Source organism: Engraulis encrasicolus, chromosome 12 (assembly GCF_034702125.1).
Source record: "Engraulis encrasicolus isolate BLACKSEA-1 chromosome 12, IST_EnEncr_1.0, whole genome shotgun sequence".
In the NCBI taxonomy this organism is placed as follows: domain Eukaryota; kingdom Metazoa; phylum Chordata; class Actinopteri; order Clupeiformes; family Engraulidae; genus Engraulis; species Engraulis encrasicolus.
The window spans coordinates 38484585-38556518 of NC_085868.1; the positions used below are offsets into that span (position 1 = coordinate 38484585).

General features: G+C 43.3%; 4 protein-coding genes across 9 annotated transcripts in view; 2 read left to right on the forward strand and 2 right to left on the reverse strand.

The window, feature by feature from the left end:
* The first annotated feature begins 3884 nt into the window (after nucleotides 1-3884).
* Nucleotides 3885-31236, forward strand: lancl1 (LanC antibiotic synthetase component C-like 1 (bacterial)). Its single transcript, XM_063212127.1, has 10 exons — nucleotides 3885-3983; nucleotides 4377-4476; nucleotides 4723-4840; nucleotides 5791-5995; nucleotides 8700-8847; nucleotides 11732-11878; nucleotides 15187-15369; nucleotides 20857-21033; nucleotides 29021-29093; nucleotides 30340-31236. Exons 2-10 carry the CDS (start codon nucleotides 4399-4401, stop codon nucleotides 30414-30416), a joined length of 1206 nt encoding a protein of 401 aa, XP_063068197.1. The 5' UTR covers nucleotides 3885-3983; nucleotides 4377-4398; the 3' UTR covers nucleotides 30417-31236.
* Nucleotides 31237-37085: 5849 nt separating this feature from the next.
* On the forward strand, nucleotides 37086-42663 carry mylz3 (myosin, light polypeptide 3, skeletal muscle). The gene is made up of 6 exons (XM_063212128.1): nucleotides 37086-37193; nucleotides 37894-37987; nucleotides 40617-40760; nucleotides 41271-41441; nucleotides 41548-41625; nucleotides 41914-42663. The coding sequence occupies exons 1-6, from the start codon at nucleotides 37191-37193 to the stop codon at nucleotides 41940-41942; spliced, it is 519 nt and encodes a 172-aa protein (XP_063068198.1). The 5' UTR covers nucleotides 37086-37190; the 3' UTR covers nucleotides 41943-42663.
* A 4010-nt stretch (nucleotides 42664-46673) lies between these two features.
* On the reverse strand, nucleotides 46674-57341 carry cnppd1 (cyclin Pas1/PHO80 domain containing 1). The gene is made up of 8 exons (XM_063212129.1): nucleotides 57117-57341; nucleotides 56304-56406; nucleotides 55687-55768; nucleotides 54162-54282; nucleotides 52582-52710; nucleotides 51642-51703; nucleotides 50708-50825; nucleotides 46674-50075 (listed from the first exon to the last, which is right to left on the reverse strand). The coding sequence occupies exons 1-8, from the start codon at nucleotides 57177-57179 to the stop codon at nucleotides 49401-49403; spliced, it is 1353 nt and encodes a 450-aa protein (XP_063068199.1). The 5' UTR covers nucleotides 57180-57341; the 3' UTR covers nucleotides 46674-49400.
* Nucleotides 57342-61966: 4625 nt separating this feature from the next.
* Nucleotides 61967-71934, reverse strand: part of zc3h13 (zinc finger CCCH-type containing 13) — a 28093-nt gene continuing 18125 nt past the window's right edge. For all 6 annotated transcript variants that reach the window (XM_063212135.1, XM_063212132.1, XM_063212134.1 and 3 more), the window contains exons 20-22: nucleotides 71255-71455; nucleotides 70685-70848; nucleotides 61967-62744 (exon numbers count right to left, since the gene is read on the reverse strand). In XM_063212135.1, coding sequence (XP_063068205.1) covers nucleotides 62547-62744; nucleotides 70685-70848; nucleotides 71255-71455 — 563 coding nt within the window. In that variant the 3' untranslated portion in view covers nucleotides 61967-62546. The remainder of the gene's footprint in view (nucleotides 62745-70684; nucleotides 70849-71254; nucleotides 71456-71934) is intronic.

Here is a 71934-nt window from a genome sequence, read left to right on the forward strand (position 1 = left end):
AAAGAAGGCGTTGCCCACAAAGGTTTATATCGACCCATTTATCTAAAAACATGTCGAGTAATTTTTTTCTGCTTGTTTTCAAAACAAGCAACGTCTGGTGGCCCGAAACATAGCTTAGCTTAGCTATCAGCTGGTTGCTACTCTCAGGTACACACACAGCACAAAGCCTCATACATAAAGCCAACTCACTCTGGTTGCTCCGTGCCTGCAGCAAGCCTAGGGGTCGCTGTCGAAAGAGCACAGCCCTGAATGGAGCCTGCACGCCTCCGCTGGCGCCCCTATAGTGCAGTACCACCAGTGGAAGTGGCGACTCTGTTTGCCATTACATTCTCTCCAAGAACTTGAGGACTGAGCCAATCAGAGACGCGTTTCTTCGAGAGCAGGAGGAGTGAGCCAATCAGAGACGCATTTCCACGAGAAACACGGAACACTCTCTCGTTTCTCCACAAGCCACCTTGCCAGCTTGCAAAAACGTCTTGAAACAAAGCAACCAGCGCGTTTTTTAAAACAGGACCAACGCGTAACACATTCAATAACATTGGGGAACACGGCAGTATTAATGAAATAACGTTGAGAGGCGATCTTTAAATTAGTGATGCAAGCATGTCATTTGGCAAAATTGTTCATTTGAATGTACTTTTTCAAAATATGGTGTTGGCCACGCAAAATCCAAAATGGCCACCGTTTTTCAAGATGGCAACCCTCGCCACTCGCAAATAAGTCTAAGAATAGTTAAATTAGTGATGCAATCATGTAATTTGGCAGAAATGTGTCTTTGTATGCACTTTTTTTTTTTCAATGGTGTTGGATACACAAAATTCAAGATGGCTGCCATTTTTCAAGATGGCCACCCTTTATGATGCATAGAGAGAGAGAGAGCACTTTCGCTCATAAACCCCAAACAATTGGTGCCTTCTTAGCAGCCTCCAGAGCTGGTCTGTGAATGTGAGAATGAGTATGTGCTCCACAAAGGCCAAGTGCAGAAGGTATTTCTAGTGTAGTCTGTAAGGGTTTTACCATTACGGAAGTGATAAAGCACCAAACTTTGCATGGTGTGTCTTTAGGGTATTAAGCTGTAATTCTAGCCTAGGAGCCATCGGAAAAAAATAATTCTACCATGTCATATACAATGTCATGTTGTGTAATGCATTACATTGTTAGCACATGACATTATACTTAGCTGACAATGTTAATATAGTCCCAAACCCAGCAGAGATGAAGCAATGGCAGTTGTAGCCTGCTTGACAGATTGATGAAACTACAAAAATGTACATAGTGTGAAAGTATGTGTGATAGTGGGCATACTGTGCTTACATGCTTGGCAGCAAATGTAACATTGTGAACGATTTTAGAAGATTCTTGGTTTGAATTAAAATGAGTATTTCCCACACTAAAACTATGGTAAGAATAGACTGCTGCTAATGCTCACTCAGCAGCATCTGAATGGGGAAGTGTCAGTGCAAGATGATGTCCAAGGTAGCAGGTTCTCCATCCTCTAATTTCCTTAACAGATATTTTGTATTTGTATGAGAGAGGGTAAAGGACAGGATCTCTCCATATGTATGAAGAACCCATAAGATCACCTAATTCAACATTTTCACAAGTAGCATTGTGCACATAGTGAGTGCACTTCAGTCATCTTTAGAATGGTATTACAGATTACTCAATATACATGTAGGCCACAGTATGTCTTCAGCTCAAATTAAATGGAAATCATTTCTAAGTAGGTGTTGAGTAAGTAGGCAGAGGTAAACTGTTTTTTTCAAGTCCTCACCTAGTACTTGTGTCACAAGTTGTATTACAGTTAGCTCAATAATCATTGAGTAGCCTACTTCAATTGCTACTTCACAACTGACAGCTGATGGACAACATGTACCATAGGTCTTTGCCACCCTTACCCATAGGAGAAATATCTATATAAAACAACAGTTCTCATATGGTATATGCTATAAAAGTAAATCATTACTGGTACTCATTACTCATTTTCTTGATATGCAAGGCACACAAATAGTCTGGGAGGAAGGATAGTCTACCATAGATTGTGAGTGGTAATAGTAACACAACTCATTCCCACTACACCATTTTGCATCATATTGTACATGACCTCAGAAGGCTCCACATGTTTCAGTTCTACTATGTAGTTGTACAGTGCAGTGCAGTGCAGTACAGTACAGTACAGTACAGTAGCATACAGTACGGTGCAGAATAGTAAAGTACAGTACAGTACAGTCGCATGCAGTACGGTGCAGTACAGTACAATAGCATACAGTACGGTGCAGTACAGTACAGTACAGTTTGGTATATCACATTACAGTACAGTAGAGTACAGTACGGTGCAGTACAGTACAGTATGGTGTATCACATTACAGTACAGTAGCATACAGTACGGTACAGTAGAGTACAGTAGGCCTATAGTACAGTATGGTACAGCACGGTCCACTACAGTACAGTACAGAACAGTACAGTATATCACATTACAGTACCGTAGAGTGCAGTACAGTACAGTAGCATACAGTACGGTGCAGTAGAGTACAGTACCGTACAGTATATAACATTACAGTACAGTACAGTACAGTATAGCAGAGTACACTACACCACAGTACAGTATCTTGATGACGTTTGGGCTAATTTGACAGGTGTATCCCTCCAAAGTCAATGGGATTTCCACATGTTGTTGTTTAAAGTTTTTGAAATACTTTTTGAGTGTGTGAGAGAAGTAAGCCAGGCTGACATGTTTTAAACAAAGGACCACACCCACAAATAAAAAATGAGCAATCAATAAATCAAGTGGTTAGGTAGCCAACATATCATCTAGGTTAAAGACCAAAGTAGAACATAAAACAGACATGTTACCATTTTGCATATGTCAATATACTGTATGTATGTTGTATTGTATATTGATTATTCATAATTTCCTAAGCATAGAGGCCCCCCATCACTCCATAGTACACTTGAGATATACATATCTGAACACAAACCATCATACATTTTAATTTGTAATGACCTTATAGAGGTAGATAATCCAAGCTGTCACTGACACTTGATATGCACATGTATTCACTTGATTGATATGAAAATTGAATATTTCAGTTGGGCTCCTAGGCTTAAATCATTGATCAAAAATTGATCATTGATCAGAAATGCTTTCTGGTGAACATTTGTGCCAAATTGCATGATTCTATCCCTTTAACTCTTCTTGGCCTTATTTACAAGTTGAGAGGTAGCCATCTTGAAAAATGGCAGCCATCTTGGATTTTGAGTGGCCAATGCTCTTTTGTGAAAGAGTGCATTCTATTGAACATTTGTGCCTAATTGTATGATTGTATCATTAATTTAACTATTCTTAGCCTTATTTACAAGTGAACAGGGTGGCCATCTTGAAAAATGGCGGCCATCTTGAATTTTGAGTGGCCAATGCTCTTTTGTGAAAGAGTGCATTCTGATGAACATTTGTGCCTAATTGTATAATTGTATCATTAATTTAACTATTCTTAGCCTTATTTACAAGTGAACAGGGTGGCCATCTTGAAAAATGGCGGCCATCTTGGATTTTGAGTGGCCAATGCTCTTTTGTGAAAGAGTGCATTCTAATGAACATTTGTGTCGAATTGTATGATAGTATCATTAATTTAACTCTTCTTAGCCTTATTTACAAGTGAACAGGGTGGCCATCTTGAAAAATGGCCGCCATTTTGGATTTTTGCGTGGCCAACGCCCTTAGCTGAAAGAGTACATTGTAACGAACCCCTGTGCCAATTTCTATGCTTGCATACCAAAGTGAACTATTTTTGGTCTTATTTGCTCTGGTATAATGGAAGGCGCCAAGAACACCCAGGGGTAGTGTTGTTGTTGCTGTCATGTCCTCCTCCCGACCACTGGATGTCGCTAATTCACGTGTAGTGGAAAATTTTGGATAGCTGCAAAAAAAGAGACGAAGAAAGACCAGATTCAACAACAGTGCGGCAGGTAGCACCTAAGCATTGGTATGTTTGCGATAAATATTGCTTTAAGATTAAAAATATTGTGCATATATGGTGATTTAAAGTGCATAACTGTCTCCGTAAGTGCTGAAATGTTGAAATCCGCGACCCGGTGCTTGCAGAATGAGCCCCTGTAGCTTCAACAGCTAAGGGGGGCGTTTCAATGGATCCATTTTTGACAGACTTGCCAGCTTGCTAACTTGATCACGTTTGCCACTTGGCAGCTAGCTCGCTAAAAACGCCATAAATCACGTTGCATCGGGTAGTTGTTGACGCCTGCATGCCTTCCGTTTTTGTAAATCAGACTTTTGCAATGTCACTCGAGCACCCAGATGCTGCTGAGCATCCTGCATATTCTGCATCATCATTTGTCTGTCTCCTGTCTCGGTTCCCCAGTGTCTGACCCAGAAACTAGAAAATGCCTGACGAGCGTGCTTTGAAGAACCCATACAAAGATTATGATGGCACCCAAACCCTGTTCGACGCACAAGGAAACGTAAGTTTGCCAGCATCCTCCAACATCATTGTTCAGCACCATAGGCAACAATGTGTCTGCATTATTGACAACTAAGTATCACATTTCTCAGCGTGCGAGTAACAATGTAAAAACTCTCTCAGGAAAAATATTGCATAGTTCATCAACATTGCATCATAGCTCTGCATGCCAATTTAAAACATTGTTTTTTCTCTTTCACATTTTGTTCTTAAGTGTTTGGTTTCCACTCTTTTCTCTTCTCTGTAGCTCACTACATCCTTTGCTGGCCGCATCACCCACAAAATCAATGACCTTCTCACAGCCATGGAGAAAGGGCTGAAGTCAGCCGACCCTCGGGACTGTACAGGCTACACTGGATGGGCTGGTAAGACAACCTTATCCCATTAGGAAAGTATAAGCCAGCACTGTCTGGCCACAAAGGAGTATTTGGTCTGCTGTTCTAAGAAAGTCTGTCAGGTGATGATGTAGGCCTACCATTGATTGGCTGCACATAAATGTGAGTGAACATATTCAGATATTTGGTAAACTCCTCCTTTGTATTTATCACATATTCATGGTTGTTATTGATTATGACATACAAGTTGTCTACATTACAAAAATATACTCCTCTACACTTTTGCCAGTTGATGTCCAAGCTTGCCATGATGCAGGCTACACAAACCTTTCAGAACACACATTAACAGTCATTCAGTAGAAAATGTAAGTTTTGTCACATTTTTCATTCACCTTTTTTGTGGTGGTAAACGCTAAAGTGGTTTGTTGTGTGTGCACTCATTCTCACCCACCCACCCAATTACACACACACACACACACACACACACACACACACACACACACACACACACACACACACACACACACACACACACACCACAAACATTTCACATTTCTCCTGTCTTTGTCTTTCTCTCTCTCTCGCTCACACTCACACACGCACACACTGCAGTACTCCACTGCAGTACTGCACTACACAACCCCATCTCTCACCCCGACCACATGCATAAAGTAGAAGAAATCGGAGTAAAAACTAAAAACAGTGGAAAAACACTGATGCAACAACTTTGTAATATCATGTTACTAGTGTTTACATGCTTAAATGATCATTCATTTACTTCTACTTTATTGTCCACTTTTGCACACTGCTCCACCCCCATAAGCATAGTGCTGCTGTATCTCCACCCCCCATCCCCTTTGCCAGAGGTGTATAAAGTAGAAGTGTAAAAACAGTTTAAACAGTAAGAAAAGTATGTAATACCATGTACTACTGTTTACTTATACTTTATACACCTCTGCCCACGCCACTACCCCCCACAGGCATAGCGCTGCTGTACCTGCACCTGCACGGCGTGTTCGGCGAGCCCTCCTACCTGCAGAGGGCGCTGGACTACGTGAGCCGCAGCCTGAGCCTGACGGGCCGCTGGATCACCTTCCTGTGCGGCGACGCGGGCCCCCTGGCCATAGCCGCGGTGGTCTACCACCGCCTGCAGAGGAACCAGGAGGCCGACGAGTGTGTCAACAGGTCAGTGACTTTTAATCCAGTTCAGCCTAAGGCTCCTTGCAAAAAAATGAATGCCTCAGCCCTTTTTGAGAAAAGGTTCCCCCTGCCTATTAAAGCCTGAATATCTCAGCCTCTGAAGCACATAAAAACATGAAATAAGTTGCTTTTAAAGGCTAGGACCCTCATCTTGCATTAGAATGTGTTCATTCAGCTCTAACATACCCACATTTTTAATAAAAAGCCCAAATCTCAAGAGCCTGAATGCAGCATGCATGTCACTCCATGCGCCAAAGGTCAAACAAGGTGTGCTTAGCATCAGGCTAAAATGGGTTAAAGGGACACTATGCAACACAGGGGAAGTGACATGGTTGATCTTTGGATCAGAAGGTTGCGGGTTTGAATCCCACCTTTCATAGTAGGAAGAATGTGTGGTCTACCACAGAGGAACCAGGAAGCCAAAGGGCACATTCCATTATCCAAACTCCCGTCCTCGACTTGCAATTGTGAACTTTCACTTCGCTGACGCCCAGATTTCGTGCAAAAAAAAACAATAAAGCTTCCCTGCTGTCAGCCTAGGCACTACTACTTTTTGGGGTACATTTCCCCATTCAACGTCCCGATTGCTAATGCGAAAATTTCCTTTGAATTACGCTTGTGCGAGATATTGGATTAAACTTGTACGTCAATGACGTCATCACGAGACCACAAGCACAAGTGAGGACAGGAGTTTGGTTAGTGGAGTTTGGTGAGTGGAGTTTGGTTAGTGGAGTTTGGTTAGTGGAGTTTGGTTAGTGGAGTTTGGTTAGTGGAGTTTGGTTAGTGGAGTTTGGTTAGTGGAGTTTGGTTAGTGGAGTTTGCCCACTGAGTGTATCAACACGGTGTCAGTGACATGGACTTTCAGAGGAGTTAAACATGCAACACTCCTTGAAAACAAGCAATTGATTCAGTGCGCTAAGCCCCCCATTTGGGCTTAAAGGGACCCCGGTTCGAGTCCGGCCGGGGTAATTTCAGTCACTATTCTTCACTCGTGTCACCATCTCAGAGTCCTATCAAAAAGAAGGACAAGTCCGCACACTTCAGGTCTATTTTTTTTTTTTTTTAAAGAAGCAATTTACTTGACTTGCACTATGCAAATTCAGTCACTATTTCAGGCAGTGAGTCAGTAAAATGGTTATGGTCCACCCCGCCTGCAGAGGAAGCAGGAGGCAGAGGAGTGTGTAGACTGTAGGCCAGTGACCGGGTGCAAGTCAAGCTACTTCCTCCTTTCCTTGGCTGGTTAGGGAGTTGGGCTTTGGATTAGAGGGCTGCAGGTTCGAATCCCACCGTTTTTAGTAGGAAAGAATATGGTCTACCAGCAGAGGAATCAGGATGCCGTTGAATGTGCTAACTAGAGATGTACAGGATCCAAGATCCGGTTCCGGATCCGGCAGGATATTAGGGTTTTTCACAGGATTCGGATCCGGTTCCGGGATCCAGGATCCGGTAGCCGAGGCTTTTCAGTCAAAATAGTTTGAGCCAACTTGATGAAAAGGGCCCACGTGTGTGAGTAGGCTATGTGTTTCAACCCTTTCGTAGGATCCGGTATCCGGTTCCGGATCCGGCAGGATCTTAAGCAGTGGATCCGGGATCCGGCAGGATCCTAAAAATCAGGATCCGGTGCATCTCTAGTGCTAACATGTCAGTGACTGGGGGCAACATTTCAGTCAGTCATATGTTTATGGTCCACTGTCTAGAGGGGAGCCTGTAGGCCGATGAGTGCAGTGACTTCGACTAACAGTGGAGTTCATCTTAATCAGTGATGGAACGATCAGGTTTTCCTTACAAAAGCCGATGGAAGTGCTAGGTTCAGAGAAACCCTCTCGCAAACTTCATCTAACCAACAAGAACCTGCACCTTACAAAACCAGTCCCCTATATTACACTACATCTGGGATCGCCGGCAATCCCATTAGGATGAAAGGGTTGCCACTATATTGAAGTATTTATGTCCAGGTATCTGTATTATCCACAATTGGTCAGTTGTTCTCCACCTTAACTGTAGTAAACGATTTTGTAGCTAACATGCTGTAGAAAATGAATTTAACACAATCATCATTTTCCAAGTTAATTACATTTAAAATGGACTCATTTGTTTTAAACACGGTGCCAAATTTCCCTTGTGTTTTATTTGATCTTATATTGGCCAATACAACGTGTTTACAGGGCCCTTTGAAGAACATTACAGATCTAATTTAGTGGATATTAGCGAATATTACGCTGTAAACTAGATAATGCAGAAAGCGGTGTGCCGCCCGCCAGCAGCCACTTATTTTGGCAAAATAAGGTCAGCAGGTCCCAGAGGAGCTGTGCCTGCCGTTGTTGCTGAGTTTAGCCCTTGGAGTTGGTTGTTATCTTCTTTGGTATGCTTCGTCTTTGTTTGTGTATGTGTGTGTGTGCGTGTGCGGGACGTGCACATGTGTGTGTGTCCGTCTTTCTTGGTGTGTGTGTGTGTGTGTGCGTGTGTGTGTGTGTGTGTGTGTGTGTGTGTGTGTGTGTGTGTGTGTGTGTGTGTGTGTGTGTGTGTGTGTGTGTGTGTGTGTGTGTGTGTGTGTGTGTGTGTGTGTGTGTGGTTTTGTGTATTTTAACCCCTTCTACTCTTTTTTTGAACACTTCCACCCTTCTTTCTGTGTGGCTGTGTGTGTATTTTCCATGTTGGTGTGTGCGTGCTCGCGTGCGTGCGTATCCAGGCTGCTGCAGCTGCACCAGAGCGTGGTGAAGGGCGTGGGCAACCTGCCTGACGAGCTGCTGTACGGCCGTGTGGGGTACCTCTACTCCCTGGTCTTCATCAACCAGCAGTTCGGACAGGAGAAGATCCCCATGCAATACCTCCAGCAGGTGAGACCAGGGGGGGAGAGAGAGAGAGCGAACGGCTCATAGGGGAATGGCCGTGGTGACGCTGAGTGCACACCGTGAAATTGCATTTATGCCCCACCTGTGAGAAGATCCTCGTGTAGTATCTCCAGCAGATGAGGCCTGTAGATAGAGAGAGAGGCTCTTGGAAACTGGTCATTGTGACAGGGTGCACACAATGAAATTGCATTTATGATTCACCCGTGAAAAGATCCCAATGCAGTAGCTACAGCAGGAGAGACCGGGAGAGAGAATGACTCTCTGGGAAACTGTGACACAGTGCACACAATGAAATTGCATTTATGCCTCACCCTATGAATACCATGCAGGTGAGACTGGGAGAGAGAATGACTCTCTGGGAAACTCAACGTCATTGTGACACAGTGCACACAATGAAATTGCATTTATACCTCACCCTATGAATACCATGCAGGTGAGACTGGGAGAGAGTAATCAGGTCCGAAGACCACATGTACAGTAATACATTCACCATCTGGAGTGATGCAGTACCTACAGCGGGTGAGATCAGGAGAGAGAATGTCTTTCTGGGAAACTCCTGTTGTCATTGTGACACAACACACTGCAGCACGCAGTGCGCACAATGAAATGGCATTTACAGGCCCTGCCGTATCCAACCGGTAGGGCACTCGCCTGCCATGCGGCTGACCCGGATTCGATTCCAGGCCGGTGTCCTTTGCCGACCCCTCCCCGTCTCTCTCCCAATTCGCTTCCTGTCCACCTCTCACACTGTCCTATCAAAATGAAGTCGAAAAAGACAAAAAAAATTTACTGTATGTGTTGTCTGCAAGAATGCATTGCCACATGCATTGCCCCCAGCAGCTGAGACAGATGTTGTGAATGTTATGTTATGTTGAATGTTGTGTCATGTTATGAATTCACTTTGCTGCACTTAATGAGTGACACAGGGCCTCATTTATAAAACTTTGCGGAAGAAATGCGCCAAAAGATGGCACACGCACGAATCTCAGGTTGTGCGTGCGCAAGAAAATATTCAGATTTATAAAGCATGGCGCACGCGCGTTCCACGTCGATTTCCCTTTATAAATCCCAACTGACTCTGAAGTTGCGACACATGTGCGCACCTGTGGACACACCCATAATTATCTATGAATATTCAGTGAAACGCCCAAAATGAATATTTATATCTGTGGACGGCGTGCGGAAAGCAGACGAGATGGCCTATTTACCACATGTGGAGCAAACAGTTTTATTACAGTAGATAGGCCTAGAGAACGTTGGGCAATGTGGAGCAGTTAAGTTTGGGAAGTCGTACAAAAAAAAATCTCTCGAATTGCAGCATGTGGATGGTTAAGCTTGCTAAAGTCACGCTATACCAGAGGTAAAAAAAATAAAATCAGGATGGCATGGACATGAACCTGCCAGGTCATGGACATGTAGTATTAATTGAGTTGTGAACAAGGGGAAAAATAGCTGCGTCAAGGAAACATCTCACATGGCATGTCCCCATGTGAAATTCACCGGTAGAAAATCTAGCTGTCTCATGGCACCTCATATGCACCGGGTTTACCGTTGGTCACTGCGCACAGCTGTCTGCTTTCAGTTCAAAGCGACGCCCCAAATGTCAATCGACACATCCACAGACAGCATGACATCTTTGGGCATTTTCTAGTCTATATTTATTTCATTTGTGTATTATAAACGTGCATTATCTGTCTATAAGGCCAACTGTCTTAGAAATGCACACCTCTGCTTATTTGCTGACGAACCACATGAAAAGAAATGGCATGCAACAACAGAAACGAAGCTGTCCATCAGTATGGCACTTGGCTGTATGCTTGTCTGTATGCCGAATGGCTGAGAAAATCAACCATTATCTTTATTAGTACAGCTGCACGTGGGACTCGAGCAGATGATTCTGCAACTGGCTTAAATGTTGGCGTAATTCCTTGCAGAGTCAGAACGCACAAACGATTATAGCCTACAGATATACTGGAAAGGTCCGTGAGTGATTTGGGTATTTCCAAATGTAATGTACCCTAAATATAAAATTTGAAGCGTCGGTTACTTCCTTACAAAACATGCATGTGACTATGGATAGGCCAGGTAGGCCTACTAATTATTCAACCATTACCAAACAAACAACAAACAACCACGTTTTTCGTTGCGAACTGGATTAATGTTCAAGTGGCTATCGTGACACTTGACCTCTGATTTTTCCCCCTACCAATTTCGGGTCGTTCTTCCAGCTACCTTCCGAGGTCTCGCTTTCCGCATTTGGTCTTTTGTTTAGGGCATACGCATGGTTCAAACCTTGCGTGGAGCTGTGCATGTTTACCGCCAAGTTCTTTTTGTATAAATACCAAACCTTGCGGTGAACTTGGCGTGCGCAGTCTTTTGTGCGTACGCACCCGTTATAAATAAGGCCCACAGCATCTACACAAAGCAAGAGTGTCTCTTTCTGTGGTTCCCTACGTGGGACAGTTTTGCTGTTGGGTGAATGAAGACTGCTACAAAAAAAGCTACTTTTTACCACTTACCTACAGTACTTGGATACTATGTTGCTCCAAGCCATCCACCTTTTCTTGTCCTTGAAAAGAGCACTGAACTGAGTCCTACCCCCAGTGTGCTAGTTGGCAGCCTCACTCGGAGTGTGTGCGTGTGCGTGCGTGTGTGTGTGTGTGAGAGAGAGAGAGAGAGAGAATGTGTACAGGTGAATTGAAGACTCTTCTCTGTAAAGTACTTTCAGTGACTCAAGTAAATAAACACAATATAAACATTTTATAGCACAACACAAGATTCAGAAAATAACAATATTACAATTTGAAAGATCATTCATTCTGTTTGGTTTTGTGTTTTTGTTTTGTGCGTGCTTGTGTGTGTTGTCTAGATCTGTGATGCCGTGCTGGCCTCGGGTGAGAGCTTGGCAAAGCGCAACCGCACCCAGGAGCAGAGCCCACTTATGTTCGAATGGTACCAGGAACAGTATGTTGGTGCCGCCCACGGATTGGCTGGAATCTACTACTTCCTCATGCAGGTATGATCTGATTGGCTCAGCAGACAGCAGGCCGTCACAGTATCCTTGCCCTTAGGTGGGCATAATTCAGTGGTTCCCGAACTTGTTTCTGCGTTCATTCCCTTCTGGGCCTCAGAATATTTTTGCTACCCGTCATCATAATCCAATCACCATAATCCAACTTTTTTTTGGCCTACATCTGGCGCTGCGCATAGGTGCACAGAGCTGAATCTCAACGGCAAAAAATGTGTCCTTACTCGAAGTTTGTCTCACGTTTACGTCTGCAATGATTCAGTTCAACCCTATCATGTGGTAGTTAGTAGGGCAGTCGGGTCCAAAAAAAGCTGATCGAAACATTTCAAATCTTGACCCAGCAAACAAATGTAGATCAGTACTACATTCATCTAAATTCTAAATGCAATGCATTCATCTAAAATCTAAGTTTTGGTCAAAATCGAAAGAGAAGTATGTCTAACCAAGAGATCTGAATACACATCTCAAGCTGCGATCGCCAGTCTATAAATTTATGAGTCGAACAGCGAAGGTGTGGATGCTGAGCAGCTCCCAAATGGAGGCTAACTGTGTATTCGTTCCCCACTGCCAGTGAAAATGCCCTTTTTAAACAACACGCTGAACGACTGGCTGTTTCTGTTACTGTTCCCCATGGGAAGTGTGTGTGAGCTTTAGTGTGGCAGGTCCTCGGTAATAAAGAGCTGGGAGGTAGTCAGGACACACAAAACTGTGAAACACTTTGGGAGCTTTCAGTCGAATTGAATTGGAGAAACACTTTATGGAGCCACGGGCAGGGCACCTTGACACACCAACCATGTTAAGTGCATCTTTCAGAGTCTGAGTCAGAGTCTTTCAGTAAATAACCACCTGCATTGAGCGGAGGAATCATGCATAAAATGACATCACAACAATGGTTTGTGCCTTTTGAGGCTAAAAGGCCTGAAAAACGGGATGCACTTTAGGCGTTGCCATTTTCTGCTGATGTCAGTCACACATCTGAAGCATTCATCAGCTTCCTCAGAGGGAGCAAGAGAAGAGCCAGGGCCTACTGATGGTGGCACCTCTTCAAATGCCTCCTGGGGCTAGTGTGGAAGGCTGTGGTTGTTTCATTGCCATGTCGAACTTGACAAAGTAATAGGGCTTTAACACTGACTTGAAAGCTGATTCATCACTTCAATGTCAAAACTTAATTTACTTGAACGTAACATTATACACCTAAAATACAGTAAGTTGTACATAGCTATACCACCTATACGTGCTTGCAGGTATAAATACATTTGCTGTGAGAGTGCACACAACACTACTACAGAAAATGTTTTGATGCATTGCACTGTTGCATAACTAAACAAATCTAGTAATGTAATGTAAAAGGTGTTTCCCATGTATTGACCACTTGCAGCAAACATTTTGTGTAAAGGACTTCCAGATTGACTTGAATGAAAATCGTTTTCCTCTTTGTTGAAGCTGATTCGTTCTATTCATCCTGCTGTTCAAGTGCACACAACAAGACAGGCGGCGTTTCTGATGCAACGTGCTGTTTGTAAACATGAAGAGAAATTCAGCATGAAATAGTTCCAGATGATGACTTGTAATGGCTGCCAGTGTGTCTACATTTTTACTTTCACAACAATTTGAGAGCATCACACGCCGTATGTCCATGTCCATGCTTGATCATGACCATGACAAAGTCTACCATTTATCCAGAATGCTAGGGTCCTCATTTGTAGTATCTACTGTCTTTATGTCTCATATCTAACTTTGAATCTAACACTGTGCGGTCCGGTTCTCGATTCTGATTGGCTGATAGCTGTGGTCAATCGAGCGTAAACCTACACCTTCCACCTGAAGATTCTATGCGCGTCTAAGATAGACCCAGCACATCTACGTCGGTAATGAGAATATGTTGCAGTTGGGGTAGGGAGTCTGCAAGAAGACCACCTCTTTGCACCATCTGTGATTGGGGTATCAGTGTGATTGCAGGCATTTCATTCCTGCAGTGTTTATCGCCTCTTTCTGAGTTTTTGTAGCAAAGTGTGTTTTCTGGCAGCGCGACGCACGCACGCACGCACGCACGCACACACGTAGAGTAACGTTGCAGGGGTAACCACAATCACCTCCTCAACTTGTCAACTCGTTGTGGATGAAATTAATTGTCATTAAAGCGTTTTTAAAGAAATTTGGTCAGCGTAGCAGGTTAAGTATAACAGTGTTAGATAAGCAATAAGCCACTTGAGTCCGTGGGTTATGCTCTATTGATAACGGGCAAGGGGACGTTTACGGCACTCCGCTTCGCGTCGTGCCCCACTCCCCTTGGCCGTTATCAATCGAGCATAACCCACGGCCTCTCGTGGCTTATTGCTTAACTAACTTGCCTGACTAACAATGTTTTTTTTTTTTTTTAAGGTTTTTTTTGGGTCTTTTTCGACTTTATTCGACAAGACGGTGTGAGAGGTGGACAGGAAGCGAATGGGGAGAGAGACGGGGAGAGGTCGTCAGTCACATGGTAGACGAGTGCCCTACCGGTTTGTCATGGCAGTGCCAACCTGACTAACAGTGTTTAACAGTGGTCTAGGCGTGGTATCAGTACACATAGCTGGTAATATTTCAGGGTAATATTTTCAGGAAATGCACCCTAGTTCATACATATTGTGCTATTGTTGGACATGCAGTGTCGATGCCTCCGTATTTTGTAAGCATACAATGCAGAATGTAAACGACCAATCACCTTGGAATGTTAAGAATAACATGTATTGTAGACTGGACATTCTTAGAAAGAAATGTCACCAGACCCATTTCAAATATTTGCACCATTTTGTGTGTTGTGATGATGACCTCACAGGGGGATTGTGAGCCACTGTGGGCTGTTGAAAAGAAATTCTCCGACTATGACTCATTGTTTTACTCTTCTGTGTTGTGGTTTCGGAATGCAAATCCTGATTTTCTTTTCATATGGGACATGAACAGGATTTGCGTATGAATGCAGCTTTTGAAGAGCCCCCTGCCTTGTTGACGTGGTGGCTATCTCTCACTGTATCATCACGATTGTGTGTGTGTGTGTGTGTGTGTGTGTGTGTGCGCACAACATGAGTGTGCATCTGACCCTAGCGGTAGGGCATTAGCTTACTACGACGGAGACCCGGGTTCGATTCTGGCCTGGATCATGTGCCAGTCCTTCCCCATATCTCTCTCCCCACTCGTTTCCGGTCCCTCTGTCGCTATCCCGTCACAAATAAAGCACAAAAGCCCCAAAAAATATATTTTTAAAAATTACTATACATTAACATGAATATGTATTCATATCCCCGTCTTGTGTGCAGCCGGGCTTCGTGGTGGGTCAGGAGAGGCTGACGACACTGGTCAAGCCCAGCGTGGACTTTGTGTGCCAGCTCAAGTTCCCCTCGGGCAACTACCCGCCGTGCGTGGGCGACGAGAGGGACCTGCTGGTGCACTGGTGCCATGGCTCCCCGGGAGTCATGTACATGCTGCTGCAGGCTTACAAGGTGGGTCATCCCTCTCTTTCTCTCTCTCTCACTGACTCACTGACTCACTGACTCACTGACTCACTCACTCACTCACTCACTCACTCACTCACTCACTCACTCACTCACTCACTCACTCACTCACTCACTCACACACACACACACACACACACACACACACACACACACACACACACACACACACATACACACACACACACACACACACACACACACACACACACACACACACACACACACACACACACACACACACACACACACACACACAAACAGGTGAAGAGTTCAGATGCAAAACCCCCTAACTCCATTTCTGAAGACCTGCACTTTTATATTTTTAGAGCACCCCGTTGTTGGTTTGGTTTACATTCATGTACTTGATAATACATATAAATAGTTATATTACATGAATAAAATTAAAAACATATGCAATTTTGATAGCTTTGTATTAAATAAAAATGAATTAAGATTATTTTCTGAAAAGGCACTTAGGGGGTTTTGCATCTGAACTCTTCAAGTGTACATTTGTTTTGTCAAAGGAGTGATTACTAACCTAGATGGAGTTGTATATGACAAATGCACCCATAAGTATACACAATACAGTCAGACACACTACCATATTTTGCACTCTCTCCTCTCTGCTCCTCCTGCTCCTCTTTATCTCCTGCTCTCTTTCACTCCACACTCTCCCTGCCTCCACCCCTCTTTCTTGCTTTTTACTTTACTTTACTTTACTTTCTTACTCTCTCTCTCTCTCTCTCTCTCTCGCTCTCTATCTCTCTCTCTCTCTCTCTCTCTCTCGCTCTCTATCTCTCAATTCAATTCAATTCAATTCATAGAAGCTTTATTAGCATGACAAAAACATATTTTGTATTGCCAAAGCATTGGTTGAAGATACATTGGTAATGTTATTATAATAAAATAAGTATTGAAACAAACAAACAACAAATTAATGCTTGCAATTGCATTGATAATGTCAGCAAGAAAAGAAAGCAAACAGGCTGTCTTTAAGTCTACTACATTAGACATCCTCTTTCTGTCCATCAGTCAGCTGATCTTTCTGTTAGCAAAATGGCTCAGAAAGTCATGCGTCATTCAGACAGTTTGACACAAATTGGTGAACATCTTATTTATTTAGACAGCGTATGAGGTTGTGAGTCATAAAGACTAGAAAAAAGACTAGGAAAGTCCCCACTTGAATAAAACAATGAACAGTTGATGGCAAGCAAAGGATTGCGTTTGAAAATGTAGGGGTTTCAGTGAAGTTGTAATTGTTTCTGTAAGAAACTACTTTTGAGCTGTCTCCTCCTTATCTATCGTCTGGTGGACACTCCATGTTTGAGGATATGTATACTGCCCTACAAAGACAAAGTGCAGTAACTATGCCAACATTGAAACTGAGAGAAGTGCCTTCATAGCCTTGGTGTTAGATTGGATATTGTAGTAACTACAAATTTCACATAGCAATATCTCTAAAACGGGACATGTTTGGACCATAAGGCTTTGTCACAGGATAAATGAGGTGCAATGAAAACCATTTTCAGTCTTGACAAAATATGTAGTTACTGCACTTTACCTTTGTAGGGCAGTATAGATAGATATATTATGATGCCCATTCCCAGGGTTGCCAGATATGACCCATTTTCAGCCCAAACACCTCCTGGACGCACTAAATCCTGCCTGATTTGAACTAAATTGATCTATTGATTTCTATGGTGATGGATCTACAAACCTGCCCAATCCCCTTTCCACACGCAGACGGCCATCTTCAGCTGCCCAATCGGGCAGGAAACCGCCCAATCTGGCAAACCTGGTCATTACTGCCCATTACGTCTCTCTGTGTGTGAGTGCCAGTGTGAGTGCCAAGTGTGAGTGTAAAGGTAAGCTGTGAGTGTGTTGATTTGCAGTCAAGTGCTGGTGCTGTCACTGATTGTCAATTATGGAAGCCATTCTGCAGCGGCCGTCTGTCCCAGAAGCCTACTGCCATTAGTGTGAGTGTGTGTGTGTGCGTGTGTGTGTGTGAGTGTGTGCGTGTGTGTGTGTGAGTGTGTGAGTGTGAGTGTGTGTGTGTGTGTGTGTGTGTGTGTGTGTGTGTGTGTGTGTGTGAGTGTGTGTGTGAGTGTGAGTGTGAGTGTGAGTGTGAGTGTGAGTGTGAGTGTGAGTGTGTGAGTGTGAGTGTGTGTGTTTGTGTGAGTGAGTGAAATGAGTGTGTGAGGGAGCGTGTTGGGGTGTGTGTGTGCTTGTGTGTTGTGTGTGTGGTGTGAGGTCTCACCTGCTGGCTGGTTAGTGGGAACACAGCCAGAGTGCTTCCTGTAATGAAGAGCTTAATGATGATGGCATGGATTCACTCAGGTGTGTTTGAGTAGGGAGAGGGAGAGAAGTGTCATTTGTGTCTGAGTGAGCGATCAAGTAAGGGTGTGTGAGTGAGTAAGTAAGTGAGCAGGGAGGCGTGCGTGCGTGCGTGTGTGTGTGTGTGTGCGTGTGTGTGTGTGTGTATCTGAGTCTGTGTGTGTGTGTGTGTGAGAGAGAGAGAGAGAGAGAGAGAGAGAGAGAGTCTGTGAACAAATAAACAGGAAGGTCTTTGTGTGTGCGGTGTGCATGCATGTGTTTGTGTCAGAGAGAGAGAGAGAGAGAGAGTGAGCATGCGAGCAGGTAGGCATAAGTGTGAAGTGCGCATGAGTGAGTGAGCAAGTGAGTGAGTGAGTAGGTAGGGAGGAGAAGAGTAAAATATGCCCAGGCATCTGCTCTCTCCCGGAGGAGAGGAGATGGCGTACGGGCGGTATGGGGAGAGGCAAAATGGCACCTGGGCATCTGTGCTCCCCCATTCATGAGATTGCCATCATCATTCCTCACTTTGAAACCTGTTTATCTACGCCCCGGGACCGCCGTGTGTATTGTGGCCTCCTTCTGACAATGTCGGATGGCGCGCTGCTTTGATTCATAGGCCTAGTGGAGGGAGAAATGGCTAAGTGATACAGGCACAGTAGGGTGCATCAAAAACGACCGTTCATAAATTCAAACTTTGCAAAATCGCACTCTTCCCTTGCAGTATTGCTCCTTCATCATTTCCTTGCAAATTTCTATCAAATTTGATTTATGTTAAAGGGTGGAATTTGGATGGCAGTGAATTAGCTTTTTTGCAAAATCAGTGTGTTTTGAGGCTGTTTTGATCAAAACAAGTAAGGGAAGTCATTTGGAATGCTCCAGTTGCCTTTCCACCTCCCCAAAAAGGCTAAAGATTGGCTACATAGGTCTTCAAACATGGCTTAAGGGTTAGCGCATGGGGAGTACAACCTTAACCTTTAAGGAAGGCTACACCAAAAATATATGCACTGTGTCAAATCTGGGGAAGTGGAAAGGCAACTGGAACATTATTTCAAATGATTCTCCTGTCTAGTTTTGACCAGAATAGTCTGAAAACACACCTCTTACTGATTTATCTGAAAACACCCATTCACTCCCATTTGAAATGTCAAGCCTATTGTGCAACCCTTTAACACTGATGGTTCAGTTTGCTAGGTAAAATTAATCTGGTTCAGTTTGCTAGATTAAATGAATCTGGAGGTAGTGGTAATTCAACTAATGAAACAGGAGTCAGGAGTCTTCATTTTCTTGACCAGATGACATCTGCAGATGATTTATTATTGATTTACCTCTCTTTTTTTCTTGGTCTTTTTGGCTTTATTTATGATGGGACAGTGAAGGTGGTGACAGGAAGGGAATGGGGAGAGAGACATGGGGAAGGGTCAGCAAAGGACCCGGGCCAGGAATCGAACCCGGGTCTGCCGCATGGTAGACGAGTGCCCTACCGTTTGGCCATGGTTGGGCCAGATTTATCACTTAACCATGCCCTCTATACCCCCCCCCCCCCCCATTAGTAGTCTATCAAAGTATTTATTGAATCCTGCTTAGCATATTCTGTGGAAATGCAGTCTGCTAAACAAAAAGTCAACATGCTAAATCATGAGCTGTCTTTGAGGGAGCCTTGATAAAAAGTTAAACTTGCATAAGAAAATCTTTCAAGCTGAGTAGAGAAATATATTTTACTTGAAGTTGATAAATTGGCTTGCACAAGTTATTCCATGACAAATAAGGTTATTTTGCATCTTCGTGATTATTTGACACTTCTAGTACATTCATCTTAAGTTGTCAAAACTGCCTCTGTTGATAATGTTTTCATAGCACACCAAACAAACAAACAGAAAAACATGCACAGACTGAAAAAGGATCTAGCCAAAATTTAGAAACCCCTTAAAAATATGCTTACAAGGCTTCATGCCAAGTCAACTGCCGCTCTCCGCAGAGTTGAAAAAAGCATTACTGCCACCTAGTGGTTATGTATGAGAACTACCAATTCAAATCTGGTATGACGTTGTAATGGCGTACAGATGGTCCAAAGAGGACTATGAGGTTCCTTCCTGCTGTCTGGACATAAAATACTGCAGGATCTAATAATATGACTGCCAAAACATAATGGTGATGGTGATGAAAAGACAGTGACTTCTTACATATTCATGTTCAGCCAAATGTATTTTGTCTCATTTCTGTCTGCATGGTTTTTGCTCTTTTTTACATGTCGTGAAAAGGAAATAATTTGACGGCGTTGTGTGCCAGAGTTTCTGGGAGCTTTTCTGATGTGGCCGTGTGTTTAGGTCATTCTGCTGGACATATTTTGTGTGGAAAAACTCAAATTCCAGAAATTGTTTGGAGACACCAACTTTATACTGTGTTTTTGTGCGTGCGTACGTGAATGTGTGTGTCTGTGTGTGTCTGTGTGTGTGCACACTTTGAATGACCTCATCCTTAACATAATGTGATTATAGCACCTGGTAATTTTGTGTATTTGCAGTTATTACCCTCTAGTGTATTTCATCTTGAGCTACCCTCTCCTGCGTTTCTCCCTCCTCTATTTCAATTTCAAAAGTGCTTTATTGACATGACAAATAATTGTATATTGCTTTTGCCTAAGGAGTGATTGCTGACCTAGATGGAGTTCCAAATGACGAATGCAAGGCCCATAAGTGTACACAATACAGCCAGACACACTACAATTTATAGCACATTTTGCATTCTCTCCTCCTCTCTCATCCGTCTGCCCCTATTTCTCTCCTGCTCTCCTTCATTTTTTTTTTTTTTTAAATATTATTACTTCATCACTTTACTGTTATTGGTCCATCAGTGTTACTTGTCGTGTCTTGCACTTTGATGTCAGTCTTTAAATGTCCTGTGTCCTGTGAATGTCTATGTCCATGGTATAGCGAGAGAAACGTAATTTCTATTTCCTTGTATGACCTGTGCATATGAAGAAACTGGCAATAAAAGCTGACTTGACTTCTCGCTCTCCCTGCCTCCACCCCCTTTCTCTTCCCCTCTCTCTCTCTCTCTCTCTCTCTCTCTCTCTCTCTCCCTCTCTCTCTCTCTCTCTCTCTCTCTCTCTCTCTCTCTCTCTCTGTCTCTCTCTCTCTCTCTCTCTCTCTCTCTCTCCAGGTGTTTGGTGTGAAGCAGTATTTGGAGGATGCGTCTCAGTGTGCGGAGGTCTTGTGGCAGCGTGGTCTCCTCAAGAAGGGCTATGGCCTGTGTCACGGTGCGGCGGGCAATGCCTACGGCTTTTTAGCCCTCTTCAAGGTCACCCGCGAAGCCAAACACCTCTACCGAGCCTGCATGGTATGGACTGCAGGGGGGAAGTGTGTGTATGTGTGTGAGTGTGTGCGTGCATGCGTGTGCTATGTAGAAGGCAGAACATGTCCGCGCTGGGTGACTTCTACTTCTTTTTATTTTTTAAGTATTTTTTGGGGCTTTTTTGGCCTTTATTATTATAGGGCAGTGTGAGCGTAGACATAAAATGGTTGGGAGAGAGAGATGGGGCGGGGCAGGGCCGGGAAGTGAACCAAGCCGGACTCGAACCGAGGTCCCCGTGGGCAATGTAAAAATGAGGGGGGCTCAGCGAGCTGGGCCACAGCTCCCCCGACTTCTACCTCTAATGATGCATATCACTGGCCTGGTTTGACCTGGCAATTGAACTATATAGCCAATATCCAGATTACAGTCTAGGGCTGTGATTCCCAAAAGCAGCATTTAAGTCTAATGCCGTGTCCAGACCAAGAGCGAACTACGCTGCCTGGTAGCGTGGGTAGCAGAAGAAGTTTCGCCTTGAATTCGCTGTATTCGCTGCAGACGCAGCATTGACATGTTTGATTCAGCTAATCACATAACGGCTCTGGCTTGACAGCTTGGGACATTCGAAGATATGAACGTTCCGATTGGTTTTCGCCGAACAGCGTCAGAGCGAATTTGCCTGCGATTAGATTTAGTTTAATCTTCAAAATTCGCTCTGGTCGCGCAAGAAGCTTCGCTCCTGGCGAATTCGCTTTGGTAGCGCAGGTCGCGTGCCCTCCATAGAGAAATAATTACTTCCGTCGCTTCATTCGCTCCGTTCGCTCTTGGTCTGTACACGGCATAAGTATTACTTAAATAAGAGGTGCCTTCGAGCCAATTTATCGGGAATGGGTCACACACTATCACTGGAAGCAAGCAAGGGAAACTTGCACACCTTAATGCCGATGCAATAGTATACTTTTATTACATTACATATACATTTTAGAAAACAAAAAAGTGCTACCCAGGTGAAGTGCAAACGTTTCGGTCACAGTCGGACCATCATCGGTGCAAACATTGAAAAGTCACGCCCTTATGTAGGTAAGGCCACATACACGGAAGACGGGTAGTTCAACCGAGCTTGGATACAGGTTGATGGACAGATGGATGGAGACATCCTAACGCTGTCGCACATCATCAGCATAACTTCATATACACACACACTACTTTTCCTAGCACATAGAATATATCGTCTATGCTGTCTTACTGTATGTATTCAGGTGTACAATATACACTGCAGATTTGTACGATGAGCTTCAACCATCCTTCCTTTACAGTTTATCTCACCGAACATACAGTAGATCCTTGGTCTCCAAACAAAGGCCTGTGGGCCAAATCCGGCCCGGGCATGGCAAACATGAGGTCAGAGCAAATTAAAACATAAATGTCAATGATTTTCCAACACTAAAACGTCAGTGGCTCATATCTCTCCGAAGCACTCACATAGAGTTAGACCTTATGCTGACAGTCTCATAACAGACATTGACAAGAAGGGAAAACGGAACAGCGGAAGTCTGTTCTCTGTCCACTCCAGACATCTGTATTGTTTCTCATTGAGTTGGAAGGATCAGGAAGCGCGCTCAACACCTTGCAGTCTAATGACCTACACTGGGTGCTTAACTTTGTCAGTGAATGAACTCAAATCTCAAAAACAAATGGCGCTTTCACACTGAAGAAGGGTGCAAGCCCCAAACGTTTGTGAGGCGATTAAAAAAAGCAACAAAAAAAATCTGATGAGTCCTTCTTTATTCATTTGTTTTTCTGATTTGATCTCATTGAATTGGGGCATGGGTTTGGCCCACAGCCTCACTGGCTCTACATAATTTGGCCCTTGGAGAACAGTAATCGGAGGCCACTGCAGTAGACCCTCTTCTAGGTTAACTCACCAGTGCCAGTGCTTTAATACGTCTCCAAATGTACTTTGAAAGTAATGGGAGCCAATCCCATGGCTCTCGTTTTCAGAAACCGTCTGCTCAGATCCCAGAAGTTTTTGCTGGTGGGTGTGTGGGTGTCAGAGTATGTATGTGGGTCAAAGACGTCTTTGTCATTCAGTGTTACGGACACCTTCCGCCGACTGTAACTGCAAAAAAACATGTTTTTTAAATTGTTCCAAGTGAATGGATGACAGTCGAGGCTTTCATGAATTCCATATAACAATAAATAAATAAAAACAGTCATGTTTTTTACAGTTACAGTCAGTAGAAGGCATCCATTACACTGAATGACAATGCAATTTTGCACGTCTTTGACCCATGTGTGTGTGTTTGTACTATGCCTGCATGTGTGTGTGCGTGCCTGTATGCTTGCGTGTGTGTGCACACATGGAGAAGGAGCAGTTGTGTGTGTTTGTGTGTGTGTGTGCGCGTGCGTGCGTGCACAGACTCATGATGCTCCTAGGTCTACCAAGGAATACTTTTCATGTCTGGTCTCCAGTGCTTTGGGGGTAGGAAGATACTCTAGGAGAGGGAGCTCTTTTTTTACTTCAGTGAAGTTTTTGGTGTGCTTTTTGTTTTGTCAGATGATGCTGGCCAGAGTCCTAAGGCAGGTCCTTGGTGATTTTGCTGAGGGAAGCACATCAGTGTTCTCGCGGGCACACATAAATACACATAACACAACGCATAAGCGCGCACACACACACACACACACACACACACACACACACACACACACACACACACACACACACACCTCTGTTGCTGAGTGGTCACACACACACATACAGACTCCACTGTTGCTGAGCGGCTAAAAACTGTATATACACCCACACACGCGTGCGCCACTGGCTATGTGGACGAGCATCGCACGCAGGCAGGCAGGCAGGTACGCACGCAGGCAGGCAGGCATGCAGGCAGGCACGCACGCACGCACGCAGGCATGCACGCACGCAGGCAGGCAGGCAGGCACGCATGCACACACACACACCACTGCTGTTGAAGTGTGGCTAAGCATTACCTCCTGGGGCTTTTGGCTGGATCCCAAGCACTAAATGGAAAATTATACAGCCATTTAAAAACTTCTGAATCTGCCGGAATGCCCCGACTCATATTTACAGAGAGGTCCACACAGGCACCAGCCATGGGAGGGAGAGAGAGAGGGAGGGAGAGGGAGAGGGAGAGAGAGAGACAATGAGAAAGGGAAAGAAGGTGAGAGAGAGACAATGAGATGGGGAAAGAAGGTGAGAGAGAGAGATCCAACGGTAGATGGTGAGAGAAAGAGAAAAATGGAGAGAGAAACAGAGTAATGGAGAAGGAAGGCGAGATATGGGATGGAATGTGATGTGAAATACAGGGTGCATAGAGGTAGAATATTAGAAGAGAGGTGACTGCAATCCGTGGCAGCCATTTTTTATAGGTAGACCTGAGAAATGGAAATTAATGGAGACCTGTCAAAAATTGCTTTATAATGTGAAATTGTCCATCATAGTGAGGCTTGTTAAGTCAATATTCCATAAGAATCTTTCACTTGGTGATGCAAGCACCAAATCAGGTACACAGGTGCTCCAGGGCCTACTCTCCCAGAAAAGGTCGCTATCCAGGTGAAAAAAACAAGATGGCGGCCATTTTTCAAGATGGCCGCCTCATTAAAGGTGAAAAAGCTGTTTTCGTCTTAGAATGCCAAGTAATCAAGACATCTGAGTGATGGAAATATTAAAATGTATGAATTCTGACTTAGACATCTTAATAGTATCAATATTTCATCACAAAATGGCCACAGCTTTTCAAAATGGCAGCTCTTACGTGACTGAAAATGCATATTTATGATATACAACTGTCCGATAGCAGGTATTCAATAATACATACTAACCTTGCCATCACTGTTGGAATACTATGTCGTAAAAACAATTTTGTTTACATTATTCTGTATTAGAGTGATGTTATAGCACAACCAGGGCACACTGGTGACATCACTGGTGTGAGACTCAGCATGGGGTTCAGTGTCGGTTTGTAGTACAATAGCTGTAGTTGTAGTTTACTCTTTTAGTAGTATACTCACTTTAGTTTTTAGTATTTATAGTCTCCCAAATGCTATCTAATAAGACCCTGTATATAGCTTAACTAGAAATGTAGTTAGTTGTAGAAATTTAGTTAGATAGCCGCACCTGAATTGACAGGATGTGCCAGCGCGGGAGAGCCGAGCCGAGGGTAACGGGGCTTCAGTTACCCGGATGGTGTACAGATCGCACGGGACTTAAATGACTCTGGATGAACGATCGGGCTGAGTGTAGGGCAGAAGTTGCCTGATTTTCATAGACTTCAGATCAGGTACCACGATTCTGGTCTGACCAGGACTATAACGATTAGCTATATCTCAATGTGCTTTCATATTTTGTACGGTTGGGTGGTAAAAGGATAGGCCGTCGGCCTTTAACCGTATTACACAAGATGTCTGCTAAAAATCAATTGAGCAGCAGTACGTGTCGGGAACAACACCTCAAGCACCTTGACCCTGAGCACGGGGGCCCCGCAAGGTTGTGTGCTCACCCCCCCCTGCTGTTCATGCTGCCACATGACAGCACAACGACCCACAGCACTAACCATCTGATGAAGTTTGCGTACGACACAACACTGTTGGGCCTCATCACTAAGGGTGACGAGACTCACTACAGAGAAGAAGTAGCCAAGGCCATGGTTGTCACCTTTCAGAGGGGCCAAAAACAACTGCTACCACTGACCATCGACGGTGATGTTGTGGAGAGAGGGAGCAGCACAAAATTCCTTGGAGTGCACATCAGCGACGACCTCTCTTGGACCACAAACACATTATCACTGGTGAATAAGGCCCAACAGCCCCTCTACTTCTTGTGCAAACTGAAGAAGGCAAGTGCTACACCCTCCACCATAACAGCATTCTACAGAGGAACCATCAAGAGTATCCTGACCAGCTGCATCACAGTGTGGGGAGGAGGTTGCATGGAGCAAAACAGGAAGACACTCCAGGGCATTGTGAACACAGCGAAGAAGATCATTGGAGCGCCACTCTCCTCCCTACTCCCGTACCACCAGGCTGGCAAAGACCTTCCTACACCAAGCAATCAGCATGCTGAACTCTTAAGCCGCCCTCCTATCACTGATAGCCCCCCCTCAACACTGAATTGTGATTGCACATTCTACTTGCACTAACTCAAAACACACACACACACACACACACACACACACACACACACACACACACACACACACACACACACACACACACACACACACACACACACACACAAAAACACTGAACTAACTCAAAAGCACACACAAACATGCACACACATGTTGCTGCTGCTTCATGCCTGTTACTTAATGACTTTAGAGGAAAACTAGCTACCAACTAGTTGTAAATATTGCACATTACAATTGCTTACTTTATATTTATCATTATTTCACAATGCTACTATCACCATGTCAGAATCGTCACAATAGAACATAACAGAAAATGCACAACAATACCTCTTCTTAATACATGTTCTATGTATGTCTGCTGTTGCCCAGTCTTGCACTTTACATGTTTGTAAGGGTATTGTATTGGTACTCTAGGTGTAATGTATGTGTCTATGTCTAATTGTCTAAGTCCACACCTAAAGTCCATGTCTATGTCTGCATGGGAAAGTAAGAAAGGTCATTTAAATTATTTGTATGACCAGTGCATGTAAAGAAATTGAAAATAAAACTGACTTGACTTTACTACTACAACAGGCTGGAAGAAGTGCTCCCTCTGTCAGAAAGATACAAAAGAGGAGTTGAAGTCTCCCCCTACCATACAGCTGTAGCTCTGACGGCTATTCCATGCTAGCCACAAACATACCACAATTTCAAGAGATCAATCTGCTGCCTATCAGGTTAGATATATAAAGATTGGGTGGAGGAGGTGGTATTGCAGTGTTGCAGTCAGCAATTTTGCAATTCTTCAGGATGCAGGATTAGAGATGCTGTGGATCGAATTCGGCCATGGTCATTCCATCAAGTGGCTGCCAATTCATGACATGGTGTTGAATCTTGAAGAGAAATCCAAAAGCATTTCATACCCAACAGTAATTGAAGATACGGACCTGAACCTTCTTCAGAGGTTTGTCATCAATATGTATGACAAGAACAGCACTGCAGTGCAGGTTGATGAGGTAAGAATGGACTTGTTTGCTCGGAAACAAAGATCCTATGATGCCATTCCACCGACAAGTGCATCCCTTGTCCAGCATGTAAAACGGTCCGTCTTCCAAACTGCCTGTATATGGGGCCAGGCTACTGTGTGTGAAATGCAAATTGAAAGCCCTGCCAACTGGGGGTGGCAAAAAGATGGTGAGGCCTGAAAGTTATCTGGTCAAAGCTTCCTGCAATTGCGGAGAGTTGCCAGCAACTGACAAAATGTGGATGCAAAACTGACTGACGAGGAAGATGCAAATGCTATTGCTTTAGCCTCAACTGTACAGTTATGTTCCTGCAAATGTGAGGACTAAAAATAACTAATCCAACATATGCATCAGAGAGTTTTCCCACCCAAACAACATGTAATCATTATAGGCCTACTTCTGTTTTTGTAATATATAGAATCATTCAGTTATTTACATGTAATTATGAAAATACTTTAATTTTCAATATTTTTGGGGTTTTTTTAGTGTATAATTGAAATTTCCATGCTCCACATAATATATTTCCATACATAGATATTCAGAATATGATCAGTCAATCAAAATATATATAAAAGCCATTTAAAATCAGTTCAATTGGCGGCCATCTTGGAAAATGGCCGCCAGTTTGTTTTTTCACCTGGATAGCGACCTTTTCTAAAAGGGTAGGGTCTGAAGCACCTCTGAACCAAATTTGATGCTTGCATCACCAAGTGAAAGATTGTTTGAGGTATTTGCTGCACTAATCAACACTATACTATAACTATACAAGGACAATAGGTGAAGTGTGTTGCTAAATATCTACATAATTAATACAAACTGATTTTAAAATGTATTTTATGAACTCATGTGATGTAAGTAGATATTTAGCCTGACATTTAAATTCTGGTCCTTGATTAATGGCACTTCATTTTCACACAGTTTTAGTCCATTTTTTTTTTTTTACAAAGGTGGGCGTGTTGTCCATTGATTTGCATTGACTGAAGGTCCCTACACTACCTACACAAGGTGGAGGCTGCAGTTGCCGTTTTCCAGTGCTGTTGCGTGTCACCTCTAGTCTAATGTTCTACCTCTATGTGTGGGTGTCACTAGAGGGGGTGACTCTGCCCTCTGCTGTACTAGAAGGTATTGCAGGCCAGGCGCCTTCTGAGGATGGGGGTGGCAGATAGCCTACTGTAGTGTGTATTTATAGTCATGCCCCCCAAAATAGGCACTCAAGTCTGACCACACGCACACATGCGCATACAAGCTCGCGAACACACACACACACACACATGCATCGTCTCAAAGTGTGTGCGCTTGTGTGTGTGTTGGCGGATGGTGAGCTGCCTTTTGAATGGTAGATACATTTTTTTTAACCCTGTTCAAATGTGTTTTAACTTTCTGCTTTGTAGATCCATGACAATTTGATCCTTCAATGCAGTCGCACTTTAAGTTATCAACCTACTTCGGCAGTATTCAAACCATCCCTCTATAGGCTGGCAATGATGACAGCTCTTTCTTTATAGCTACTCAAACGTACTTGGGATATTCTGTCTGTGGTCTGCAATAGAATGTTAAAGGTGCACTGTGTAATATTTTTAGTTGTTCATTTCCAGAATGCATGCTGCCCATGCACAAGTGTTGCCTTTTTAACAAATACTTAGCACCACCATCAAATTTTAAATATTCATTATGACTGAATGTTGGTTTATTACTTAGTAAATATTCACGAAAAGACCAAATTGGGCAATATGCAGCACAGTTTTAATGAGCAGCGTAGTTGCAATACCTACTTTGGCCACATCCTACACAGTGCACCTTTAATAATAAGGGTAACAGTTTGCTCAAGGTTATGGGAACGTTTTGTGGTGACTAATGTGCTCTTGTCTTCTCCTCCTGCAGTTTGCAGATTGGTGCATGAATTATGGTAAACATGGCTGCCGGACCCCCGACACTCCCTTTTCTCTCTTTGAAGGTAAAATGAATCGAGTGGTGTGGTGGAGTGGGGGAACTGAAGGAAAAAAAAACTCAGTCCAATTCATTTAACATGATGATCCCTCATTACAAACGTACACTTTTTTTTCCTCCTTTTAAATAAATGTTCTTCCCCAGGCTAATGACGGGGTAATTAAACTTTGGGGCGCCTCCTAATTGCCGTTTTTCTTTTTTTTTACATTGTTCGTCGTCCCCTAATTTTGATTTACTCAGGTCACACATATTGCCGGCTTAGCGTAGCGGCGGCCCTTACCGACGACAGTGTTTTTGCAATTAGCGGGCAATTACGGCACATGCACAGTAAGAAAAAAATGCAGAGTTAGTTCAACACTTAGAGAGTACTTTGGGAGATGTAGAAGATGCTAAATTGACTCCCTACGTGTTGAATGAAAACTGTTTTTTTAAGTTGTGTGCACACTTGCCTGGAATGAGGCTGTTGAGTGCTAAGCACTAGGCCCATAATTGTCTCTATTACAGAAACACTCCTTTAAGTACTCTCCATGCCCCTCTCATTAGCACTACGAGAGGGAAACAGGAACACCAAAGTGCTGATTTTTAAGAAGTGCTCTCATGTTGGATGAATTTTGTGGGCCATTCTATTGTCTTTTGTTTAAAAAAGGCTTTAAAATGGCAGATTAAAAAGACCGCTACTGACCAAGTGTTGCCAAATGTATTGAGAAATTTTATTTTCTTGAGTGGGAACATACTAGGTTACTGGGAGTTTGGATTTGGTGGGCTGTGTAGTACAATGCCAGTTCACGATCCATTATTGGGTGTTAACATGCATTTAACAAATCAGATAACAATCTGTCAATTGGAGATTCAGTCATGTGCGTGACAATTCAAAGGTCCTGATTGGTTACTTTATGATCCCAGAATGTCATAAGCACAATTAAGGTGTTCACATATCTTGAAGAAAATTGGCATTATTCCATTTACATGAACACTTGAACAAACTTGAACTCCAAAAACCCGATCATAATCGTTTTGGTGAGTTTGGTACTTGGCAAGTAAAAGACCAGAAAGGATTTAAGTGTGTAGACATTTGTCTTTACATTTTTTAAGTCTTAGTGTTTGTCACCTTTTAGTTGTGAGTGTGGTGTCCGTCTAATTGCATATTAGCATGCGAACCCCAAAATGAAGTGTTGCCTAGTTTTTTTGATGTGCATGTAAATACGCTCACTGGTTGTTGATGTTCTAAAGCTGTTTCCTGCTTTCCTCCTCAGGCATGGCAGGTACCATCTACTTCCTGTCGGATCTTCTTCAGCCAATGAGGTCAAAGTTCCCGGCCTTTGAGATATAAATGGAAACTGTCATGGAGTTTCAAGGCGACTTCGATTTTACCATGTTCTGGAAGGCTCTCTTTTTTTTCTGCTTGCACATGAGAACTCTAAAGTCATGATCTACGTACGTTAGTTGTCATGGCGACATGCTTTGATTTTTTTTTTTTTCAAAAAAGAAAATTGGCATGAAACACACGGATGACAAAAAAAAACATCTTTACATTAGTAAACACACATTTTTCTGTGTCTACACACACGGTAAAAAAAAAAAAGTGACGTTCAAGTCAGTGTGAACCCACAGAGGTCTCTATGTACTCTGTATAAAAAAAGGTCCTGGTAAACACTTTTGTATGGTTTGTTGATGCTGAGATCAATCCTATTTGCCAATAAGTGTAATGACAATTCATTGGGTTGCTCCAAAAAAAAAAGACAAAAATACGTCCCAAGGAAGCGAGTTTAACGGGGAATTCCAGCCTATTTCAACATGCGACTGTATTGCTCGAGCTACCCTTGACTGGACAGTACAGCACAGCAGTAACATTTGGGATGATATTTGGAGCATGTTCAGGCTTTGTGAAGGGGCTGAACAAAAGGAAAAAAGTCGTTGTGTACTGACAAATGAAGGGTTGCACGAGCAATACAAGCTTATGTTGAAATTGGCATGAATTCCCCTTTGAGGAGAAGAGTTGATCTGTTGGCAAACACTCTTTGCACTTGCCGTGTTGGTTTGCATGCTTAAAAGCTTGTACGTGTCCGCCGGCATTCTAGGTTTCACAGAAAAGAAAACTAAAGTTGTCTTAAGTGTGAACGTCTGAGGTGGTGGGTGGGGTGGGGTGTGGTTTGGGGGGAGGGGGGAAATGGAAGAATGTTTCAAATGCTGTCTGCTTGTCGTCATGGAGAAGTGGTTGATCAAAAAAAGGCAAACAGTTAGTGACGATAGACATTCAAAAAGTCATGTATGGTACCTTATTGTGTGCATCAAATGTGCTGCCCAGTCATTTTTTTATATGTATGTTGCTACAGAAAAAAAAAAAAAACACAAAGCGGAAATGTTTCGGTGTCTGTGCTGTATGTGGATATAGCCAGTGTGATTGAAAGTCAACTTGCGCAACTCATACGTACTCTCGTTTTTGTTTCGTTTCGTTTTTCTTTCTGTCCGTTTCTGTTTATTCACTTAGCATGGCTATACATATATATTATTTTTATTTGAATTTGTCTGCTATTTACACAGGCAATTTTTATTATTATTTTGTTATTTTCTTTTTGTATGGCATTAATATGGCTTTGTAAATAAGTACTAAAACAGTGTAACTGTATGCCTCCTCACTGAGCTAGCCCATGTAGGTGCAACATTGCTTGATCTTTGTTTCTTACATTGCTATTAGCTCAATAATAAAATAATATTTTTACGTCTGTCCATCTGATTTGCACTCTTTATGCATTGTTGTCCACGACTTAACCTTGTTTTGGCCGCACAGCATTGTAAAGTATTTAGGCCCAATAACAGCCACAGCATGTAGGCTATAGAGAGTAGGTCTATCTATGAAATCCGTGGCACCACAGAATATCAGCATGTCATATTTATTTACTGGCTTTTCCATTTTTAATATTCTGGCCTTCTACATATCATGGTAACAAAGAACTACTTTATTACAGTATGTCACATAAGTGAGCACACCCCTCTCATTTTTGCAGATAAGTATATCTTTTCATAGGACAACATTGAAGAATTTCACTTTGACACAATGATTAGTGACCTGTTAACAACATAGGCCTATATAGCCGCTTAAATTTGTTGTTCACTCACAAAAGTAAAGAAAGGTTGAAACGCACACCGATGGCCTCCCTTTTGATCCCATTTCATTTCGAGACGATCCGGGCCAACACACCCCCTCTTTACCGGATTTTAATCTGGGGTGTACTCACTTTTGTGGGTACATGTTCAAACACTAATGGCTGTATTTAGATTTTTTTGTGAGTTACCGAGCCAGAGTTCCCACGGTCATAGAAATCCTGAAAATTATTTTAATGTTATTATTTGATTGTTATTGAAAATTCTTTAAAAAATCATGGAAACGTTTTGAAATGTCAATGACAAGAGTAGTGAACTTGAATGTGTTAAAAAAAAACAGTCCACTATAGTCTTTCAGAACTTAAAGATAGCAGATTTGTGGCTATTAGAACTGGCCATACATACTGTTAAAATAATGTATTTCTAAATATCAAAAAACCCATACCTATTGTTAAGAAAGTCTGTATTTGTCAGTGGCCTGTATTACTGATCAGGAAGTCCAAAGACACAACACTGTGTGTGCAATCCTGCACCATTCCAGCCTGGTAAACCAGACAAACCCGCCTACCGACCACAAATATTTTCACCTGGAGAGTTGCTCTAGTCTTGCTCATTGTAGGATGGCAACAACAAGCACCAGCTGTAGCCCTCCAATCACTTATTTGTTTTTTTGTGTCTTTTTTGTTGATAGGACAGTCGAAAGTATGACAGGAAGAGAGTGGGAGAGACAGATCATGGGGCAGGGCTGGGTTCCCATGGGCATGCAAGCCTATACGTTGAAGGACTAACATGCTCCACCACCAAAGTGTCCCCCAGTAGCTCAACAGTCACAAGGCAAATGTTTGTGTCCCCCTCTGTGTGAATCTTGGGGGCCTAAGTAGGATGGTGGAGTCCGCAAAATTCCAACCTAACAAAACAGGTCATAGCATTGAGCAAGGCAGTGCAGAGGCAAGTAGAATGTACTGGACAAAAATGCCCCTTTTCAAATGTCTTTTTGGACAGTTTTTGGTCACAATGTGCTGTGGTCCATGTTGACGTGTTGACTACTAGTGCTTCACAATCAAAATCCTGTGACAATAATGTCCCAATACAGGGCCGCTGACAGCTTTGGCAGCGCCCGGGACAAAGACATCTGAAAGGAATCCAAACCCAATCAATACAATTTCATGAGGACCCATTTCTGGGACCCCCTTCTCGCAGGGCCCAAGGCAAGTGACCCCTTTGTCCCCCCCTGTCGGCTTCCCTGTCCCAATATAGTACCTAATATAGCCTCTGTAGTTGAGTAAGGCAGCTGGAAGTTCCATATGTGATAGCATACTATGTCCACAGTGTGGCGCCAGAGACTCATTAGGACCAGCGAGATTGACAGGATTGGAACTGCATCCGAAAAGATGTGAGCCCAGCGTGTCTCATGGCAGGGTGTAATATGTCAGCACCTTATTCTTATGCCCTCTGAGTAACTTTGTAATTTGTTATTTTACTGAATGGTTACATGTAAATACTGATTTACAGAAAATAGACATAATCGTGTGGGACACATGCAACAACACTTCTGCAAAAATAATTCTAATAGTTCTTAATTGATAATTTAGCGTCCTTAGGATCTTCTTCAATACCAGATAACTTAACTGTAACAAGACCAAATTGGAAAGAAATGAAACCAATGAAATTCCACTTGTTCCCTATATCACCTGCTAACTCAATGACAATATGAATACACATTTCCTCCAACAGCCGAATGCAATAACTGTGAGTGGTAGTTGTCAATGGCTGGCATAAGCCTAGTTTTTTAACATGTTAAATAGCCATACTGCCACTCTGGGACATATTTACTTGTGCAGAAACAAATCCGTCACTCAACCCTCCTCTGAATGTTACACGAGTGTTTGTGTGTGTGTGCGTGTGTGTGTGTGTGTGTGTGTGTGTGTGTGTGTGTGTGTTTTTGTGTGTGTGTGTGTGTGTGTGTGTGTGTGGCGGGTGGGGGGGTGGGGTGATGGAGAGAGCAAGCATTTCTGTGTCAGAGGACCAGGAAAGGGGATTGAGGTTGAGAGGGAGCGGTGTGTGTGTCCGTGCGTGTGAGCGTGCGCATGTGCGTGCATGCGTGTAAGGGTAGAGGAGTTTGGGGCAGCGTGGGGTGGGGGGTGTACTGTAGCAGAGGTGGGGGGTGGGGGGTGGGGGGGGGGGGGGGGGGCAGACATGTTGTCGACCCCTGGAGAAGCTATAGCGACCTGTCAGAGAATGCCTCTGGAGAAACTCGAGCCAACCAGGCCGAAGACGGAGGCCCTAAATATAGGGTCCATCTGCCTCGGGGCGCGGCCCCCAGCCCAGCGACACTGTCGTCTTCTAGACCGGAACACAGGGATGAGCCCAGAGGAGCCCAGCCGCCTCACTCGCCTCACCTCCTCTATTGTGCTACTTACTGTCAGGGAAGCCGAGCAGGGGTGGCAAAGCGGTCAGCTGTACCCAGTGGGAGCCCAGAATTGGGTCCTCATTACATTGGATGTCCTGGGTGTGTGTGTGTGTGTGTGTGGGGGGGGGGGGGGGGGGGGGGGGGTGCTTTCGGATGACTTTGTCCTGGGCCTGGACCAAAGGTGTCAGTCAGTGGCCCTGCTGACTGTGTGCCTGTGCCCTTGGTTCTGTATTATTGTGGTAACTCTGAACACTACACTTCACAGGTGCCCCACAGTAAATTCTGCAGTGTTCATTCGACACTGAGAGAGTAGGGTCAAGACTATGAATGTGGCGTTCAACTATGTAAGTGTTGAATAAACACTGGAGAAGTTACTGTGTCCCTTTGCGAAAAATAAAGCTTGTGTCATGTGGTGCCCCCTCACTGGTGCTAATTGGTTGGTGCCCCCTGGGCACTCTGCCGCTGGCCCTTATGCAGGGCTGGACTGGAACCGAAAAGTGACCCTGGCATTTTTGGCATAGATCGGCCCCAGACACACACAGGCCACTTTCATAATATACCTTGGTTATATCTGGCGATCTGGCTATATTGACGATGGACCAATGGGCCTCCCCCTCCGATTTGTGGGCCAGTCCCCAGGAAAACAACCACAACAACAACAGTATAGGCCCCTGGGGACTGTCAGCCCACCGGGAAAATGCCCTGTTTGCCAGATTACCAGTCCACCCCTGCCCTTATGGATCATCCGGCCTTGACCTTGCCTATTCATAATCACACTAATTATTACTGCACAGTAAAGACAATGCAGTGTTAATTCAACTGCAAGATCAGCGGAGAAGAACTTGCTGGTAATTCAAAAGGTCAAAACAAAGTCTGGAGGGGTTGCCTTTAGCTGATATGCTGCAAAGCATTGGAACCAGCTTCCAGATTGCGTAAAAATGCACCCACCATACACAGTGAAATAATCAACACTTAGAGAGTACTGTGGGACCAAATACACTCCAGAATGTGTTAAATTGACTCGGTAAGTGTTGAATTAACACTGCATAATTTACTGTGTAGTTTTAGACCCAGACTCAAGACAAAGCTGTTCTCGGATGCCTTCCCTCAGTAGCTCTAAAAGATCAACCTTTGACTTTAATGTTTTTTTATTTTCTTTGATCCTCATTGTTTTTATGTCTTAGCTTTAGCAAGTTCTCACAGGTCAAAACTTACAAGCTATAAAGTTAGGTGATTTCACTTGTGTATGAGACTGACAAAAAGAGACAGAGGGGCGAGGGGCAGCGTGCGCGCCCATGTGTGGTGTTACTAATATTCCAAGGTTTACAGTTTAGGCTGCCATATTGACAGCTAAATGAGTGATTATTACCTTAATGTCATTGCAAATTGTGCTTTCTATTGGATAGATTAAGTACGAATAAAGTTGCGTATACAATTGCGCACATGGTTACGCACAAAGGCTTCCCTAAGTGTCACTTGTTATTATGTAATAACTGCCACAGACGATAGTGCACCACTTGGAGGTGGATCTAGTCGTCATCCCAAGTCATGTTTTTTTTTCATCAAGCAGTGAATAGGCTATGCACCACTAAATGACGCATTCAGCTTTTACATTCATCAGTACCTCGGAGAGCTCCAAACCTGTCCATATTCCAGGCAGGTTCTCATCAGCCTGCACTCGTCTTAAATAAATAAATAAATGTTTATTCGTAACATTATGGCATTGTGAATTTGTTTAAGTCATCCATCCTTCCTAAAGCTGGGAGCAAAATGAATTATATGTCGTGACGGTAAAAAAAAAAAATGGATTGAAGTCTAGATATAGGCCTACGGTTAGAAGGGCAAATATTTGTACTCTAGGCTGGATGTGAAATGTCAAAACTGACGAAATACTGTAGCTGTATTTTTGTTTTTTTGCGCTATGTGTTTTCCCAGTGATTAATCTATCACAGTTCAGATAACCTGCATCCCAAGCCGAACATGAGAAACCGCAAGCCCTAAAACATATCGAGAAGAGAAAATCAGACACATTAGCCTAACGTTTTCCTTTAGCTTTTACTGCACACTTGATCCAACCATAACAGGACGAGTCAGTTGTGTTTCGGGTTAAAAATATCGCACCCAGTAAACGAGAGTTTTTTTTCTAGGCCATCAGGTTAGAAGCCATACATAATGCACGCGCAATTCGTATTGCGCGCGATGAAAAGTCTGAATATCTACATGCCACGTGTGTGATGGGCACCAAACACCTATCTCAAATCCTCACAACGGAGGCTCGTTATTAGGTTTTAAAATAATTAAACTGTTGAGCCAAGTCGAGCTATCTTCAAACCGCCCTTGAGTTGAGTTTCCAAATTTAGGACTATCGCCCTCCCCTTCTAGAGTCGTGCCCGACTCTCCCTTGCCAGTGCCGCGGCTCCCCTTCCTCATTTGCCCTAAGAAAGTTAAAGAACCTCCAATGCGACACACGATACGACATGTGACATCACAGGTCGAACTTAAATAAGAAGGCCCTAAGCCCGTGGTCCAGGACCACTCTCCTGGGACTCCGGCTTCTCTTGACTTCAGCCTAACCGCCATCTACACTTCATCATGGTGTGTACTGTGGATCTATGTATATTAATCTGGCGATGATGTTTTTTTTCTCTCTCTCTCTGTTTGGATTTGGGGCGGCCAACACATCTTTGCGAATATAGGATATCTGATTTTTTTTTTTAAACTGAGCCTATCAGGACTTTGCTACAACTCTGCTGTTGACTGCAACACAGATGCTGGATATGCGCTAATTGATGATAGACAATCAGAAAAAGAAACTCCCTATTTTAAAAAAAAACGTATGATTGGAAGATTACATAGAGAACAAACATAGGAGACATCTAAAATTAACCAAATGACATCTAGATAGATTGACATATTGTTTAACACAGAAGAATGTATGGGTCTGTGTGTGAGTCTGTGTGCGTTTGCGTGTGCGTTTGCGTGTGTGTGTGTGTGTGTGTGTGTGTGTGTGTCTGTCTGTGTGTGTATGTGCGTGTGTGTGTGTGCACGCGTGCATGTGTGTGTGATCATGCGTGCGTATGTGTGTTGTAGAGTAGGGTACAGTACAGAACAGATAGTACTGTACAGTACAGATACTAATCCTGAAGAAAATTAAGTTTGTATTTTTTTTTCCTCCAAACAATGGACCCAACACAAAGCTGCCCCTTTCCTCTTTTTAAAGGCCATAGTGTTCAAGTTGTATGCAATATTGAAGTGAATGTCCTCTCAGTACTAATGCTGTCTTGTGCTTGGCCAGGGTGACGCTCCCCCCGCAGAGGCCGCTCCCGCTGAGGCCGCCCCCGCTGAAGCCCCCGCTGCCCCCGCTGGCTTCTCCGCTGACCAGATTGAGGGTAAGTCTTGCGATATGTTTTGGGGGGCTTTTTTTGTTGCCTTTGTTTAGGATAGAGCAGTGAGAGAGTGACACAGGAACGCAAGAAATTAGTAATGCGAGGGGGGCTGGGGGTGCAAAATTACCTCAGGTTGGACTCGAACCTAGGACCCTGGATTAATGGTATGGCACCTTAGCCAACTGAGCTGCTGTACTGACAGGGAGTCTTCAGCAAGTCTTCATCAAGACTTGCAACACTGTCATGTAGCTTGTGATCTGTGTGTCATGTTGTGACAGTGTCAATCTGTTGGCTTTATGTACATAAATAGCTAAATGTATTGTTATGAAATTACAAGGCAGTGTGTATTGGCTAAACAAAACAATTGAAATTGGACAGGCAAGCCAAGTTAGGAGAGGTTGCTCTGTATGACATTTTCCTAAATATGATCCCACAGTACCATTTCCTCAGGAACTGCACAGGTATGATAAGAGTGTTAAGTTAGGAAGTTTCTGTAAAGCTGCAACATGTTCTCTGTTCATCCAGAGAAGGGATCCATTGGAGAGATCCATTGGGTTGTTCATGGAATGCTATAGGGATAGCTCATTGCTGAGGCAGACATAATATGTCACTTCAACTGAAGGTTGGGCCATCACATCTGTTGAAGGATGTCACAACTGCAGCTGTCAAAGCAACTGACCTCTGCCGCTTGTTTTTTTCCCCTTAATGTCCCATTGATGGATGGTGAAGGACATCACTGTTTAGCAATATGGCCCTTAACACCTCACCAAAATATAAAACAAATTGTCAAGTGGTGCCAAAATCAATGATGACCTTCACAATCACTACTTGAATAGGGGCAATTGGCAATGTTAAAGCCAAATCCTCTGACATGTATTTTATTATCAGATGGAAGACACACTTCGCAATGCCCTTTGCGTCTTTGAGAACAACATTGTCAAAAAACAGTTCTATAAACACCTCTTGCTTTGGAGACGTGCAGCAGTTGTGTGTGTGGCACGCAAGGTGTCGGAAAAAATGCCCTCAGCTGTTGAGGCCATTCTTATCCGCCCCCTATTCCCAATGGCGGCCACGCGTGCTTTGGTTGCACAGTGGTCCTTGGACTCTTGCACTAAGCTCCTGTCAAAAGCCGAAGACGCGATAGATGCTAAAGGGTCAGCTTTCAAAAGGCATCTGCACCGCACCCGCCTTCCTCCCCACTCGCCCCCTCTCTGTTCGACCCCTTCAAACTTTTGTCGTGTCCTTGTACATGTACTGAGCCTGACAGGCATCCTCTTTCGGTGATGTCCTTTTTCAAAGGCATCCATCCGCGTTACGTAAACCACAAACGCTATTGTGACAGAAAATCGTCTGTCACACCACGAGCCAATCAAGAGTAGTGCGCTCTTTAAATATGTATCTTAATCACAGAATTCTTTAGACGAATTAGATCGAGCTATCTACGCAAGGCATGCTGCTATATGCTCACTGAGGCAATCCCTGAGGGACACGGAGCACTAAACAGTTCTCGGCACATAGAACTATCCGTGGCAAATAAAACTCCTCCTCAAGTGGGATCTAATTTGGTCCCTTGGTGAGACAGGGTGTATCTATCATGTGTGACTGATTGCCATGTGCAGGTTTGAGTTGTAGCTTCCTCAGCTGAACGGTCCCTAAACAGGAGCTGGTGTTGATTAACACCAGTGTCAGCATTCTTAGTTGCAACCTGGGGCGGTGGGGGGGGGGGGGGGGGGGGGGCAGGGGGTCGTCTGGAGACCTCTGCAGGCCTTGTACGGCATGGGCTGCTTTCTGAGTAGGAGTGTGTGTGTGTGGGGTGGGGTGGGGGGGGGTGCTGGCTGGCAGTGGTGTATCGATTGCCAGAGTTGCTGGGTTAAATGCCACCTAAACATGATCTGGTGGGCAGCAGCTGTGGTGTGTGGTGGCGGTTACAGCATGGAAGCATGGAGAGACATGGAATCTGTCAGTGGACCTCTGTCGATTCCACAACCCCAATGGATCCCACACAAATTGCAGACTCTTGTTTTTTTTTTCTCCCCCATTTGCTATGTACATGTGCCCAAGCCTGTGTGGTAGCCTGGTTAGTTAGTTCCTTCCGTGGGACACTGTATACACAGCCGCCCAGTTCAATTAATGGAGGACAGAGAGAGAGAGAGAGAGAAAGAGAGAGGGGGAGGGAGGAGGGGAGGGACCGTGTAAGGGAAGGAAGGGACCTTAGCCGCGCAGAAATGCCTTTGAACTGCCTGTTGAGTACCAAAGGCCATTGATACATACAGTACACCCACATGTCATGTCAGCAATGTGTGGCATCAAATGAGACAAAGGGACACATCTTCTAGTCTAAATGACCACATTTAAACTGCTGTCACACTGGAGTCTTGGGGGATTAGAGAGTCAAGAAATTGATGGGGTCCATTGAATAGATGTACGATGGCCTACACTGAATGTAATAGAATGTTGAGAATTGCAGTTTTAGTAAGCTCTAATAGTTGTCTGGTTTAAATGGCAGTCAGGAATAGTAGGCCTACTGTATTGGCTGAAGAAGAAGCGTGTGAAAGTGTATGTGTGAAAGCACTGAATGACGTTCTCTGTCAGCCTGTTTAACGCTCGTCATCGTTCTCTCCCCTATCTCCAGACTTCAAGGAGGCCTTCGGTCTTTTCGACAAAGTTGGTGACAACCAGGTGGCCTACAACCAGGTTGCTGACATCATGCGCGCCCTGAACCAGAACCCCACCAACGGAGAGGTGAAGAAGCTGCTCGGTGACCCCAGCGCAGATGGTGAGGACATAAATAATCAATAAATCTGCAATAAATAGGACGAACAGATCAATCCCCCCCCCCCTCAATAGATAGTCTCTGCCAAATCACTAGTCATTTTTGTAATTATAATTATGTAGCAGCACCATTGGAAGAACCCCAAGAGAATACTCAGAGAGGGTTCCCCCATAATGATGACTGGATGTTCTCTAGTGTGGCTTAAGTCATAACTTGATTGAAAACTAAATTACATTGACAAATGAATTGTCCCCTAAAGACATGCCAAATCACCAGTCAGTGTTTTAGTCTTTTTCACCCATTAGCCATTCATCTTTTCCTGCTATTCAGTGCATGACACCCCCAGCTCCCTTTATGACACACAGTTATCTATTAGATGTCAACACTGTGCCATTCATAGAGGGGTGGACAATCCTATCATGCCATTGCTCTATGTAGGCATTTGTGTCGCTCGCTAACGTACTCGCTGTCCATTGTGTGTGTCATGTCCGTGTCCGTATCGTGTGGCGACAGACATGGCCAACAAGAGGATGAACTTCGACGCTTTCCTGCCCCTGCTCGCCAAACAGGACGCTGTCGTGAAGGGTACCTATGACGACTACGTTGAGGGTCTCCGCGTCTTCGACAAGGAGGGCAACGGCACCGTCTTGGGCGCTGAGCTGCGTATTGTGTTGGGCACAATGGGTGAGTCATTCAAAAACAACAGCTGAAAACGATGGAAGATGATGGCAGCTACTATTGACTTACAACTTGGGAATTACAACCCGTTTTTCTCTCTGAATACCAACAGGTGAGAAGATGAAGGAGGACGAGATTGACGCCCTTATGCAGGGTCAGGAGGACGACAATGGCGCTATAAACTACGAGGGTAAGTAAACTCTGCAATGTCCTTCAACAGACCTGTGCACTTTCGGCCATTTGAAGTCAACATGTCACTTTTAACCTTAGCATGTATTTCAGTATAGGCCTATGGCATTGACACATATGGTTAACCCTAGCATGGGCCACGTTAGTTATTTAAGCACCTGGCAGGTTTATTTACAGAGATGTCCATACATGGTGTATGGTGAGGCACTCAAAATTTTATTTTCTCTCCCCCCCTCCTCCTCCTAAATTCTACTCCTCCCCTCTTCCAACTCTCCTTCCCTCCATCCAGCTTTCGTCAAACACATCATGTCTGTGTAAGAGGCCCCCATGGGAGTGGTGAAGAAGATGAAGTCGACCTGCAGGCCCTCAGGGTGCCAGGACATCCAACTCTTTTAAGACCAACCAATAAAAGGGAATAACAAAAAAAGGACTATGGGATGTCGCCGGTGAATAACAACACACATTTCCTTTTTTTTTCATCCATATCCACTTTTCCTGTCCATATATTTTTCTTTTTTTTTTCCTCCACTCATCTTCTCTCTGGACGTTACCTCCTTCTATCTCTTCCTTTTCTTCTCTCTACTGCCCCTCACACCACCACGCCTTTTCCGTTCCACTCCTCCTTCCGTCCCTATCCAACCCAGGGGTGACGGTCCCTGGTCTTGGCGGGAAACGGGGGAGGGAGGGTGGGCCACTCATGAAGTGGGGGTCTCCCCCTGCCTTGCCCCGACCCGGCCCCCGGTCACGGCACCACCGGCCAGCTGTGCCAAAGGCACCTGGCACACCTGCGGACCAGTCGCCAACACTCCCCCCCCCTCCCCCCTCCCTTCCTTCCTACCTTCCGTGATCTTCCCTTGTTCCATTCCCCTCTACCTCCCTCACCTCCCTCTCCTCACACAGAAAACTCGTCTTTTATTTTCACTCAGAATAAAACCTTTTCCAAAAGTGCCTGTCCTTGTTCAATTCTTGGTCTTTCACGGCAGATTACTTTTTAACTTTGCACTGAAACTATGAAATAAATATTTATTTTATTCATACATCCCTAGTATCAGTGTGTATAATTTTGTACAGAGTCTCACAAACTTCAAAGTTACCAAAACGGCATCTTATTTGTACTTGTTCAACTATTGTAGACTATTTAAGAAGCAGTGTGTATTTTTAGTAGACTATTTCCATAACCAATGCTGCCCATTCACATTATTGGATTTATTTTTCGTGAATACTTTATTTGCTAAGCAAATGAAGTAGCCTAATGTTTACTGGTTTTTACCAGTGTAGATGTTGCAGCCAAATATGTCTGTGACCGAAATTCAAGATGGTGGTAGTTTTTTATATGGATAACACCCACCTATTCATGAATAAAAAGTGTTAAATGTCCAAGCTATAATAAATATCTAGGTTGTAATACGGTTGTTGGTTGTAGTATATGATAAGACAACATTTGTGAATGGGCAACATAAATTCAGGAAACAAACTACTAAAAATGGCATTCATTGCCTTTATATCTTCCATGGATACATAACTGTTTACAGAACAGATAAGAGATAAAAGTTCAATCTAAATTAAAAGTTGCATTGAAAAGTCTATATATGGGCAACCCTGACTGCGATCAAAACTTAACCTGAACACCTCCATGTGACCCTACAGTAAATGTCACTGAAATCAGTCTGGCCAACTTCCTGCTCTTGCTGGTTCAAAATAATCTCAACACGTATTGCAAAAACTAACTGCATGCATATATGATTTGACTGGTTGCAGTGGTGACACTGGTGGGATTTTAAAGACACCCATTGATCCTGTCTCTCAGAACACCCTTTCCATAAGGTCTGCCAAGGCAAGGTCTGGCTTGGGGTGACATCCAGGCTGATCAAAAATGGTTCTTCAATCAAATCCCAAATAGGTGTAAAGTGATGAACCTACAGTGAAGTGATGTTTGCGGGGCACTCATCTAGAGACAAAACAATTGTGAAAATGAATTATTGAAATGCAAAGCACAATATCTGTAGATTTGGTAATCACTTCTCCAATTTCTTGTGATGATGACATAAAATAATGTAATTAATATTTGCTATAAAGTTCTGGCATTAAGCCACTGTAAACATCAAGGATATGCCAAATAAGTCACTCACTAGTCTGGAAATTGATTTGGATGAGTGTGAAATTCAATCTGGAATAAGTCCATGTGTTAAATAATGACATTTGTTGTCCAGTTATCATGTCATGTCAGTATCTGATTGTAACTATTTCCCTACCAATAAAGTACTTGATTTTTTGATTAAGTGTTATATTAGGAAGTGTAATTACCTCCGCCAAGGAGGTTAGGTTTTCGGTCGCGTTGGTTTGTCTGTCTGCCTGTGTTTTTTGTCTGTCTGTCTCATTGTCTGTGTCAGTTCAAAAAGTTATTAAGAGATTTTGATGACACTTTGTGGAGTTGTTGGAAATGAACAGGGAACAAGTGATTAAATGTTGGTGGTGATCCGGATCAGTATTTTTTTTAGGGATAGGGCAAATTTTGATGTTCCAGTCTCTAAAAAATAAAAATAAATTTCAAAAAAGAAAACAAAAAGTGGTGTACTGTGAAGAAGCAGTGTTGCACTGTTTCTTGTGAAAACTGATAACTGATGTTCCAGTTTCTAACAACACAAAAACAAGACAGAAAGACTTGGGGTTGAATTAGGGTGTAACAGTCAAATGTTCTATCAAACAGCTTCCTTGATGGAGGTCTGTACTCTCTCAGGGCATTTTTTTAGTTTTAAATGCTTAAGTTTGGGGTGCTGAAATGAGAGGGAACTGATTGTAAAACTGCTTTGGACATAACATCCTTCTCCATGTCTGATAAATAATAATGAGATGTAACTTATTAGAGTTTACTAGCCTACATTCAAACTAACACTCATGTTATATTTACTGACTCATATCTGCAATAAAAAATCTACACATCACTAACACAATTCTGTTTATATCAGAATAAACCTTCGCAAAGTTTTGCAGTACCATATGAAATGCAGACTGTTTCAAAATGAGACAAGAGCACCCTCAAGTGGTCTTCAGTATGCAAGTTCCCGCTAGTCATAATTATTACCTAAATCCAGAGATTGAAGTAGAACACTAGTGCAGATGTTATGCTTCTTAATTCGTTATTCCACTGTACCCAATGAACCCAATAAACACATATTAAAGCCTTCATATCTTTGACACAAAATGGCAGGCAAATGATCATTTTCTGAGGTAGCTGGCTTGGTGTCTTATTTGCCACACAGGGGATTCAGAATAATCAAGATCTACAATGAGGTCTTTTTTCCTACTTTATACACGTATACCCCATTTTAAACTTATAGAGAATATAATAAACTGTAACTTGTTAAGCGGGCTTGCAGAGTAAGTCCCGCTTATAGTAATCCCTAAGTACAGTTTATTATTAAGCGGGCTTGCAGAGCAAGGCCCGATTCTAGTAATCTCTAAGTCCTGTTTAGTTATTAAGCGGGCTGGCAGAGCAAGGCCCAATTCTAGTAATCTCTAAGTCCTGTTAAGTTAGTATTATTAAGCGGGCTTGCAGAGCAAGGCCCGATTCTAGTAATCTCTAAGTACAGTTTATGCTTGCTTGCTTGCTTTGTTGCTTTCTTGTGCAGGGCAGTAAAAAAATGGATCTCCTCCTAGGCCTTTCGAGATAGAGACACCGTTCAAACACTTAAACGACCGGCTCGGCTTGGAGATCATTTGTACTGATATAGCGTGTCCGTTTTCCGTTTTTGGCGATTTTGTGCAAGTTTGGGTCCCCATTGAAAAAAACGGTAGAACCTTCAGGAGACAGTGTTCCGTCACTCCCATTACTTTTTAAATGGCAGGTGTGTAAAAACTGCAGGGCTGGCCCAATGGCTCTTCCCATTGACTCTTGAAGTGCCTTTCTGAAGAGGTCAGCACATCTTAAACAAGAGGTCCATTTGTGACTGAACCGTTTAACCTATAAACTTCATTCAAAGACTGTTAGAATTTTTTTTTAACAACAGCAAGCTAAAGACCTAGAAACTGTTTTTGATTCTGCCCTCTGCCTTGGAGCACCATACTAACTGCCATACAGTCAATCAGAACAGGTGCTGCCAATAAAAGGTTCCATCTCAACTGTCACTTTCTCTCAACATTCTATTCTTAACGAGCACCTGCAACTACCATTCTAGAAGTCTATTGTTCAGCTCTTCAATGCAATCTGATATCGTCTTGCTGGAATACTTATGATAGCCAGCTGCTTGGCTCAATGGCAAAGGTGCTGAATTAGAGATATGGAGGTTGGGAGTTTGAATCCCACTCGGACCCATGTTAATTTTCAAAATTATATCATATGCAGTGTTCCTTAGCCAACTTAAAATACCATGTATGTCATTTAGTATCAATGGCAAAGGTGCTGGATTAGAGATATGGAGGTTGTGAGTTCGAATCCCACACGGACCCATGTTGATTTTCAAAATTATATCATATGCAGTGTTCCTTAGCCAACTTAAAATACCATGTATGTCATTTAGTATCAATAGCAAAGGTGCTGGATTAGAGATATGGAGGTTGTGAGTTCGAATCCCACTCGGACCCATGTTGATTTTCAAAATTATATCATATGCAGTGTTCCTTAGCCAACTTAAAATAACACGTGTCATTTGATATCAATGGCAAAGGTGCTGTATTAGAGATATGGAGGTTGTGAGTTCGAATCCCACTCGGACCCATGTTGATTTTCAAAATTATATCATATGGAGTGTTCCTTAGCCAACTTAAAATACCATGTATGTCATTTAGTATATCCCCAAAACGCGGAGCTACATCACTTTCAAGATGGCTGAATTGTTTGGCACATAACTTCTGACTGGATGGATGGATTTTTCCAACATTTCTTTTAGCTTTGATTTCTCAATAGTAGTTTGTTTTTAATTTAGGGATAGAGATATCAAAAATAAAACTGCTCATCTCTGACCCAAAAGGCAAGCCCGCTTCCAGCATTTTCTGTGAGAATGCAATCTAGTTATATTTGTATTTAAATTATAAATCATCAGCAACAACAAGTGTGATCCTTTAAATGGCATTTTTATTACACAAGGGTGAGTGCTTTGTACATGTTATCTACAGAACACTGCACACCATCCTGCGCCAAAGATTGGTTGAACTTGGTTTGTATTACTTGCCACCTAGGCAAAAACAAAACCCTTTGCAATGGCACATGGCAACTAAAAATGTTCCTTGGAACAAAAACTTTAAGGGGAAAAAAAGAACTTCCAAGGTTCCAGGAGAAAACATTTCACCCAATTCCGATATGTGAGGAAAGAACTAAGCTGAAAGCGTCCACGTGTGTGTGTGTGTGTGTGTGTGTGTGTGTGTGTGTGTGTGTGTGTGTGTGTGTGTGTGTGTGTGTGTGTGTGTGTGTGTGTGCCCAATGATACCGAAAAGGGTTCAAGACTGAGAGAGGTGCAAGACTTTAAGAGGAGGCTGGACCTGCTTGCTTAGGCCACTCCCCTTCACATCAATCTGCCACCGGGACGACAGCACAGGAGATCATCATTGGCCAAAAGAGCTGACCAATAAAGTACCACCTCCTTGTCCCACTCTTGAGTCCACACACACACACTTCAAAGAACACAAATGTCTATGGTCTCTCATAAGGTGCACAGGGATAGTAACATTAGCAAAATGCACGATGGCCAAGCATGGACAACTGCTCTGTAAAAAAAAGCACACTTTGAAAGAACTTCTACTGAAATGAGTCCAGACTGTGTCTAGCCTACACCACTGTCATAATGTACATTGACTAGCATTACAGAGATGTTCACTGAGGTATGGTTCAACTAACATCTTAGCAGGTGTACTGGAGGTGGACTATCAGGAACATGCTGTGTGCTGTGGTTTTGCAGTCCAACCTGGGAGCGTTCCTGATCATGTGACCCAAATGACATGGAGGCAAAAAAAAAAAAAGAGTCCATCTTGACTAATTTTGCAGACGTTTTAGAGAAGACAGGCCATACTGAGGTACTTTGAAGATTCTAACAGAAAAGAAAAAACAACATGGCCTTTTTTCTGTTTGTTTCGTTGTTTCTTTCTGAGTTCAGTGCTGAAGTTGTAGGTTGGCAAAATTCTAATAAAAAAAATGTAATACCCTCACCAATCGAGCATGTTTGAAAAAGTGTTGGAAATTAGGCTGATTTTCTCTGTTTTTGTAAACATGTTCTCCCCTCCAGTTCGATTTTTCAAGATTTGAAACTTTTTAAAACATATGTACATGTATTTTTTATTTGTTTGTTTTTTTTTCACATAAAAAAGCGTACGATTTTACAATTGTATGAGTTGTACTATTAGGGCTCACCTCTGCCAAAGCTGAGACGAATGACACCTTTACACACGGGAAAACGACTTTGGAACAATCTTATGATTAATGTGTGAACAATGGAACCATCCGTTAATGAAGTCACCCCAGCCTAAACATAGCTTCAGACTGAATCTGGACGCCAACAGCGTATGGTCAACTACACCGCAACTTCCGTGTAAATCCATAAACTGCTGTCTGCACCAGTTTACAACCGGACAATCTCTACCAACCTGATAAGAGACGGCATTGTCGTTTATGTCTCTAAACAGAAACAAAAGCATTTTTTCCACACTAGAAGTGGAAAGTGACTGAAAAGTAAGAGTAAAAAGAACTTCACTATCAAGTCCCTTTGGGGAACACCAACTGTGTCTCGTGATATTCACTTTAGTTTCCTGACAATTCACACAGCAGACTTTTCATAAATGGTCTTTCACTGCAAACTTGCCCAAGCGCCTTCCCTTTTGCAAAACAATTCAAAACGCTCCCAACGTCATCTTAACTGGATATGCCAGTAACCCAAGACTGGGCTTGGTCAGACACCTTCAATATTCTTGTGCTAAATTACATGTAAACCCTCGTTATCCATCCTAATCTCATTTGTCACCCCTACAGCTTACACTGCAATGCGGAACTAAGGCTGGCTGAACACACAACATCACATTCTTCTATTAAAGTCATTATAAAGTCACCCACTCATTCACCACACACACACACCAAAAGCTTTTGTTTGCAAAGCAGGATTAATGGAGTACACACACACGCACGCACACACTATAAAAGGGGTGACCAACAAGCCACAAAGACTTCAAACTCCCCTCTGCTCAAACAGCCAAACCCAAGCCTCAAAAAAGCTGATCCGACAAAAAAAGCTGTACAAGCGCACACAAACACAACAGAACAACAAATGATCCTCCACAAACCCACCGCTGCTCCACTACAGTGCCACTACTGTATGAACAGACACTGCTGAACGGAGCCTTAATATCGCCACTTGCTAAAGCTCACAAGCTCGTTCGCTATTCTTTTTTTTTTTAAAGCTGCAAAGCTTCTGGATGAAGCTCATACCATTTTAGTCACACCACACTTGCCTAAATCTTTGACTGTGGGAGTGGGGGGGTTTATGATGATTTCATCTGTTGCCTAGAAGGCAAAAAAAAAACTTGAGGACTATAAAATGGAGGACTATAATTGAGCACCACAGTTGCTATTGGTGAGGTTTTGGCTATCCAAGGATTAAAGCGGCGTAGTTTGTTCAAAACAGATGGAGATGGAAGGAGTGACGCGAAGGCCTCGTGAGTGTTTGGAGATGTAACAGGAGGGGAGGACTATATGGTAATAGCGCTGGTTTATATTGTTGCATTACGGTAATGCCTCTCGTCGATAATGTGGAAAAAAACAAAGAGGCTGCAAGCTTCCCTCCGCTCTCCAATTTCCTAACCGGGGACGAGGAGGGTGGGCACCTTCCCAAAGGGTAGCGAGGTGTGTGGGCAGCTTCCGCGGCCTAGCAGAGGGTCCAGTCCGCTTTGGTGGTGGTGTTGGTGATGGTGGTGATGGTGGGCCAGGGGAGAGCCGCTGAGCAGGGCTGGAAGGGGGAGCCAGGGCCCGAGGAGTGAGGAGGGGTGTGAGGCTCGACCGCAGTGCGTGGGAAGGGTGACGTTTTGGGCGATGGAGCCGCCACACTGCCAGGGCCGGTGGAGGTCAGAGCAACCCACACACCGCAGAGACCCGGAGGAGGAGTGGGGCTGGTATGCGTCCGGCTGGGGCGGAGGTAGAGGTGGGTCGGACAAAGCCAGAGTGGAGAGGAGCGAGTCCCACAAGCAGAGCACCGCGTCTGGGGAGAGCGTGGAGGTCGAGGCCGGGGTCTCGGAGGGGACTGAGAAGGGAGGAGAAGCGGTGGAGGTGGTGGGGGGGTGGTCCTGACTCTCCGTGTCGGGGACGCAGCAGTTGGGGGAGGACACGGGGATGGGGATGGGGATGTGGATGGGGATGGGGGCGGGGGTGGGCAGGTGGGCGACGCGGAGGCTGGTGCTGAGCTGGTGCAGCAGGGTGGAGGCGGCGATCAGACTGGCCACACTGGTCAGGTACAGGAGACCCACCATGCAGGCAACCTGGAGGCAAGACAAAAGAGTGGCAATGTTTTAATACGAACCCTGAAGGAAACGAGGAATTTACAGGAGACCCAGCATGTAACCTGGGGGGCCGGGGAAACACAGACGAAGACATACTGCATCAATGGCAAATCTTGTGTGTGTTTTTATACGTGCGTCTGTGTGTGGTGTGTGAGAGAGAGACAGAGTGAGTGAGTGACAAAGAGAGTGAGAACAGAGTGACAGAGAGAGAGAGAGAGAGAGAGAGAGAGAGAGAGAGAGAGAGAGAGAGAGAGAGAGAGAGAGAGAGAGAGAGAGAGAGAGAGAGAGAGAGAGAGAGAGAATAGTAGGAACTTGCTTGCTTGTGCATTTGTGTGGCAGTGAGAGAGAGCAAGTGCGTCTAAACTGTGTATGTGCATGTGCATAAGTGTTTGTGTGAGGAGGTGTTGTATTTTAGGTCTCCCTGGGTCTGGAATGAAGAATTGAATTGAAGAGGCTTTCACCGTGTGTGTGTGTGTGTGTGTGTGTGTGTGTGTGTGTGTGTGTGTGTGTGTGTGTGTGTGTGTGTGTGTGTGTGTGTGTGTGTGTGCCGCCATAATGGAGGTCAGCTCTACTCAGAGGTGTGTGTGTGAATGTGTGTAAAAGGGCCTCACCATGGTAAAGTGCTGGTAGATGGCAGCCAGAGCTTGTCGCCATGACGACTGCTCCAGCAGCACGCACAGGTCCGTGTAGGTGAACCAGCCGCGCTTCATGCCCTGCCGCTCCGCGATACTGAGAAGGGAAATCAACAAGTTAGAAAGGGACATGGCAATACACGGCTGCAGTATATGCAACTGGGCCAAAACAACTGTGAAGTGGAGAAAAGAAATACATTATGTTGGAATGAATCTCCTCTTGTTGTTCAATACTGAGGGGGACATTCACTTTCGGACATTGTTAGATACATAGCCTCAGTATAATACTATAAGTAATAAGTGAAGTAGGGCGAAGAAATGCATTATATTGGAATTAATGAATGCTGTCGTTCTGTGATATTGAGGTGGACAACAACAGTTAGAAAAGTGTTCAATACACAGGCTCGGATAATATATAATTTAGAAAAACAAATAATGAAGAGCTATGGGAAAAGGACAAACATTATATTGGCGTTAATCTGATGGGACAACTTCAAGCTGTCTTACTGTAGTTAAAAAGAGGCAAGGCAAGTTTATTTATATAGCGCATTTCATACACAGGTGCAACTCAATGTGCTTCACAAAGTTAACAAATGGGCAAAAGAGAGCACTTCACATCTCACACTTGTAGAGTGATCAGACATGGAATCTACCGAGGTTGCCCAGGTTAAGTAAGCCCAGGTGTACTAGCTTCAAGAGTACACAGGTTTAAATGGGTCATGAGGAAAAAAGGGGCTGACGCCGAATAGTCGAGCTTAACAAGGTGATAAAGAAATCAGGACACACAGGTGATCTCAGGGATGGAGGTCACAAGAAGTGGTGTGTGCTGCTAGCTTTTTTTCCAGTAGAGATAGACATATTTGCACTGTGTGTGTGTTTGTGTGTATGTATGTGTGTGTGTGTGTGTACTTACCTTGCTTCTAGTTGTCTCAACATGTCAAAGAACTCTTTGGGTTCAGTAAACAGGCTCCACTCCTATAAACACAGAAGACATTTATGATCACAGGTGATTTTGAAACCTACCAGCTGGAAGCCACAAAACAGCTAAAAATTGAATTAAAATTCTATTAAAATGCTTAATGCCAACACTGCATTTAACTTTTAAATACTGTGCAGCGAGAAGATAGATGCTAGCTTTTCTTTACCGCACTGAGAGACTCTTAACACAGGACAATCACCCAGGACTTGTACGGCTTTCTTATTGCGTGTGTGTTTGATAGGGACAGATACACATCATGTAGGCTACACAACAGCTTAACAGAAAAGCATCATAGCATTTATAGCCATAGGCTAATTTGAAATGACCGTGCCCTTAAATAGTTGCCTGCCCAGGGACCACAGATGTAAATTAGCTTCATACCTAACTGGTACTAGAACTGTCTGTAACGCTTTATAATAAGGTTCTTCTAATAAGCGTTAATAGTCACTAGTAAGCAGGTATTAATCCCCTTGCAAGTGCCCAATAACATGCTTATTAACTTTGTTAACATGCTTATTCACGTTGTTAACATCTGATGAGTAACTTTATTTGAGTAAAAGCATGAATATCGGTACACATGGCAGCCATCTTGAAAATTTAGTTTTTTTCGACACCTTCATATCTAGTATTAGTCAGCATATCAATATGGATATGTGTCCCAATGTAAATTATAAGACTAAAAAAATTAACCACTATAAACACATAATAAGCAGCTTATAAGATGTTAACAAAGTTAATAAGCATGTTATTGGGCACTTGTAAGGGTATTACTACCTGCTTACTAATGACTATAAACGCTTATTAGAAGAACCTTATTATAAAGCGTTACCGAACTACGTGGGACCTGTCAACTAAACTAAACTAGCATACTCACAATGGCGTTGAGGAAGTTCATCTCCAGGGTGTTGACCGTTTGCGTGTCCAGTTTGCCCGCTGCTCCCCACTCGTCGTTAAACACCTCCTCCTCTTCACCTTCGTCGTACAGGTACTTACTGGCCACCATCTGTAAGGGGACAGTGAATGTAGAGATTGTTTTTGTTGTTGTTGTTTTTTTAAAGGTAGTTTTTGGCCTTTCTGTCCTGATTTGGATAGCAGAGAGCGACAGCTAAATACTAGGAGGGAGTGATGGGAAGGGCTTGGAATTGCCCCAGGCCAGGCTAGAACCTGGATCCTTTCGGGCCTTGTATGTAGTATGAGTGTATTAGAACGCTATGCTGCAGGACCCAGATAGAGATTATTGTTATGTCTACAAGATGCCTACTGTGTACACTCCCTGTAGGTACAGGGAGGACTGAAATTTCAAATCATGTGTGCAACCTACACAGATTACCCTAGTGTGTTTGTTTCCAGAATATCGGAAAAATACCTTGCCATTAATCGTACATTTCATAAAGAAATGAAGAGTGATGTCTAATTTCACAAAGTTGGGCTAACCATATTGGCCTCAACTACATGGCTTTGACAATCAAGACAACTTTCACTTCTTTGACAATTGACACAGCAGACGATTGCATTGACTGTCTGCTACATAGGGCTGTAAAATAACTGTATTTGCATTGCACAATTGACACAATGTGCAGTTCTTAGTGTTACAAGAGTCTTGCTGGAACAGAGGATGGCATACACTGCATGATGGAAAATGTCATTATCCCTGTACTTGAAGAATGGGATCTTGCAGTCTTATTGAGCCAATACTGCCATTAAACAACCTGCTGAGTTCATTATGCATTCCGCTGATATTACTTGGAGCATGGTACACAGTTTCTTACTAAGCCCTCATAACTGAACTTGAGTGGTGACCGGACCAGGCATTTGGGTGTTTGGAGAAAACAACCATAGTCACAATGTAGCTTTGGAGCAGAGTTGTCGTCAGTAGAGAGACCGAGAACTGCTTATAATTTAGACTAAAATTAATCTGTACATCATTGTGTGAAAATAAAAGAGTACGCATGCAAGTAGTTAGTTAACTTGACTTTGAAACCAGTGTGTTACTTAATCTCTGGCTACAAATCATTGCAACATTGGCATTTTCTTGATGCTGCAAATTTGCCCCATAATTGTTCATTTCATGTTATATTATTAAAAACCGAGAAACCTCCAAACAAGTTTAGGCTTGTGGGCTATGGGGCTTGGAGAAAATGCAGACATCACAGCTGTTGAGACACATCCTGATAAAAAAGGTAACATCTTATCTTTTCCGTCTGCAATTGCAGACACGTGTGGACTGCTTTCTCATGAAGGAGCAGCCTCGAGAATGACTGCACATATCACATGACCTGCTATCTCTTGCACTCTCACTCTCTCTCACACACACACACACACACACACACACACACACACACACACACACACACACACACACACACACACACACACACACACACACACACACCTCAATTTCATTCTGGATGAATAACAATATTTACAGCACTAGTACTATGCATAGACACATACCATGGATATGAGAAAGAGGTCTGAGGAGGAGATCTGTTGCAGGTATTCAGGGTTTCTGTGTCGTAGTCTCTCGATGTACACCAGGGCCAACATCATAGCACAGGGCGAGATGCAAGCCTCTCTGCAGGAATAAACCCACAGAATGCAAATATATTTAGATTTACTGTATCTGTACTTTTCCATCCATCACCAGAATGAGGAACAGGGACATTAATGACAGCATTGGTATTTGGGGACCAATAAAAAGAACAATATCCATGGCACCCATTTGATAAACTAACCAAAGGCTGCATGCAAATAAAGGTTTTCACCAAACCCAGGGTGCAATGTGACAAGAGCGAGAAGGCACACGCGCCGCAAATTATTTCAGCCCATGGGCATCACAACACAACGATCATGTGAATTAATGGCGACACTCTCCCCATCATGCTTACATAACTACTTGAGAAAATGTCAAATAAAGACTTGTGAACTGTTCCCTGTTGCATGCTGTAACACTGTTCCTCTAAGAATATTGTGTGGGAGATTGTTTTGATTGTTGATCAGAACTAAAGCATGAAAAAAAGTGCTTACTATTCTAGCCTATAGATGTATTTTTTTGTAAACACAGTGTTGTGAGGAGGGGCAAGACACTGGCAGCCAACCACGTGAGCTAATTTTTTGACCGACAGCGGTTTCCAACAATCAGAGGTTGAGTTGTGTGCAGCTAGTTTCGCGCAGTCAGGAGAAAACAAAAATGTAGAACCCATGTATTTTCTAGCCTGCCTATGAATGTCTTCAAAGGGTAAACCATATTCATATGTTCAAGCGCAACATATGCCCTTGTCCTTGCAGTCTGCACAGCCTCTTCGTAGGTCTGGACATTCTAAACAGGCATATTGCATAGGCTAGTTCCAGAGGCAGGGGTGTGGATACTTTCCATGACATACCAAACTGCTGGGCCCGTTATGGAACACAGCATACAATTGTCAAACATCAACTCTAAATCTCAACGGCAAAGTCAACTACAGTACAAACCCTCCCACTGACCCATATAACTCGGTGTTCCTCTCTCTTTGTTGGCTATTCATTTCAGAATCCAAAGCCCTCTTTGACAACACCAGCCTAGGACTTTCATGAAATACAATAGTGTCTATGGGTGTGCATAGCAGATTGTGTGACTACATTTACAAAGTCTCATAACAGGAAGAATTGATAGTACTGATGGACTGAATTGGATGCAAAAAAATAGTCAACCCGCCAGAGGCACATGAATGCAATATCAGCCATGTCAAATTCATTGTTCCATTCTGACTGCTCAGCAGTGCACATGCTGCAGTGGTAAATCAAATCGGTTAACATTGATCTTGTTCATTTCAAGATGGAGAAATTGAGAAATTTGATCCTCATTTGCCGAAGATTAAAACGGTCTCAACCTTTTTGCATTACCCTTCTTCGACTGTCTCATAAGACTGAATGGCGAATTTCGCTTTGCTTCAGAAAATTCACTTGCATGCATCACTGGCATTGGAGAAGAGGGACTCACCTGGCCACATGAGCAGCATATTTCTTCTGGAGTTTGCGGATAGGACTCGGTGCAGATTTCTGAAGCAGTTCCACAGCAATGTCTAGCAAGACACATGAACATTGACGTGAGATACTTTTACCAGGCAGCAACGTATCCATATAGTCATCAAAGCAACTACACACACCCATCTGATAAACTTTAGGCAGAGTAACGTATTCCTACATGCAAACCATGAGTCACAATGATTGCACAGGTCAACTTAAAATAGCCTAGTGATACTGCAAGCATGCTGCATTACATCACTTTGGTAATGAGCAATCAGCTAATAATTTGCTTGACCCATCCATTATAGATCTTAAAATATAATATATATATAGCAAAAGGGTGTTGTGATAGTGTAAACAATGACATTTATTGTCTAAAAGACAAAGATAAGTTTACTGACAGAGCAGAGTTAAGTTAGAAGGATCAAAATATAATAGGCTGGGATGAGACAGCTTACAACACACCAAATTACCCCACTTACAAAAGCTTCAGTTTAGTTTACACAACTACATCAAGGTTTCGTATCTAGTGTAGACCAGTTCTAGTTAAGTCTGTGGTTCTAGGCCATTATGATGAGATGGACAACTCACCTGTTACCGGGCAGGACAGGGCATCCAATGAGGTATCTGGATCAAGGCCATAGTATAAACGCTTTCGAACACGGGCTGCTAGTTGCTGGTGTCCGGGAAGAAACTGCAAACACACATCAGACGACAGTGTCAAGACTAGTTCACTTGTTGATGAGTAAACAACTCTCGACGTATTAACATTGTCGGAGACGTCATGTTGTTAGCAGTTCCCACAACATTAGCAGCATGACTGCTGCCGCCTATGCTAACCTTTGCATGGACTACTTACTTTGACAGCTAAAATATGGCGGGTAGCTACACAGTGAAGTTTCCTACTAGCATCAGCTATATACAAATTACAAACCAAAGAATGGCACGTTGTCTGAACTTTAACCATTGGAGACAGAAGAATCTCATACTGTCTCTTCGTCAAGACAATCACGCAACCAAAGGGGTTTGTGTGACCATTGACGTTTAATCTGTCTACCTACCTAGCATAGCAAAACTTCACTGTCTACCGTAGTCTTGCCGAGGTCAGTAGAAGACTAGTAGTCGTAGGTACACTAAGTACAAGATGTCCTGCCAACTATCCAAAGATGACTATGATTAGAAATGCACCTTCTACATGGCTGGAATAGTCATGGTCAAGTATTGAAATGCCTCATATTTCGCAAACTTGTGTTATTCGTGTGTATGAACCACTGGGTTTCCCATGGTCTTTGTTGACGATTAAGCTAGCAGCTTATTTAGCTTATAGCAAAGAGATGGATCTACTAAGCATACAGCTTGCTAGGCTAGCCAAAAAGCCTTACGCGTAAAAACACAATTACCTACCGTAAACTCTTGGAAGTCCGAAAACGGAAATGTTCGCTCGTCAAATAGCTGATCAAAATCCATTTTGTTCGAATAAAACGAACATTAAAAGTGAAATCCCTACAAAACTCACAGTGCAGCTAAAGAGAGGGCGTGCTCTACCTCTAGAGCCCTCAGATGGTCAGACGAGTTGTTTCGTTCGGAAGGGAACGGAACGTAGAAACTCATCTGACTGGTTACGCAACCGCACTGTGTACGCCCATGTGCAAACGACTTCTGTGCTCTGTGGTAGAGGCGTCGGCCACACAGGCCTCACCACAGTGAGTTTTTGCATTTATAAACCCATTGAGTTGGGAAACCTATTTGACAATTGTTTCAAATGTAGTTTTGTATTATGCTATTATAGTTTTAGTAGACCTACGTTTTAAGTAAGCTATGTCAGACATTGTTGTCAGCAATAGGCCTACTTTGCAATGCAGTCTGTAGGCTACAAAAACTCTCTGGCAGCTCTGCAGATGAATGCACATTTTGTACTGAAGAGGCCATCAACCCCAAAGTCCTGTGGAGTGGTGTGTGTGCGTTTGTGCAACTGCTACGACATATTTGGCTATCCAAAGACAAAGGGGCAGAGGAAAAAATGGCCAATTATAGTGTTGATCAATGCCAGGGGTGGAAAGTAACTAATTACATGTACTCAAATTACTGTAATTAAGTACTTTTATGAATAACTTGTAATTTTTTAAGTAGTTTTTAAAAATTTTAATTTTACTCTTACTCAAATTACATTTTGGCCCAAGTAGTTTTACTTAATTACATTTGAACCTGCCTTGAGTAGCCTACTGAGTAAATTCTGATAGGTAGAGAAAAATGAAATTAAGGGAAACATCTGCCAGAAATGAAGGAACCTGTGCGTATTTATCATTTCACATACAGTAAATGATCTATTTTGGACTAATCCATTGCATGATTATCCATTTTCTGTACTCTTTCCACCTCTGATCAATGCCCACTCTCTCTCTCCCTGCACACACACTTCAGCAGGCTCGGAGTGGCAATCTGTCAGAGGTGGAAAGAGTACAGAAAAAATGTAATTGAGTAAAAGTATCATTACTTGTTTTGGAATCTACTCAGAGGTAAAGTAAAATTACCTCTTTGGAAATCTACTCCAGTAAGTACAAAATTACTTCTTTCAAAATGTAATTTGAGTAAAAGTTACTTAGTTGCTTTCAGTTAGCTTTTCCATCGAGAAATTCCATTCTTCTTCTTGAATAGCGCCCTCCGTGACCTCTGCCTATTTCTGCACCAGTCATCTTCCAATAACCTGGCTATCGTGACAACAAAACCCTGCGAGCGTTGACCTGGCCCTGAGCACCGTATTCTCAGAGGGCCTTCAACCTGCATCTACATATCAAATGCCTCGTTATGGTTGAAACGTTCAATCAGGCCACTCTTGACTCTGGCTTATTTGCAGTGGGGAAGTTTAAATACTAAACTTTTATTGTCTTCAAAAATGAGACGGATATGAACTTCAAATACCCATGTTTGCCAGACCGACTTGGTCATGTACTTTTGAGCAGAATCAAAATAATAAGCAGGCCCAGGGTCTGCCCATTGCCGACTATTGGGCTGTCAAACCAGTGACATGATTCCGATGGGCGCTGGATAATCATGCAATGGATTAGTCCAAAATAGATAATTTACTGTATGTGAAATGATAAATATGCACAGGTTCCTTCATTTCTGGCAGATGTTTTCCTTAATTTCATTTGTCTCTACCTATCAGAATTTACTCAGTACTCAAGGCAGGTTCACATGTAATTACAAACCCCAACTCAGGTGAAGTTGGGACGTTTGGTAAACAGTGAATATAATCAAAATGCTATCATTTTCAAAACATTCAATCTATTTCTTAGGTGGAGAATAGTGAAAAGACAACATATTAAGTGTTAAATCCGAGAAAAAATATTGTTTTGGGGGACATATGCACTCATTTCTAATTTGATAAATGCAACACGTCTCAAATAAGTTGGGACGGGGATCAGTGAAATTTAGTAAACATCCAAATAAGATAAAACAACAAGGAAGAACATTTCAAAATGAATTGTACTGACGGACAATATAGGTGTCCAGGTATAAGATCATCACAGAGAGGCTGAGTCACTCAGAATTAAAGATGCAAAGGGAATAATTACCATAGTTATTACATACATTTTTGACTTCCCTTTGACTTACCACGATTGAGTGTATATAAGACATATTTTTGTTATTAAAATCATTGTATAGGTTCATGACATCATGAAATATATATTGGCTGTAGTCTCACTCTAGCACTCCAGGAATTAGAGCTATTGACAATTGACCATATTAAGAATGCTTAATGCGTGCAAATGATACAGGGGTGTAACATTCTCCTTATCACCTGAGCTCACTTGAAATAGACCCAGAAGACATGGGAAACTGTCCTTTGCTTACAGAAGTCGGCAGAAGTTGTAGAAATCCATTCTTTTTGACAATAATAGAGCATTGCACATCCTGTGCTACAGTGAAAATGGACCATCCAGCTTGTGTTCGTGCTAGCTTCAAAAGTCAGCCTCCATGATGGCATGCGGGTGCAGTAGTGCATTGGTTAAGATGTTCTCACTCATCTGTAGAGTTAAATACAGTGCTGAATGGTATAAATGGGTTTTAAACAGCATGAAAAGCCACTCATGCATTATATTTTGAAGGGAGATCTTCGATTACTGCCACATAGTAAGGTCAAATTGCATTCTCTACTATTTTTTAACAGTTTGGCTCCATCATAAGGACCAGCAGGTGATAAAATGGTGGGCTTTTGGTCAAGACCTGTCACACTGTAAGCACTACAGAAAGGAACACATTGCAAAACATGACAAGGAACACACTCACCATTTAAGATGGTGAAATTATGTCCAAGATGGGAATTAACACTGTTTTTTATATAAAATCATCTCATCGGTTAAGGTATTTAACTGTTAAGTGTTGTCTTTTGTTTTGTTTTTAGTCTTCCTCGACATTTGCTGCCTTTTATTGTCCCCATCCCAACTCTTTTGAGACGTGTTGCATTTATCAAATTAGAAATGAGTACATATGTCCCCCAAAACAATATTTTTTCTCGGTTAATACTTAACACTTAATATGTTGTCTTTTCACTATTCCCCATCTAATGAATAGATTGAATGTTTTGAAAATGATAGCATTTTGATTTTATTCACTGTTTACCAAACGTCCCAACTTCACCGGAGTTGGGGTTTGTAAGTAAAACTACTTGGGCCAAAATGTAATTTGAGTAAGAGTAAAATTACACATTTTAAAAACTACTTAAAAAATTACAAGTTACTCATAAAAGTACTTAATTACAGTAATTTGAGTACATGTAATTAGTTACTTTCCACCCCTGCAATCTGTGATACCCGGTGGGCCGCCGCCAGAGGGGTATCTTGTCACCAGGCCAGGCAGGCAGCCGCTTGGGGCCCCCAAGCCCCTAGATGGTGAATAATAGTCAAGATTTTAAACTACAGTAGTGGCGATTTGTTGTGAATGTTCATTCTTTCGCCTTTTCGCTTGGGGCCCCAACTTACCCTAGAATCGCCTCTGGCCACCGCGGCCCTAACGCAATTTGGACCGGTCCCCTTGCGCTAATATCAGCCCTGAATTTTAGAACAGGCGAAACTGGTAATCCCAGACTTCAAACTCCATAATTTACTCTGTAGTACCCAGTACATTATTTGACAAAGGGGTGCAGTATATATACCCCTTCTATGTAACACTAATCTTTGTGACGGTGGGCAGATGGCGTTAAAAAATGTAAAGCAGTGCACGATGGGGTTGGAATCTGAAGACGCCCGTCTTCCTTCTGATAGTTTCATGGGAACGCGGATGTAATATTTGCTATTCTGTGATTTTCCGAACGTGCCATTTTGCCAGCATGCGACATTCTCCATTGAAGGCTGGGTTGGTTTCAGAGTCAGCCAAACAAGGGGCCAAAGGTTGTAGTTGATAGTTCCTTCTTCTCTCACCTTTAAAAATCTTTCAGTAGTGAAACGGTTTGCTAACAACGCTGGCGTATGCAAAATTAAATCAATCAAGTTGATTCTTTGAAATGCTTCTTGGACCAATGGGCAGTCATGGGTGAGCGGTTAGGGCGTCAGACTTGCATCCCAGAGGTTGCCGGTTCGACTCCCGACCCGCCAGGTTGGTGGGGGGAGTAATCAACCAGTGCTCTACCCCATCCTCCTCCATGACTGAAGTACCCTGAGCATGGTACCGTCCCACCGCACTGCTCCCCATGGGGCGCCACTGAGGGCTGCCCCCTTGCACGGGTGAGGCATAAATGCAATTTCGTTGTGTGCAGTGTTCACTTGTGTGCTGTGGAGTGCTGTGTCACAATGACAATGGGAGTTGGAGTTTCCCAATGGGCTTAGAATGTGGTCAGAGAGCCATTTGCTGAAGATGGTCTCGGGTTTTCTATACAGGCAGGGCTGGATTAAAGAGGCCTGGGGGCCCCTAGCCTAGGCTACAGGCAGTGGCGGCTCTACCCATCTGGGGGCCCTAGCCGAAATATAGACATGGGACTTACAAAATGTTGATTGGTTGAAAAGTGATGGGTGGACACTTGGGGCTTTGATTGCATATATGGAGTGCACCTGCTGGGTGAAATGTTTGCCCGACACTGAAGAAGGTTAACCCCGAAACGTCTGACGGGCAATAAACCACAAAAACTTGGGAGTGCTGTCCTGACCTTTATTTCATATATTCTTGAGGAATGAGCACCCAGTTGTTTACTTTGTTTGAGTTGAGCGCGTTACACCACTGAGTTTATATAAAAATGAAAACATCAGACTCTTTATAAATGAAGATGAAATTATTTTAATGTGCAGTTCTATTCATCAAGGCATGAAGGATGAAATGAACATACAACAATAACGACTGGGTATCAAGAACTGACACTGACTTGTTGTTTCCATTTTTAAAAAACAGAACACTTCACTAAAAAAAAACAAAAAGTCTATTCCATCAAAACAGTTATTCTCTTCTGTGAAACATCCCACAGTTATTCACGTCCACTCAAACGGTGAACTGCCTTTTAAAAAACAAACCCATCCACTCTTCATCAATCCACACTTCCATCCATCCATCCATCGGCTTGCAAAAATCCTGCAGTCTCTATGATGGACATGCCATTTCAAATAATCCTCCATTCAAGCACTGGCTGACTTTTAACAGTTAACAGTTTTCAGTGGATGGGGATTATTTGGGTTTTGTTTGTTTCGTTTTGCACAAAAGGACTTGGATGTGACTTACAAGTTGAGGGCAGAGAATGAGTGCTATGAGGCTCATGCTGTCGTTTACTCACTGGCGTCCACCTCTCTCTCTCTCCCCGCCTCATCCTTACACATACACAGAGCACAGCCCTGTCTGTGACTCGTCCTCTTAGGAGACACAGACTTCGGGAGGAGGAGGAGGGGTGGGAGCGGAGGTGGAGGCTGAGGGGGTGGTGGATGCTCCGCTCTGTGCGGCGCGTTCCGCTGTTTCCGAGGAGGCCAGGGCCTTCTTGAAGAGACGTACGCCGAGCTGCAGCAGGTCGTTCTCCCCCACCGGGGGGCCGGTGTACAGCTGCTTAGTTGTGCCCTGCAGAGATAGAAGAAGCACATTCATTTTAGACATAAGCACTTTTTCACAGCCTGTTTGTGTTATAGTCCATCTAATTATCTGCTTCTAACATGTAGGATGTTAAAGGTAGGGTTGGAGATCTTTGAAAAACGGTTCCTGTGAGCTATATTTTTGAAAATACACAGCCCGCCTCTCCCTTCAGCCCTCCCCTCAAAGCCACGCCTTCAAAACACATGAACGCGCATGCAGTCTGTCAAGTGTTCGGATTATCCCGGGAACCCACGAGAGCTCACGAGGCGGGGGGGCGGGCTAGAAGCCACGCAAAGCGACTAGCCAAGCTAACTTCCAGCCATGGCACTGTCTCCGGCTACGGTAAGAATGTTCAACATCACAATAAACGCACAGGCCGTCATGGTTGCCATTTCAAGAAATATTGATGACAGTAGATGTATACTAGATTAGTTATTGAACTTGACTTGATACGTGTTACTTAGATATCTCATTCTAACTTCCTAACACTGATGACAGATGCTATACTGTCATCCCTAGACTTCTAGCCAGTAGCTACAGTACTGACACATGGATTTATTTTGACAGATGTGTACCGCAGTATACATTTTACTATTGTATTTATATATACCCGACACCACAATCCGTAGTGTTTTAGGCTATGACTTCAGATTTCACTTGGGTTGTCGCACGCGCAGACACAGGGACAGAGGGAGTAAAGAAAAACAACCGAACTGATCAACGCTAATGAAATTGTTTTGGCTGACGATATTTTCATATGCTTTAGACCTTCCACGACCACGAGAGCTCCAGCTCTGACTTTCCTGGCCCATCACAATCATAACGACCTAACAGCCCAGTAGGACCGATGGCCAGAGATGGAGGAGGAGGAAGATAGACGCAGCAGAGGTCGGGGGTATTGATTAGGGAGACTCCAACAGAATTGACGCCCTGCTAACTGTAAGGATGTACATTCATCCCTCAATAACATTGTCCTGCTGTATTCCTCCAGATGTGTAAGTATTGTAATGGATGTTATCACAACGGATGTACTCTATATCGCAACACGAGTAGGCTACACGAGTACACCTGTTGTGATAACCATTACAATATTTCTACTCCTATGAGTAGTAGTGTGATATTACATGGTTGTAGGTACACAACACCAGTGGTAGTTCAAGTACATCCATAAAAGCCCATCTACTTCATACATCTGTGTAACCCCTGGCACAACACCAGTTTGTAAGAAATTGACTGAAAACGTTGTATGCATATAATTGGCACATCTTTATTTATATACTCAATAATGATTGCTTATGTCCATATTGGTCTTATTGTCAATAGAGTTATTTAGTCCCCATCATCAAATAGAAAATGCACTACATAAAATGTATTTATTGCTTTGCAGGCCTTGATTCAATCATTGAATTTGAAGCAATCCCATCGGTTACTGCAGCGTGCCCTGACCCGCCGTGACCCCAGTTTGATGTTCGACCTGGCACATGACATCTGGTCCTCAGTCACAGCCCAGTAGCACAACCAACCTGGCGCCTCTGCGCAATCTGTAAGGAGATGCCCATGAACATTGAAAGGAAATGCTGTGGTGTTCTCAGTTTTGATAAGACTTTGGGCTGATGTAGGACCAGGTGAGAGAAACGGTCTCTTCAGGCATGCAGCCTACAGACAGTATGGGGCACTTGAACAGGGCTGACGTTGTAATACACAGTACAATACCCAGGATTAGCCAGGGTTACCCTGCTCTACTAGAGCAATATAAAAGGTTTATACAGAGTACGGTATAAAACACACAAACCGGCAGTGTGCAGACTTTTATTATTTTTCATTATCTGTAGGAGCATTCATCTGTACATCTCACCTTTTTGGTTTGGAACCACGTTTGTCTTGTTACCATTGTTTTTTTCATACATAGAAAATAAATGCAACCTGTCAAATGTTCTTCTGATTGTGGTCTTGTGGAATATATAAATTATGTAACCATGCATTTTCAGTCAGAGAATGAATTAAAAAAAAGCCACACAGTCAAATTGTGTCCACCAATATTTACTGTCATTGAAATGTATGGACAATTTAAACAATGTATTACACATGACACTAGATACATTACTTTATACTATATTTACAGTTGTCATTACCACACAAAAACTCTGGGAAGGTGGGTAAGTGCAGCAACTGTGAAGGGCCTAGTTTGAGGTTGGAGGCGTCTGTGCTGTAAAAAGATAAACAGAATTAGAAATCACATATCTGACAGTAGCTCCAGTGACATTTTCAATGTAAGTAACCTGGGTTGTTGGGGCAGGGACACCGAAAATAACTCCTTTATCTGGGCTCACCTGGTTGTGAGTGTCTGCGGTCAGCCATCCCTCTTAGGGTAGAAAGTCTTCTGCGCAGGACGGTGCCCTGAAGGTTGACGTTCACAGTATGCAGCCTTCATGTCCTGGAACTTTTATTGTGCAATTTTCCATATCTGTAACAAGCAATGTGTTAGACTATATTAGGGCTTCATTACATCAAATTACACAGCAGGGTTTTACAGGGTGTTGGCTACAGTCCCAGGACCTAAGTGGACTTGTGTGCCTTGCTCAAGTGCACTTCAGCCGTGGGTGTAGGTCAGAGGCGATTCCTCTTTGAGTACAAGGGAGGCGCCGCCTCCTGTCCAAAATCACGGAGAAATAGTATGTAAACTAATGCTTTACACGACTTAATATCATTGCTATTTCAGACCCAGCTCCATAGATGCATGTGCTCAACTTAGAGATTAAACCAATCTGTAATAAGATCCCGAGGCTCGCACGAGTTTTTTTTTTCCGCTCATGACAACGCAAGCGAGTCGAGTCTCAATGGACTTCAATGGCATGTGGGATTGTACGGTTTTTCAATGGCAAAATGCTAAACGGTCATTGGCTATTGCCGTGAAATTTTTTTAATTTTGAGACTGAGCCTCACTGGGAGTGAATGGAGAAGAGAGAGGAGGGGGGAGGGACCGGAGACTGGAGCTCCGACTTGTGATTGGGTGAACCCCGTGTCAGTAGGCTACAGTAGTTGATTTCATTTCGAAATGCGGATATGTTATTAATTTGAGTGGGGAAGCTATTCATTGCGGTGTACTCCAGTTTTGTGTACATATTCTTGTAAACCTAGTGTTGCGAATAAAGTCTTAATAGTGGCACGTCCTTATCCTTTTTAATCTCCCAATTCAAAAGTTGAGGTTGCCTACTTTTCGTTATTGCTAGCTTGTAAGAAAGCTAGAGAGCTATGCAAAATGCCAAGCATTGTGGATTAAATTCTGGCGAATTCCAGTCGTCCTTATGAGGAGAAAATGAATATCAAGGAGCAGAGCAGAGCACTGCCTAATATTGACTTGGTGAAAAAGGTAGGGAAGAACAAACGTTTCTTTTGAGCTTTCGTGTTGTCTGATCAACTGGTTAACTGTCAAGTCCCGTGAGTGGCGAGTCCTTGTTTCCTACTGTGTTGGCAATGTCTGGTAAATAATTAAAGATTTTGCGACCTCTAGTGGTAAGTTAAGCCGTGCACCCAGTAATGAACAAAGACAACGAAGGCAAACTCAATCACATCATTATGTGGCGGAGGTAGGCCTAATGAATAATAATAATAATAATAATAATAATAATAATAAAAAACATTTCCCTATGAATAGGCTACAAGGGGGATAATGATTAACAAATTTGTTTCAACAAGAGTCCTTCAGTGTGTGAGGCAGGCCATATGTGGCTCAGGACCAATGTAAGATGTGTGTCAAAATTGCCCCCCTTTTTTTTGCGTTCTGGACATATTGTAATTGAACAGCCTCCCCTGTTTGACAGACTACCAGCCGCCACTGATGGAGGTGTAGGTAGGGAGAGGTAAGGATGGGATTTCAACTTGCTTCTCTCTGATCTTAGGACCACCTCTCACCATCAGGTGATGGCTGGCTGCTACCTCAAATTTCATTCATGGCCCTAGTTATGTTCTGTAATCAGCATTGTTTTGACCTTACACAAATAAATGTAAATGCATTCTGCACCATGGGGGGCTGTGAAGACCTTTGAGAATATTTGCAGAACTACATACTGAATTGAGCCATCCGCCTTTCTCTTGGTTGGTGTGTTGAGATGGTGACTGCAGTCCAGGCTTCTTGGATTGGAGGAGAAAAGCTGTGGCTTTTACTGGCATAAGTATGTGGTTGTGGAAGGACCCTGTCGGCTGTTGACCTGAGGGGAAAAAGAGCACAAATTGCATATTAGCACAGAGCCCATGCTTAGACCATAGACAGATAAATCATCTGGCACAATCTGCATGCAACCAACAGAACCTAGAAAGAGAAAGATTAGCAGCAATACACAAAGGGGACAAGTATACAAAAACATGCAAAGTGTTCTGATAAGGTGCATGGAGGTAGTCTGTGTTGATTCCAGCAACCTCAAAGACTGAAAAGTGTCCCAGTGTGTTGAATTGAAAACTTGGCGCGTGCGCGCGCACACATAGAAATATCATAATTTAGTGCAGTGTTTCTCAACAGGGGTGCCGGGGCACCCTGGGGTGCCGTAGGGCCCCCTCAGGGGTGCCGCGGAAACGTGGCTGATAAATAAATTATATAACATAAAACATATTTGTCAAAATTGATAAATTAATGTTAGTCAGTGGAATCTTTGATCTGCCATTTACGCACAATAAAGTAAATATTGGTCACCCCAGCTGCAACTTTGAACGTAGGTCGTGCTACTAGGTTGTGTGTCTCCAAATGTGTTACATTCTAAGCTTGTGTGGTATCGGATGTGATGCTATATGGCTACTTGGTTTGGGGTGCCTTGAAATTTTCCATGAATTGAAAGGGTGCCTCGCCTAAAAAAAGGTTGAGAAACACTGATTTAGTGTATCAATTACAACTACAGGATCTGTTCGCTTTTGTCAGATAGAACCATTGTTTTTCAAAGGCAGATCATTCCAAAAAGGATAGTAGTATCTGCAACTGGACGAAATTACACCCACAAACATGAATTAAATAAACTACCAGTGTGCGGTGATTCATTCTTCATTTACTTGGCAACCTTGATATGTTGTGAAACAGGAGCAAGGAACAGCTATGGAAAACACCACACCTTGGAATGGACAAAGCAGAACATTTCAATATAACCAGGGTAAAACAAATAATGTACCGGCATCTCCATGTGATCATTCAGTGTAGCCATCACAATAAAGATCTGCCGTGTAGCCGTCATGGTCATTAGGTGGTATTTATCAAATGCAAAACTACCGTCTTCTCAAAAACGACATCAGCGAGTTAACAACATTACACCCACAATCATGTAAACATTTGAAAACCCAAGGCAATCTATTTTGCAATGCTGGAGCGGCGAACAGGTTGTGCTTGTGCTTGCTACTATTACCAGAGTCATACAACAGAGACGTACCAAAGCAAAACATGCAAACGATATATTTTTGTAAACCACTAGAAAGACATGGGCTTTGCTGGTCAAAGTAATGTGTGCGTAAACATGGTAGGTTACTTACTACGAGGTAGATCCGTATTTAGCAACTGAACGCGGATGGAGAAGGGGTGCTTCCGTCCTCCTCCCAGCTGGTTTGTCTGGCTCGTTCGCACAACTAGCAGCAAAACACACAAGAGTAACCGTCTGAGTTACACATAGCAATTCTGAAAACGTGTTCATGTGCACAGAATAAATGCCACAGGGGGGAAAAACACAAAAAAATAAAGCGATTGAGGTAGCAGCTATGTTAAGCAAGGTAGCAGCTAGATATGTTGGAGCTTGAGCTAATCCTCTGACCCCTCTCAATGGATACTTGCTTAAAAAAAGACACCACTGTGTCCTAAACCAATTCACAAAATATTATACAGACAAATATATTATCTCACCTCTCGATTAGAAATATGGTCACCAAAGCGTATTTGAAGCCGCTGCCGTAGCCGACATCTGTGTCCAAGAGTGTCAGGTCCCATTTCAAATTTTCAGCCCGTGTTGGAGTCTGGTCTTGCGAGTCCGATGATAATCCAAGGGAGTATGTTATCCTGACATGGTTAGTCTAGTGTTCCAAAAGCCAAAGTTCTTCCTGTAGCTCTGCAAAAGCCACCAAAGTTTCCGAGTAGCTCTGCCTGCTGCTAACTCTCGTTACCTTGCTACTAGCCGAGTGATGATGAGCCTTGTCGCGTGTGCATGAATGATGGGGGCGGGGTCGGTCAAGTTCACGAGTCGGTGAACGCGCAGGGAGGAGGGGTGAGTGCTGGCGGTTGATGGACGTGTCAGAAACCAATAGAAGTGATGATGAGTATTACTTCTATTGGTTGCCGTTTTCTTCTGACTACGCCCTCTACACTGGACCAAAAGATTTCGTTTTTTTCCCAAACACTCTATTTCAATGGGTGCTATGGCGTCATGAGGAGTTTTTCAGATGATATGGTAAAATATGTGCCAGAAAAACATCTCCTATCCCACCTTTAAGGGGACAAAAACATTGAGTCCAAGACAAACTTTCCTTGTGAAAAATGGTTGAACACATAAGTTTGGCTACAGTAGGTTTTTTACTATGGCCGCATTCAGGCCGACTGAGAACCGTGCCGGTGCCCGTTTCGGCACCTAATCGCAAACCGGCCGGCGTGTTCACGCCACAGATCTTAGCATTCGTGAGCCGGAAAATAAATTCCCAATGCGAAACAAAAACCGTGACGACAACGTGGACGTCAGCAGATTCATCCAGGTAACAGTCACGTGTGGAAAAAGTTCAGAGCCCAGAATGAAAGCGGGTGCTTCAGATAAATTTGGTGCCAAACTTAAAGTGGTAGTTCGCTATTTTAGACATTAAGCCCTGTTTGTTTCTGGGGTGAAGTAGAGATGTTCTCATCATAATTTTGACATTTGGTGCTGAACGGAGCATTTGGGTATCCAAGACTGCAGCCCCCCACCTTTACATTGACTCCAATGGAGCACTCAATCAATCGATCATAAAATGGCATTAAACTTTCGTTTGCAGAGACATGATACTTTCACCGAGTGGTCAGGGGCAGCGATACGTTGGCTCGAAAATCACAGCGGAATACGCTTCCAGAGAAGATATATTATCATTGTTGTCCGTCTTCATTGATTGTATTGGTTTGACTAGTATTACTCCGCGCGACCGGAAATGGGGGTGCGTTTGTTTACGTTACTATCTATGGTTTGTATGCAAGCTGTAGTTTTTGTAGCCAGTCCCGCTCAAAGATAGCCGTTCTACCTCGCTCCTTGATGTCTACATAAACAACACACTATCGCTACCTACTGGCTGGATGTCTCCTGCTATTCAACGGCGTCTGGGGAAAAATAGGTCCGCCAAATGCTAAACAACAGTTAGAAGGCATATTTCGCTGCAATTTTCGGGTCAATTTATCGCTGTCTACCACTGACCACACGGTGAGTTCCATGTCTTCTCAAACAAAAGTTTAATGTCATTTTATGATCGATTGCTTGAGTGCTCTATTGGAGTCAATGTAAAGGTGGGGGGGCTGCAGTCTTGGATACCCAAATGCTCCGTTCAGCACCAAATGTCAAAATTGTGATGAGAACATCTCTACTTCACCACAGAAGTCACACAAACAGGGCTTAATGTCTAAAATAGCAAACCACCACTTTAACTGGTGTGGGCACCGGCACTGTTCTGGGGTGCATTTCTCGAAACCATAGTTGCTAACTACATTAGCTACTTTGCTGTTTGCCATGTCATTTCTCATTGGCAACTACCAAAGTTACTAACTGGCTAACAACTATGCTTTCCAGAAATGCACCCCTGGTCGGCCTGAAAACAGTATGTGTGAACACGGGATGTCTACCTCTTCTGAAAACACCAGAGAGACTACAATTTAAACAATGACGCCATATTGGAAAGTTGCAGGCGTGCACACATACAAATACACACAAGCATAAATAAAGACAGACACTCACCTTTTCGTTTTTGAGGAGCTGTTTGCGGATGGCGATGTCTCTGCGTGCGCTGAGAGCCTTGCAGCTGGAGCCCAGGTTCCGCAGCAGGCTGGCCCGCTCCACACGCCTGTTCAGGGCCGCCATGTTCAGCGCTCCTAGGTCATGCTCAAACAGGCGTTCTGCATCTGGGTATTCAGGCAATAGAAAGGCATAATCAGTACATTGTAGGCACGACAACTGCACTTCATCACCATATTTGCATTCAATTAAAAAATATTATATGCGGCCATCTTCGACTGTTTATGACGTTTTATGAGGATAGCAAAAACAGAATCCAAACTCAATGCATGTTACTTGATCCATGATCCAGGAATTGAACAAGGCTCTAATGAAGAAATGCTTATTACGCACACTTTGCATCCCCTCATCTCACTATCCATGTTTGGGTATCCAACTGTCTAATGAATTGAATTCCCACTGCCTAGTTCTTCTCCCTTTTCATTTTCATGCAAGTAAATTGCAGACTACTCGCAGACTGATTTCACGTAAACGTTTATCCAAAGATTCGTTAACGGGGTGCGGCCATCTCACCTTTAGGGTCATCCAGCTCCCCTTTGCAGACCTCCTTGACGCGAGCCATGAGCTGGGGCCCGGCCAGGCGGCGCGAGACGCCCGCCCGGAGGAGCACGGCACCGGGGGTGAAGCGGAGCAGAGCCGCCCCTGGAGCCCGCGGCTCCTGCTTCTGCTTAGGCATCAGGCTCGACCAGTCCACGTCGATCACGTCCAGAGGACCTGCAGACGACACAGAACAAAATCCTTCACATTAGCCATGGTCTGTATATTCATGAGCAGATCTTATGGAATAACAAAATCAACCTATTCAGAAATGGGTGTGATCACCCTTATCGAGTTCTGTAGGAGGACTCCCAATTAACCAGTACAATGACTAATCTCAAAAGCATACATGCAAGGAGACATTGTACATTGAGGAAATTAAGATTAAGATCTGAATCTAAAAAGACCAAAAGATTTGAAGTTAACATTTACAGAACCCTTTCACCGTGTGCAACCTGAGATATCTCAATGACTCACTGTCCGGCCTCAAGTCTAGATCATTCCCCAACACTCCCCCATATATATATATATATATTAGGGGTGGGCATAGATTAATTTTTTTAATCTAGATTAATCTCACTGTAATTATGAAATTAATCTAGATTAATCTAGATTAATCTATATCAAAATGGCTCATTCAGAATAGGCACGATAGC

Coding starts and splice junctions, on each gene's coding strand:
- lancl1 (XM_063212127.1), top strand. CDS start 4,399: ATGCCTGACGAGCGTGCTTTGAAGAACCCATACAAAGATTATGATGGC. Junction 15,370..20,856: donor TGCTGCTGCAGGCTTACAAG/GTGGGTCATCCC, acceptor CTCTCTCTCCAG/GTGTTTGGTGTGAAGCAGTA. Junction 21,034..29,020: donor ACCTCTACCGAGCCTGCATG/GTATGGACTGCA, acceptor CTCCTCCTGCAG/TTTGCAGATTGGTGCATGAA.
- cnppd1 (XM_063212129.1), bottom strand. CDS start 57,179: ATGGATTTTGATCAGCTATTTGACGAGCGAACATTTCCGTTTTCGGAC. Junction 56,407..57,116: donor CGGACTTCCAAGAGTTTACG/GTAGGTAATTGT, acceptor GTGTGTTTGCAG/TTTCTTCCCGGACACCAGCA. Junction 54,283..55,686: donor TATGCTGCTCATGTGGCCAG/GTGAGTCCCTCT, acceptor TTATTCCTGCAG/AGAGGCTTGCATCTCGCCCT.
- mylz3 (XM_063212128.1), top strand. Junction 37,988..40,616: donor CTCCGCTGACCAGATTGAGG/GTAAGTCTTGCG, acceptor CCCTATCTCCAG/ACTTCAAGGAGGCCTTCGGT. Junction 40,761..41,270: donor CGGTGACCCCAGCGCAGATG/GTGAGGACATAA, acceptor GTGTGGCGACAG/ACATGGCCAACAAGAGGATG.